The following is a 72,089-nucleotide window of genomic DNA, read 5'->3' on the forward strand; positions in this document are numbered from 1 at the left end:
AGAAGAAAATAACTTTTGATACCAAAGAAATAGTTTGCAGTGGTAAGTAGGTCTACTGATCTGGATGAGAGTGTTATAATAAAGAAGTTTTATCAAATCCATCTCCTGAACAAAGCATTTCTGCAACATTTCTTCAAAGTAGAAATTTTCTTTCAGCACAGGTATATGTATATGATATACTTAACCATGTGGGGTCACTTAAAAAACAGTCTGGGTCTCGTGCTGTTTCCTATATCCTATACTTCTTTTTTTTGATCTTTTTCTAGCTCATCCATCTGTCCCTGAGAATCTGACAATGTAAGAGTCTGAACTTTGAAACATGTTCCTGTGTGAATTAGAACTAATGGGTAGAAGTCACATAAAAATGAAACAACAACAACAAAAATCAAAACAAAAACAAAATAAAATGAAACAAAACTAACTAGGCATGAATCAAATAAGTGAAAGAACTGGTTTGGTAGAACTATCAAAAAGTAAGTCATATAAAAAAAATATTTGCAGCACCCAGAACTAGGCTTGAGCAATAAGTGCCTCACACCATCCACCTGCCAAAGGGACAAGACCCTGCTCCCGTACAGGGCCAAAGTAGATAAGCAGGGATAATGCCCAGGTCATCCGTGTCTTCTAGGCTGACCGACTTCAGCTTCAGCCTCCCACATCTTTATGCGCTCTATTTTTAATTTGACCTTTCAGGTGTAGTTGAGCACCATCAGGTTTTGGCTGGTGTTCCTAACTTATTAAAACTAAGACAGGAAGTCCTAACCAGAGTTTACCCAAATAAAACCAACACTAAGGTCAAAGAATAAGTAGGAAAATAAGGTTTTCAGAATTAGACTAGTGAAAAAAGCACCTGCACCCATTGCAGTGCCTTTGAGCAAGTTGTTTTCAGTTATGCATTTCTTTTGCTTTGCCTGAGCTCTGGTGAGATTTCTTCCTTTGACCTATATCTCCATAATCAGGAGAGACTCTGAGACTCGCTCCTTGTTCATGAACAGCTACCAAATCATATTATTTTGTCACATGCTATTGCAAGGAAAATGTGCGTTCATGATAGAGGGTTTCTGTAGTGGAGATTAGTTCAGTCCTTTGCAATTACTGATCTGAAAACAAGCTGTTTTGGCAGATAACAGCAAGTTCATTCTTCTGCACTGTTTTCTACCCAGCATAGTAGTATTAAACAAAAAAATTGAAAAAATCAAGTAAATTACCTTAACGAGTGTTGTCATTCTTGAATCCAAGAATTCAGGTTTTGGAGCTTCTGTTTTCTTTGATCTTACCTTCACAAATAAAAAAAATATCCAACCCTAAACTAAAACATGTCCTGGCCCATGAAATGCCAAACGCAGCAAAAGAAATGTTTTCCTTTTCTCTGCCTTTTCCTCCAATAACAGCCCCCCATTCAAAGGGGTGATTTGCCATTGGTTATATTTCGGAGTATTATTCAACTATGAAAAGGATCTCAGTATTTTAAAATGGATGAAAATTTTCCATTGAAATAACCTTTATGGACACTTACCGACTTTTGTGTTTGCTTTACTTCAGTTTTAATTCAGGAATCCCTGTAGAGTTCAGTTCACCTGATAATAGCAGAACAAAAGAGGCAGAGAAAATGTAAGTAGATATGAAAAGTTCCTAAACCAGGCTGTAGTAAACATAACAAATACTGCTCTGACGCATAGATTTTTAATATTTGCAAAAGACATAAAACATCTTCTGATGTTGTACAGTGAAGTATGTGCACTGCACTGCTCCAGCATCTCACCCTACCTAATTATAGAATTAAGTTTGCTATAATAAAATAACTTTTGAATTTTGATATATCTGGCAAAATTGCTTCATCTAGAGATTCCTGTGAGCCCTCAAGCTAAGTAACCTGTCAATTAGCAGTTATAGGATATGTACAGAAAACCTCTGAATTAGTGCCACATGCATTTAAAGACAGTGGCTTCTGAAACACTTGTTCCTAGAAGAGTAAGAAGGGTTTTGCATGTGTTTTTAAAGTCCTAGCAAATTATAGACTATGCCTAGTGCTGCAACATCCATTTAAAATAACCTAATACAGACATGTTAAACATTTTTTTTTTTTTTTTTGCACAATACATAATGTGGGTATGAATAGCAATGTAAAATGGGTTATTTGGGTATAGCATTTTGATTTGTGTGGAATGAAGTGAATCTAGCAAAGAAAACATTGCTGACTTCATTATTTCTCAGAACATACGGTAAAACTGCATTGGAGGTTTAAATTGAAAGAGGATTTCTGGGGGACGGGCTGCATTGTGAGTTGTGGAGGGAGCCAAAGAAATAACTGCAGAAGCTGCTTCTTAGGTACATGAGCAGTGTAGAAAAAAAAAAATCTGGAAAGAAAGGCATGCAGGTTGTTTGCATATTGCTCTAAAATAAAAACTTAGAGTTTATTCTATTCCATTTGTAGCTGGAAATGGATCATAGCTTCCTATAGATGGCAGAACTTCAACATAATGTCTAATGGCACAGTGAATGGAGGATCATTTAGCAGAGTGACTAACTCTCCCTATTTTAAAATTAAATGAATGATCCTCTGGAGATATCTATATTTCTCCTCTGATCATTGGTAAAACCTTCTGATGTAATTTTGTCTTATGCACTCATGTAACTCCAGGCACAACCATATTCTGGTAGTCACTTAAGCTCAAAGCAAGTGGCAAAGTCCCTATATAGGAAAGTGAGATGGTGATCAGGCTGCCTGTCATCTGATGCAATAACCCAGAGCTATGAGGCTTTGCAACAACACCAGGAGAGTCCATACAAGAGGATTGGGAAGCCCAGCATCATGTGTATGTTGTCTCTAAGCCCTACACACTCTGCCTGCACCATCCTGAACTCTTTGTGGGGGACTTCTGGCAGCTTGGGCTGTGGTGGGCAGCATCTGGGTCTCGCTGTGGGACATGTCTCCACTGGGGTCACTGAAGCCAGAAACATCCATCTGACCCCCTCAAAAGAGGTTCAAGCTGAAATATTGATTTTCCTGTTCATGTCATCTGGTTGCATTTAACTTCTATTTTCTAAGCAGATTCTCTAGCAATTGTAGTGTGTGCTGTTGCTTGCAATTTTGTTTGGAGACAGGAGCATGCTTCTCCTTTTCCAATGCAATGGCAGTATATGTTAATTTAGCTTTATAATCATTTGCCCTCCTGCCCTGTACAAATAGTCTTCCTCTAACCAATGTGTGGCTTCTTTCCATGATTCTTCAGTCACTGCACAGTTTGAATGTGCTGAAAAGAGGTTCTGTCAGAAAATTGATCATATCTAGATCAAAAGCACCAGCAAAACCCATTTCTCTTCTGGCATCTATTCCTGTGAACTGGAAACACGTACCCAGATTTCTTCCATTTTAAATGAAGTGAGCAGTGTGCTCACTGCTAGAGAAGTGGTGGAGTCACCATTGCTGGAGGTGTTTAAAAGACATGTAGGTGTTGCTCATAGGGTCATGGTTTAGTGGTGGACTTGGCAGTGTTAGATCAATGGTTGGACTCGATCTTTAAAGGTCTTTTCCAACCTAATGGTTGGAAACAAATGGTTGTTTGCCAGATTCTATAGTAAGAGGACACAGCAAGTAAGAGTGAGTTTGAAAGTTTGGTTAAAATTCAGAACAAAATACAAGCACAGAAGTGTAGCTCTAACAGAGCAAAGGGACCAGTGTCCACTTTCTGACAGAGATCAGCACGTGGGAACCAGTGAAATACAGAAAAAGAAAACTATATAGTCATTGTTTGGCATCAGTCCCTCTTACTAAATTTGAACAACATTTCCGTAAAGAAATACACACAGATTTCTTTTATTCGTTGTGGTTAGCAGCAAGATTCCATAGCATGAAATACTTTAAAGAAGGATGGTAAGCAAACAGGGTAGACTGGTCCCCTGGAATATGTCATTTTGTAACCCCATGAGCAGTTTTTTTAAAAAAATGCTTTTCTCCATAATAGATACCTTAGTTGAGGCAGAGACATGCACTTGCTGGAAGTCATTCAGAAATTATAATATATCAGCCATTTCAGGCAGCAGCATGAAATCTTTATTCAGAGGAGTTAACTGAAAGCATCTCTGTAATGGCTCAAGTAGAACTTGGCCATAGAGAAGACAGCACAACTAGAAGACAAGGCTGAAAACTTTAAATTAATAATCTTCTTATTTAGTTCAGCTGTCTGCGTTGCAATTAAGAAGAAAAATATATAAACAAGGCAAAAGATTTTGTTAATCTGAAAATCTAGTACCTTTTGGAGGAAAGACGATGCATTTTCAAAATACTTACGGTTGATGGAGTGGCAACCAGCTGTCAGTGTTGTTTCATATCTTCCTTTGTGTTTGTTGTTGTTTTTCCCTTCAACAGCTTTGCACAGTAGCTACGGACTTCTTACTGGTGACATTTTACACTCATACTCACTTGCTAGACTGGGGAAATCAGCCCCTTAACCTATCTTACAAATCATTGTGGGTTTTGTTTGTTTGTTTGTTTTACAAAGACAATTACACAAAATATATGTGCCCTGAAACATCATAAAATGCTTATTTTGACAGGATCAAGATATTGTTTGACAGATTTACAGATTTATATTTACTCAAAATGTAGCTACAGTAGAACACAAGTGCAGTCTAAAGGTTTTCTAGGGTTTGGCAAGAGGGAAGGATTAGAAAGCTAGAGGAAAGGAAGAAGGCTCTATGAATTTTGCTTGTTTTTTACTTTTTTGTAGAGCTGAAAAGTCTCTAAAATTCACTAACTTTGTAAATTGCCAACATTTTAATGCATTATCACTCAGAAGTTTATATTTTACTGTAGAGGGGCTACATCATTCTCAGATAAGAAGATCTAGAGAAAAACATCTAATAAATTCAGCTGATGTGCTAACATGCATATCTCAAATGAATGTAGATACATACAAATAAATGCAAATACATATATATACGGATATGTTCAAATCATTAAGTGCTCTGTCCTTATACAACCAGTGATCTGCATGCAAAAAGAATGCGAAACACCGATAGACCACCGTAATGCCATTTTTAGCTGTAAAAAGCAGTCAAGGATCAAGTTTATAACTTGTGTGGAGTTCACAAGCTAGCAAGTTTAATTTAATATTTTTCCAGCAACTAGAACTACAAAGTCCATTGAGCAAATGGGATCCAAACTTATGAGCTTCTTATTATCTCCATGGGTGACAATAAATAAGCTGTAATGAGAACTTTGACTGACAATTTTTTAATAATGCATGAGGCAGAATAACATACCAGTTCCTCATTGCTGAACATATTGTACTTTCATTATTAACAACAATAAATTTGCTCTCTGTAAGAGCAAGGTAGGCTGGGTGAAAGCAAACATGAACTCAAACATTTTTCGTCTAGTGCATATGTGTTCACATAGGTTAAAAATCAGAAGGGCCAATGCATTTACACTAGTGTGACTCTGGTATACATCAAATTAAAAGCAGAGCCAAGAAATCAGCATGTTGAGGTAAAGTCCAATGCCGTATCCAAAAAATGGCAACAAAGCTGGTGAGGGGCCTGGTGCACAAGCTTGATGAGGAGCAGCTCAGGGAACTGGAGCTGTTCAGCCTGGAGAAAAGGAGGCTGAAGGGAAGCCATATTGCTGTCTACAACTACATGAAAGGAGGTTGTAGCATGGAGGGTGTTGGTCTCTTCTCTCAAGTAGCAAGTGATAGGCCAAGAGGAAATGGCCTCAAGTTGTGCCAGGAGAAGTTTAGACTGGATATTAGGAAAAATTTCTTCACTGAAAGGTTGTTGGTCATTGGAACACGCTGCTAGAGAAGTGGTGGAGTCACCATTGCTGGAGGTGTTTAAAAGACATGTAGGTGTGGCTCATAGGGTCATAGTTTAGTAGTGGACTAGGCAGCGTTAGATCAATGGTTGGACTCAATGATCTTTAAAGGTCTTTTCCAACCTAAATGATCTTATGATTCTATGAAATAATATTTTGTACGTTTTTATTTTTTTTTTCTGACCATATTTGCACTTCAAGGACTAAATTATGGATCACCAAGTCACAAAATAGCCCTGGCAAGCAGGTTTGTACATTCTTCTCATGTAAGTATTTACAAATCGAAGAAATGAGGAGGAGATGCATGTGAATATGTAGAGTTAAACTTATGAAATATTGCAAGATATTTGTAAATGGCTAGGAGTAAGTAAATTGATTCTAAAATTCTGGAGGAATAGGGCTGGACAATATTTCATTAACATACCATGGAATAGCGTGGGAATTCTGATAACTAGAAAAAAAAGTCAATTATGTATCCTTACATAAGATGGCCAAAATGTGTCACCCACAGGAGTAGAGAATAGAGAACTTGATGTTTGCCCCTGACAGAGTTACAGAATAAAGTAAATAAAAAGTTATAGGGCCAGCCCATGGATAATTGATCACCATGATTTTTTTGGAGATAAGGTTTTTTAATGAGATGATCACAAGTTCGATTGAAACAATGGTAGATAAAATATGCTTAAAAGATAAGCTCATATTTTAACTTTTAACTCAGATGATAATCTCACTGCTGGAGTAATTGATATTCTCTTAGCCCATTCCAGTTTTGAGGGAAAATTTGGCTTAAAGTTTAGGATATATCAAAGGATATATCACCACTGGGGAAGGGAGATAGAAAGCATGAAGCAGTTATGGCAGCTCGCCTTACGGGTCGTAACTTATACTTCCATATTCAGTCACAGTCAAGCACATATACCTAGCTGGAGACATCTGTAAGAAGTTTAACTACAAGTTGTATTCTTACCAAAATCTTACAAACACATAACATGAATTAAAAGCTGTACAGAAAGGAATTGCAAAGGGTGCATTTGTTTCCTTACAGCTTTGCATTTCATGGATTCCTGTGAACAATATGTATTTTACTAATGCCAAGGCATGCAAAAGCAGATGGCTCGGAGTGAAGGTCAGAGCTACACTAGAGGATGGCAGATGGATGGCAGCAAAAACGTTACTATAGTAGTAACAGCAAAGAGCTCCCTGCTCTGAAACACCCAGTGGAGCCGCCCTTTTAATACCATCTCACTTCTTTTCTCAGGTAAATGACTGCAGGGCTGTTAGTCCAGAATTGCCTCCAGTGTCTTCTGCCAAGCAGTCTGCTGCAGCAGGTGTTACTCTTGGCAGGTGCTAAAAAGTTTCTTATTTCTCAGGGGTATGTCTGGATACTGATTTAGCAAGAGTATCAGCACACAGTGATATTTGGAGAGTGTGATATTCTTCAGTGTTGCTTGACTGTATCCCAAGGCTGCATGTGTTTGATGTGAAGACACATGCACCCATCACATTCTGTGGCAGATTATATTCCCAGGAGGTAGCTCAGAGCACACCTGCTACGCGTAAATGTCTCAAACATTGCAGGAGATGGCATCATTAAGTGTTCTGGGAATCCCCCTGGGAGCTTATGGAAGGAGGGAAATCCTGCCCGCGTGTGTAACAGCAGGAGGGAGGGCAGAAAATAGCTTGTTCGTACCATGACTAGAGTGTTTCTGTGCAATGTCTTTGCAGCTTACTGTGAGTATATCGTGAGCTGTGTGCTTCTGTGTGTATCCTCCTGTGAGGCAGAGGTAGCCTTGGAGGACACTGTCATCCCTGTGTGACATGTTGCTACTGTATGCATTTTGCTGTTTCCCAGTCGGGGACAGACTGATGTCATGTTACTGGAAAACTAGGTGATTTGCTCCTACAAGTGCATAGCTGGCTGGACTGCCTGCTGCAGAAGTTTCTCTTCAACATGTGTCCTCAGTGCCTCTGTACTCAGCATACCATGGAAGAAGTGACCCAAGAAATGGTGCAAGTCCCAAGAAGTCCTGAGGTTGGTAAGTTGAAGAGACCCCTTCCATGATTCTTATATATAGAGGCTGCTCTGCAAGAGCAGATTCAAGAGTGTAATGTAATTTCTTCCACTTTTTTCCATGACTGTGCTTGCTGTGCAGTACCTTCTGATGTGGGTACCTCCTGGGCCAAGGGTGGACCTTTGCTGGGACAGGATGGTGAAGGTGGTACCTCAATGCAGTGGTGAAGAGAAAGCATACATTAGGGAGTAGAAGACATTGACCAGAATGATCATTAGTGTTGTGCCTCATGCTGTCACTTTCAGCTCTGTAGATCTTTTTTCTTCCCAGAATTTGAATTTGAGGCAAAATAAGGAAGTTCATAGCCCAGATGTCTTTTTCTTTGACAGTGTGTTGCAGAAGATGTGTTCTCAAACAGCAGCACAGTGCAATATTTTTGTGTGTGTGATCCTGCTGGAGTTGTGTCAGAGGGCTGTCTTGAGTAAAAGAGGCAACATTTAGCAAAATTTGGAACTGTGCTGCTTGTAGGCTAGTCAGTTTGGACAAAATTGTGCCCTTCTCTTTATTCTAGCCTCCCTGAGAACCAAAGTTTGTGCAGATCATAGAGCAGGAACGAACTAACCTGTGTTCAACACTAACCACTGAGGGACCAGAGCTCCACAGCAAAATAGGAACTAGACCAAAATGATGGTACAGGCACAAATGTTCGATGCTACTCTGTTGTCCACCCTTCACAAAAGATATAGAGACATTAGACAAGGTATAAAATATAGATCCCAAGTAGTCTGAGTTTGAAAAAAATACTTTTATCTTAAAGCTTCTAGGAATCTGTTTCTTGTCAAATACCTTAAGGAATGCTATGATCACAATTTAGCAACAGCTACGCAGGGAAATCTTTTCTGATAATAAGAGAATATTGATTTCCACAGAAGGCTTAACAGGATCCGTAGTCTAGAGACTGAAGGTAAACTTGGAAGTGAAGGTGATAAAATTCTGAAAAAAATTGTACCTTGAAACATTGTGGATTCTCTGCCGTTAAATTAAGATATCTATCATGATCTCAATGGAGAAATCTCATTGTTTTATAAGGTATGATATAGCTGAAAGGAAGCATTAAGACCTTTGCAGAAATAGTTGAGTTAGGTTCTTTGTTCTTTGTTCTTTGTTAGATGGGAGATTAGATGGTAATTGTGTTGTTTCTTTTCATCCTCGACAGTGAAAGTATTTGTGAACTTGGTGAAGTAATCACTACCCTTCTGCTTTCGCATGCACCAATACATTATTTTGTGCTGAATGCTTTTTAATAGAAAATGGAAGCAGAAAGCCAACACTCCATTATTATTATGGATCAAACACAAATGCTGATGTGATTTAAAGGTAAAAAGAGCTTTGCATATGTGAGATTATTAAGCTTGAAGTAAGATAGGAAGACAATGAAAAATGACAAGTGCAGCCTGGTCTTGGATATCTTTAGGATAGTTTTAAATAACTCATGCAATTATCGAATAAAATATGCAGTTGGTAAATAAACATTGTCACTTTCAAGGAAACAGAGACTGACATGAGAGGCGCAGCAAAATTGTAGCAAGAATCATTTGGCATCTGATTTTGCAGGGAAGAATGTTGGTTTGGGTAAGTCTTTTCTTTTTCATGGGATAAAGGAATCAGAACTGTGTGGACAACAGCAAAAATACGTATGAACATTATAAACTTGTAAATTTGACACAGCATTCTGTCCAGAGAAAATGGTACTGGGATGTCAAGTAACTGGAAACAGAAAGAGGAGATGTTTTCACAGATATTTTCACAAGTTCACTCAGTTCAGGAGACATTCCTGAAGACTGGTCACAAGAACTCTATAACCTTCAAAAACCATAAGAATATATGAAAAATGATAAAGGCTAGCTGATATATAAGGGAAGTGCAAGGAAGCGTTTTAAGGAGGTCAAATGGAGAAACATTTGTAAAACGAGTGTTTGAAGCGGGGCTCCCTCCTTCATTTTCAGTAAGGGAAGACTATGCTTCAGTATCTTGACAGAACCGTTTGAAGCTTATTATTGATAAGACAGAAAAAAGGGTAAGTAAAAACATGACATTTATCTAAGGGTTTCATCAGAAAGACTACTATGTAACCCATCCGAGGTTAGCTTATTACATATAAAGGTGTGAAACATAAGAGACAGTAAGCCAGGTAGGAAATTTGACAAAACTAGAGGATAGTTTCACGTGGACTGACTTCACTTCAAGATGTACTAACAAAAAAATAAAATAAAAGTTCCCACAATCCATGCACTCCAAAGATGACCAGAATCAGCAAAGTTAGAACCAAATAATGTTTGCATGCAACTAGAGACAAACACTGCTTATTCTGAGGTGTCTATTTAAGAGGGAGATAAAATGAGGTAACTCTTCTGTTCTTTGCAGTTTTTCACAGTTGTTGTGACTATGAGCCTCAATCATTACCTGTCCAGACGTCTAGCTGCTGTTCAGTATTGTGAAAGTCATTTCATTAAGAATGGAAAATGTGCTTGAAATGTACATTCCCCGAGACTGCATACATTTCTGGGAACACAAAACAGCCAGAGTGCTATCCTGGCTCACCCTTCTCTGTTATTTCTCCTCCCAGGTGTGCTTTAGTAATTTTTTTTTTTTTTGTCATACCTGTCTAACACCCTGTGCAATGAAGCTCAAGACTCATTTTGTTCTTTTCAGCTTTAGTAGTCTCTACAGACTCCAGAGAAAGTTTGTGAGGAACAGTCAGTTGCACATGCTGTTGAATCTGAATGTATTACTACTTGTTTTTCCGGCAAAACTACAAGAAAACCTCCTCCAGATGGATGCATATGTTTCACCCCTACTATTCATCTGGCATCCAGACATACCTGCAGTGGTCTGGAAAGGTGGTAAAAATCAGACTTAAAGAGATCTGGGCCCCTTGAAAATTTGACTAAATATGTAGTACAAAGTGAAGGTCTGGTGTACACCAAGTTCAGAGAGTCACAGAAATGCTTAGGTTGGAAAATATCTTTAAGTTCATCAAGTCCAACTGTTAACCTGGCATTGCCAAGTACACCACTAAACCATGTCCCTGAGAACCACATCTACATGTCTTTTAAATAACTCCAGGGATGGTGATTCAAACACTTACCTGGGCAGCCTGTTACAGGGCTTGACAACTCTTTCAGTGAATAATTTTTCCTAATAGCCAATCTAAACCTCCCCTGGCACAACTTGAGGCCATTTCCTCTTTGTCTTATCACTTGTTACTTGGGAGAAGAGACCAACACCCTCCATGCTACAACCTCCTTTCAGGTAGTTGTAGAGAGCAGTAAGGTCTCCCCCAAACTTCCTTTTCTCCAAGCTAAACAGCCCCAGTTCCCTCAGCTGCTTCTCATAAGACATGTGCTTCAGACCCCTCACCAGCTTTGTTGCCCTTCTCTGAACTCTCTCCAGCACCTCAATAGCTTTCTTGTAGTGAGAGGCCCAAAAATGAACACAGTATTCAAGGTGCAGCCTCACTGGTGCCAAGTACAGGGGGGCAAACACTTCTCTAGTCCTGCTGGCCACACTATTCCTGATATAAGGCAGGATGCTGTTGGCCTTTTTGGCCATCTGGGCACACTGCTGGCTCATATTCACCTGGCTTTTGACCAACACCCCCAGGTCCTTTTCCACCAGGCAGCTTTCCAGCCACTCTTCCCCAAGCTTGTAGTGGTGCCTGGAACTGTTGCAACCCAAGTGCAGGACCTGGCACCTGGCCCTCTCAAACCTCATACAATTGGCCGCAGCCCAATGATCCAGCTAGTCCAGATCCCCCAGTAGAGCCTTCCTACCCTCCAGCAGATCAACGCTCCCACCCGACGTGATGTCATCTGCAAACTTACTGAGGGTGCACTTGATCCTCTCATCTAGATCATTGATAAAGAGATTAAACAGAACTGGCTCAAACACTTAGCCCTGGGGAACACCACTCATGACCGGCCGCCAACTGGATTTGACTCAGTACACCACAACTCTTTGGGCCCAGCCATCGAGCCAGTTTTTCACTCAGCAAAGAGTACAGCTGTCCAAGCCATGAGCAGCCAGTTTGTCTCGGAGAATGCTGTGGGAAACAGTGTCAAAAGCTTTACTAAAGTCCAGGTAGACAATATCCGCAGCCTTTCCCTCATCCACTAAACAGGTCACCTTGAAGAAGGTGATCAGGTTGGTCAAGCAGGACCTGCCTTTTGTAAACCCATGTTGACTGGGCCTGATCGCCTGTCTGTCCTGTAAAGTTCTCACACTCTTCTCCTTCAAACCTCAAACATATAAGGAATTGGTTACACAGCTTACTATAAAATATGGTATGGATAAATACATTTGTAATTTGATTTTTCTGGGTGTATATAGTAAGTCTTGTAATAATATAGCATTATCCTGTATTATATAGCATGCTCTCAGATGCACCCAGGGAGATGCACCCTGGGTGGAGAGCATGGAGCTTGGCTGAACATGGTGGTTTTCAAAAATGAAGTAACACATACTTGGGATCTTAAGTTTATCAGTAACCAAAAGTCACAAAGCCAAAAATCTCTTAACTTCTCAGTGAATGAAGATGTCTTGAGTGCATTTCTGGACCAGAATGGATTTCTACTGGAACACGACGGACTCTGGGAGACTTCTGTGCATCTGTTTAGGGTTAGGAGTTAATTAGATACCATAACTGTAAACCCTTCTCTTGTATGTTATTTTGGCTAAGCCTTCTTTTGCAAAATATTTTTTATAAGCTTGGTGACAGTGGAAAGATATTTTTATTTTTATCCTGAAAGAAAAAAATAACTTTGTTTCTTTACTAGCTCTTCTTCCTCTGTTTTCAGGGCAGAGGAATATAAATACAACATGGCATGAACCGTGTGTTATCCACTTCCATCTACACATACTGAAACTCAAAGCAGCTCACTGTCTTCTGGTTGGTCAAATAACAGAGCTTAGAAGATAAATCTGTAAGTGATCAAGAGCAGTGAGTTCTTTTTTTAAAAAATATTTTTCTTCTGAGGTCATCCATTAGAGGATTTGCTTTACTTCTCTGGGAACTTTCATGTCATATTTGCAAGGCAGTTGTGGAATGAAGCAAATTAAACCAGCAGAGGTGGAACATCCAAATCTTCAGTTCAAATAAAGTCAGCACTGATCTATATTTGCCACAGTGTCAATATTCCATGACAGACATAAATAGCATGTACCTATTAAACAAAGGAAACAAGATTTTTTGGAAGTATTTTCGGATATAAAAACCAAAGCTAAATTATGTGCCTTTTGTATGTGGTCTTCCCTTATGAAAATTATGTGCAGATCTTGCCATAGTAACAAATTCAGTGAGGTTAGTTTTTGTAGTCTTGCTTTTTGGTTGTATGTTTTTTTCTTGTACTATAGGAACACACTGATGCCTGGAGGAGTGTTAAAAAAGAACTGTGCAAGGGAACTGCAGGTGGTTGGATGCAACCCTGGCCTCATGACAGACCCAGGCTGGAAGGGTGGAAGAGAGATTAAGATATTTGTGTGGGTCCTGCATTTTGACATGAATTCATAGGGGCAAGAATGCTACCCTTGCCTTCTCTAGTCTTCTTTTTTCTTTTTGTAATTCATAATTATGCAGTCAGCAACAGTAGACCTGTATTGGGTGAATAAGGGACAAGATCTGCTCATTGTTTTCAGGAATTCTGAGTGTAGGAGTGCCTTGTGGTGTAGCTTTTTCCATGGGAAAGTAACGAAAGAACTGTTCCTCTCCCAGTCTGAACTGGAATTCTTATCTGTTTCTTTAGTGAGACGATTACATATCCTGCTAACCAGAATGTCATTCTGAGATGTGAAGTGGTAGCCTGACTATGGATATGTGTTATACCACTAAATTTTTATACATTTTAAAAGGTTTCCTTGGTTTTTAATATTGATGGCCTCCTTTTTCAAGTGGGATTTTAAATTTGGCTTCAAAACTACAAACAGATGAGAATTCCTGTGGCAAGAAATGCTCAAACTTAAGGAATTCCCTACTGCAGATTGCTGGCAAACATACAAAATTACATCCAAACCCAAATCTGAGTTGCATAATCTTTTCTCAAAGTAATAAACAAATTGGAAATTTGTCGGTAGTGGAAATAAAACGAAAAATCACAGAACTCCTATATTCTTCTGGTATGGTATAAATTTGCAATTAAAGTTTTACATTTTTTCTGCTTATTATTTTTCCTCCCTTTTAACTTGATCATTATGTGATGAAGAACTATAACCAAACTGAATGTAGGCTTGTGTAATAAAGGAATAAGAGCTGATCATACTACTCAGGAAATTCTTGTGCACTGTAGGACTCCAGTATAAACCGAGTGGGTTTTAGCAAATGGAAATATGATTTAGTAGTAGAAATTAAAAAGTCACACAGGTATGTAAACCTCATGGAGTCCTGCCTGAACTGGCTTTGGAAACATGCATTTTTAAATCTTTAATACAACTAGGCCATTTCTGTGTTTTCCCAGGTTTCTCAGGTTCCAATCCTAAGAAGTTTTATTGTATTGGTCTGTTAAAATTTTATAAATTTGTACTATATTTCTCATTTTCCCCTCCCCTCCCCTCCCCTCCCCTCCCCTCCCCTTCCCTTCCCTCCCCTCCCCTCCCCTCCCCTCCCCTCCCCTCCCCTCCCCTCCCCTCCCTTTCCCTCCCCTTCCCTCCCCTTCCCTCCCCTTCCCTCCCCTTCCCTCCCCTTCCCTCCCCTTCCCTCCCCTTCCCTTCCCTTCCCTTCCCTTCCCTTCCCTTCCCTTCCCTTCCCTTCCCTTCCCTTCCCTTCCCTTCCCTTCCCTTCCCTTCCCTTCCCCTGTAGGTTAAAAATGCAAGTGACAAGAAACATGAACTGCCAACAGAGTCCTGCTGTAAATGGCAAATGTCCTGTGGACTTCAGGGGGTGTTACATTCAGTTATGTCAGGACTAAATTTATTTCAGAAGTTAAGAAACTGGGACAGCAGGGGAAGCATTCTAGCATTACTACTATCCTCCTAACTATGATTTTATTCTGTTCACTTCTGACATTACTTTTCAAGATTTCCGCTGTATGTTGTAGATCAAGAGAGCTACCTTTGAGCCCTGGACCTGGAGAGCTAAATTTCTCAGTTACAAAAGTCATCAAAGACAATACCAACCCCACAAACCGTTGCTTTCAAGGTATCAGGTTTTCTCTTTGTATATTGTAAATAGTTTGAAAAGAACTCTATCAGATTAGAAACAAAGTAGCATATTAATATTTTAGGGAGCTGGAATGGTCTGAAAAAAGTCTCTCCTCCAAAATTGTTAATTTTCAGTGTGAAAATGTGCAAATGAAGCCAACTAGGTCCATCATTTCCTCAAATTGTCCTTTATTCTTCTTTCGTGAAGGTCAGTGGACAAAGGAAGATGTGTCATGTTGGCTGTTGAAGAGGGTGCTTTAAAAAAAAAAAAAAATAGTGGGTTGAATCCTGAAAGAATGAGCACAGAGTCACATCATATGGGTGATGTAGTGTAGACTGCATTAACCTCGCCTGAGCCCAGGGTCTGAAAAATGAAGCAGGAAGCCACAACTCCTTTCCTGCAAACTCACTGATGCCTACTGTCACCAAGTGAATAAAGAATAGGGTGTTTTATTGGCCCAAGACAAAAGAAGAAATTATATTCTAATGAAGAGAGTTCAGGACTTAATAAATAGGATTCCATTTATTTCATGTTCAGGCCATTATCTTTTTAGAACAAATTGGAACCTATCTTAAATTGATAATTACAAAATACTGTCTGAATCATGGGATTGTCAGCACCAATTTGTCTTGTAAATTAATTCAGTCTGTGACTAAGTAATTACTTCTACTTCCAATTCAGGCACCACAGTCCTTGATAAACACATAACCAAAGGTCCAGCAGACTCTTGCAGCATTCAGTCAATAGCTGTCTAACACACAGACACATTCGACTCTGAATTGCAAAGGTAAAGGAGAGGAGCACGTTTGCACACACATGTATGAACTGAAGGCTGGCTTCATGAAGTCTGTTGTGTGGGAATATAACACTTCCATTTTAAACTGATAGACACCAAATGACAAAGGTAATTAAAGACTTGAAAGATACTAAAAAGTATCGTGGTACTGTCAGACCGTTCCTTTCCATTTCCTTTGCTATTTCTATCCCTCTTTTCCTTGTGCACTCAAAAAGGTGATTCCTGTATGGAAAAGATTCTTGCAAGGCTTCTTTGCAAAACTGAGAAGATACTCTTGTTTTTTCACTTTTGATTATGACTTTTACTTATGCCTCAGCCACACTCCAAAGCAAAAAAGGTACTGTAAAAGCGATAAGGATTTTCAGTGCAACAGCTGATGCTTTTCCCTCCACTTCCCTCCACTGGAAGTGGATGATTTTAAAAATACAGGAATCACAGAAATGCCTGAAATACAAAGTTGTAGTATTGTTGTTAATTATATATGAAGAAGCTCACAGGCATGAGTTAGACAAGGGAGAGTATCTCCTAGCAGACCAAGTGATTGTTTTTTATGTCAGAAAATATTGCTTCTCCTGACAAGTTTTGCTTCTTGTTGAAAACTGAAAAGAAATTGACAGACTGATACCTCACTGAACACTTCTTTTATAAGAACAAAGTTAGCACACTACCAGTGACGGAGCCAAATAGTTTATTTAATTAAAAAACAACACTGCCTTTCTCAATGAGGCATTAATTTAGACTTTGCTATTTACTCCAGTGGGAAATGGTGATATTTGGGTTTTAAGAAGAGATCCACAGGGGTATGAAAAGGGAAATGGGAAGAGCAGATCAAGCCCCCTCGTGATGGTTAACCTGTGCCCCTGTTAGAGGGAAGCGGGGGATGGGCATAAGCCATGAGCACACTTGGGGTCCCCCAAGGCCACCTCAGTCCTCCACAGGGCTCAGAGATCAGCAAACAATGGCAAACTGTAGCTGGGTGTGGTCTGCATTGCCTTTCACTTTTCCTGGGACTGCAAACCTCCCTGGGGCAATGAATACTTCACATAAAATGAACACAAAGATTAATTTTGTCTTTTCACTAAGATTGGCTTTACTGGACCCTAAAACTGTGACCTTTTGGTTCAGAAATTGTTAGATAACATCTTGAAGTACATATATATATATATATATTTATATATATATAAAATGAAGTATATAGTTAAAATTTCCACAGATATTTTATCCTCTATCATTAACAGATAGTTTTGCAGGAAATCACTGCTAAGTGAAAGTAGGGATACCACCCCACATACACCTATCTTTCATGAGATACTCCTTTATTATGTTCTTTATTATGGGATTATCTCCTTCCATTTCTCTTTGCCTATAATTCTGGTTACTTTAGCTTTCTCTTTAAACAGGCGTAGTGGTAGACTCAGATTTATCCTGTTGCTGCTTGTGTTATTGAAAAACATACTCTGTGGAAAAAATGTGTTCTTCCTATACCATAGAGCAGTCTAACTTCTGGGACAAATTCCAGAGTTATACTTTCCTGTTTTATTGGGAGAATGATAAATGATGCATAAGGAAACTCAGCTGCAGAACATGTCACCTTAGAATAGGACTCAAGTTGTGCTTTGTTTAGTGAAATGAACTTCCAAGTTTACCAACACCCATAAATTGTCTCCTCTCTGAAGTGAAAATGAAGCAGAAGTGGAAGACCTGGCAGTGCTGTTTTTCAGGTCCATAGCTCCATAGTAGCCCAAGCTTTAAAGGTATTTTGAGTCATACAATCCAGCATGGTTCCCGACTTACATCTAAATCATGCAACTGTCAAATACTCACAGCTCTACAGCCTATATTAGGTATTGACAAAACTTTTTTGTCAGGACAAAACCTGAGCAGATCCTCTTCCTTTGATGCCTTCTGGTTTCTACCAGGAGTAAAACTAGACACAGAAGCAGTGAGGAGGGCAGCTGGATGCTCAAATGGACTTTTGCATGTGGATGCTCTGAAGATCAAGAGTGCAAGTTGTGCTTAGTTTCTAGAAAACCAACCCAAGGCAAATCTAACAACTTCCCTCCTTCCAAACCTCAGTGAGCAGTGCCTCAGGGTGCAGCTGATGTGCTTGTTTGGTGTCTCATTTATGTGGGCTGCTCTTTTCTTTGTGAAATGCTGTAGCAGATGTTTCCTTACAGATCAGTATTGATGTTGCCATGCTGTGCTAAGACCTGCAGCTGCTGTACTTCTCTGCCCTACACTGAAATGATATCTTTCCTAAAGCAAGTGTGTCAACTAATTATTCACTCATGGAAAAAAAAAATTAAGAAAGATCTTGAGCAAAATTATATCAGTGGTGGTGTTGCGGTATAATATAAAAGGCCAGAATGCATATTCTAAACGAGCATGGAAGTACCTGAATTAGGTGGGTGCTTGTGGTGGCACGATACAGTTCAGTTCAGTTCAGCTGGAGTGGAATGAACTGGTATAAAGCACTGGAGCTACTTGCTTGGTCTTTGAGAAAATGATGCTGAAATCGAAGCCTATGGGAGAAACAGCGCTGGTCAGATTTTTCAACCTGAGACATCAGTGATGATTCTGATTTTTAAATGGAAAAATCCTAGTGATTTTATTTGGTGTGTTTCTTTCCAACACACTTTCAGCTACAGTTTTTAATTTTTTGAATCTCCCCAGCAGCTGAACATCTATTTATACAACTTACTGGACATTCCAACCTCCAGTTTGCTCAGCCAGCTCCAGTAAATAACACAAAGGCACAGAGGACTGTCAGACCTGGTTGTTTCCTTCAAGTTCTGTTGGAAATAGCAGCTTTGTGTATGACTACTGATTGTTAATGAGGTAATGTGGGAACCTGTAACCGCAGTTGCCAGGTTATCATGGATAAGGATGCACTATTGTTGTTGGCTTTTCATAAAGGAAAATGATACAGGACATTTTGGCCATGCTGATGGGCTGTTTAACTTTTGAATGTTGTCATTTAGTTTGTTCTGTCTGACAGTGATCCTAAATTATAATCCTAACCGAAATTAAGTAAAATAATTATTTTTCAGTACTTCACAATGTGATCAGAGTAAAACTAAATCTACAGCAGTTTTGAAAGCTTTTGTGAAATAAAAACACACCCAGCACTCTTGATCTTCAGAGCATCCACATGCAAAAGTCCATTTGAGCATCCAGCTGCCCTCCTCACTGCTTCTGTGTCTAGTTTTACTCCTGGTAGAAACCAGAAGGCATCAAAGGAAGAGGATCTGCTCAGGTTTTGTCCTGACAAAAAAGTTTTGTCAATACCTAATATAGGCTGTAGAGCTGTGAGTATTTGACAGTTGCATGATTTAGATGTAAGTCGGGAACCATGCTGGATTGTATGACTCAAAATACCTTTAAAGCTTGGGCTACTATGGAGCTATGGACCTGAAAAACCGCACTGCCAGGTCTTCCACTTCTGCTTCATTTTCACTTCAGAGAGGAGACAATTTATGGGTGTTGGTAAACTTGGAAGTTCATTTCACTAAGCATTTTTAGAACAAGGATACCATAAGATAGAAACTCTTCTTTTTAAACCTAGTGAGTTAAGTAAAACATTTCTGTTCAAAGACTGAACAAAATTTTGGTTAGCTCATTGTCCAAACCATCTCCCAGAACTGAGATGTTTAAGAATAATGGATTAAAGGAAGAAGAACAATATTGCACTAGGCAGAATAATTAATAAGTAAGAGCGGATGAAATACTTTTGTAGTCATTTCCATAAAAGATAAAAAAAACCCCATGAGATGAGAAACTCCTGGGAACCCCTGCAGATTATCAGGTATTTAATTATTTCCTCAAACACCTCTTTTATTATTCTGATGCCTGTAAATCACTGTTCTTTGACAGCAGGTAGACTGATGACCACTATTAATATTAAAACCAACAAACATCTGAATTTAACAAAGGTATCTTTCTCTTCTTTCATTTAGGTGGTCTAAGCACAGACTGTACATGGCCCAGGGCTAAGACTATTTCTGAGCTACTTGCAAAGTAGGAAATGCCTAATATTTATGTGGGAGCTATGTGATTCTGCCCAGAAGACATCCATGAAGGTCAGTTTATAGGGCTGTCTATTCTATGGCTGATTTTGTCCCAGCTGTTACCATGGTGGTTGAGCTTCCCAGTACTAGGATGAGACTGGTCTATTTAAACAAGCTTTGAACACAGAATACTTGGGAAAAAAAGACCTGGATTTTTTCTGTATATAGCTTCTACCTATCCACATTGGATTAAGTGAATTCAGCCATGCACTACCATTGTGCTTTCCAAATGATCAGCCTATAAATTTCTTGTTCTGTTGCAAAAGGGGAATTAATTGTTTTCATAATATCAGTAAGAATAATTATTTTTCATAATAGAGGCTAATACCATTTTGTGCTTTTTGCAAGTTAAATGGTATCTATTCCTTGTTCAAATATGACAGATTTTATTCCCATTAATGCACTCTTGAGTAATTAGTGCCAAATCTTTTATGGTGGAGGGAAAATACAATATTTCTTGACTGCTCAGCAGTTAGGCCATTTATAATTAAATGAAAAAATCATGTGTAAAGCTAAAAGCATTTGCTCTATTAATTAATCTGGATTCTCTCCGCTCAAACTATCTGCAGCTCTGTTTGAGGAAGTGGTCTACTAAGTCGTATTGGATTACACACTTATATCCATTTTTAATTACATTTGGAGGAAACATGATAACAGCAAGAGAAAAAATAACATAGGTTGAATATGTGAGTTAGTGCTTGGCCACCTCCTCTAGAAAAGCTAACTTTTATGTGGTTTGGTTTGGAAAGAGTCAGGGCCATGTGACGTATTAAAAAAAAAAAAAAAGGAACATTATTAATCTTTTTAATTCTGCCTAAATTTGTTACGCTGTGCCGAATTTATTTACTTTTGCAAAATATATTGGGAAATGGCAGAAAATGCTTTTTAACTTTTGGCTACTATAGCTTCTAATGTATGTCTTAATCAATTTTTGTTGTGCTAGAAGTACTTAGTCAGTAATTATTTTACGAACATAACAGGACCAGATGCAGACAGTTGCAGATAGATGTTTTTCATCTTGTAGACCTTTCATTTGGTATTCTTGAGAAGAAATTATATTTTGGCTGCACCATAATTTTTGCATGTCCAACTCTACATCTTGGATAAGGAAGAATTTTTAGATGACCTTGGTGTTCCTAGCTGGGGACACACAGTGTCAGATCCTGCTGGCTTTTTTTCTGCTGATGGAGACTTCCAATTAAAGGGGTGGAAGATCTCCATCTTTACAAAGCTACAGAACCAGAATAACACCAAATAAATTTTTGGAGTAGTTGTGATAGAAGACGTAGCACACTAGGCAGACTAAGAATAGAAGTGTCTTTCAGGAACTTGTAATGATAAAAAACAACAGCGAGAGTTAATACTGGCACCTCCAGGCAGCTGTTTGACTGCATTCAGCAATGCTGAGTGTATATATATAAAACATATACATATATATATAATGAGTTCTTAGTGATTTTGTTTTCTATTTGTTGCCTGTAACAGGTACCAGGTTGTTGAAGGCAAACTTCAGCCTACTTAGAAAATACTGGTATCGGCAACAAACCTTTTTGGTACCCCACTAGTGTACCCCTACAGCTTGATGGTGATGATGGTGATGTCCCTAATGAGAACTAGTAGTTTGGTATGCCTTGTCCAAAAACATTGAAAAAGTATGGAGGGACTATCCTAACAAAGACAAGTAGACTTCTATTTCACTGGCAATTCAGCTTGTTGTTTGCCCCCCAGAACTGTCCAAAATGACTTCAGTTAATTTTAACTGTGGTTATGGATCCTCTGGTGTGGACAACTGTCCACGAGAAGCCAGCTTGAGAGCACCATTTCTTTCCATATGAACTGCAAAAAGGGTGCCAGGGAGTGGTGAATTCCAGTCCTGACAATGTGAGTCAGGTTTGAATGTAGATGCAAGTAACAAAAGACCCACATCCAAATACTGATTGTCCTAGCCAAACATGATTTCTCTTGTTTTCATCCTAGTTTCAAAACCCACAAGTTTTAATTTCTTATTTCTGGATAAAGTGAAAGCGGGCAGTAGATCCTAATTTCAGACAATTAAATATGTCTCAAGTCAGTCTCATGTCTCTGTTCTTTTAGCTTCCTTTGGTTATAAAAGTGTATTAACCAAAGATCCCTTTAATTTCTAATGCCCTTGCCCTGCACATTAACATGAAGGCTCTGGTGCTGACTTTGGCAGTCTCTCTGCAGTGTGTTCATTTGTGGAAGGGAGATGTCCTCCCTAGTCTGCTTGTGGACTGTAGTACTGTGGGCCAGCCTTTCTTGAGGTGATGCTTTTGATCCATTTTGATCAATTCACTATGTGGTTCTTAGAGGAGGTTGGCAAGGGATTCCTTAACAGTGGGAGCAAAGACCTTTCCTGACTTGTCATGGCACCTGAAATGTAAATTGAGTGCTACCCTATGTCACTGTTCAGGAGGGTGCTGACTTTAATATCTACGACTATGTAGTACAATAATACAGCATCTGCTGTAAAATAGCAAGGCAAGAGGGAAGAGAGATTGTGTCAGTTCTTAGGTGTCACCAGAGAAGGGCATAGATCCGCATGCTGTTTCTTGATGTTGTGAAATCAGGTTTTTCTTCTTTCTCTTTTCTTCTCTGCTCTGCTTTTTCACAGTCACTCCTTCCAGGCTCCTAGGTCCTCTGCAGAACTGCTCTGTTGCACCCCTTCAGGGACAGTCACATCCATCACAGACAGCTGACCCTCATTTTACATGTTTTCCTACTCGCTGTGGTCTTCTAACACATGAAAATAGCTTGTATTTTCATTGAATTGGGTTAACAAGCAAGTAATCTGTTCTTTGCTACAGGTCAGCTTTTTCCTTAGTTCCTCACCTGGCAGCTCTCTGGCCCACATTGCTGTATGGGCAGCAGTACCTGTCACTGGTTATATAAATCACATTCCTATGTTGATGTGCTACAAAAGACTCAGGAGTCTCAATCTGCAAGTTGCACTCTAATGTAGAAGGATATATCTATACTACACAATACAGTGGAGTGCAGAGATTTTTATGATAATGACAAATCAACTAGATTTGGAGCTGGAAGTAGTGAAGACTCAATATCCAGGTAAGAGCATACCGTGTGTTTGGCATTGACAGCAAGCTGTCTGATTGCATAACTTGATTTTTTCATTGACTTGGAGGGCCAGGAGGTTTTTGGAAGCTCTAGGTAGGAGTGTGGTAAATTACTCATTTCACTCTGATGATCTCTGGAACTGTCTAGTATTATAGTTAGGCCTTGTGGCCAGGAAGGCCAGTGGCATCCTGGGGTGTATTAGAAGGGGGGTGGTTAGTAGGTCCAGAGAGGTTCTCCTTGCCCTCTACTCTGCCCTGGTGAGACCACACTTGGAATATTGTGTCCAGTTCTGGGCCCCTCAGTTCAAGAAGGACAGGGAACTGCTGGAGACAGTCCAGCTTAGAGCTACAAAGATGATCAAGGGAGTGGAGCATCTCCCTTATGAGGAAAGGCTGAGGGAGCTGGGTCTCTTTAGTTTGGAGAAGAGGAGACTGAGGGGTGACCTTATTAATGTTTATAGATATATAAAGGGTGAGTGTCATGAAGATGGAGATAGGCTCTTCTCGGTGAAAACCAATGGTAGGACAAGGGGTAATGGGTTCAAACTGGAACACAAGAGGTTCCACTTAAATTTGAGAAGAAACTTCTTCTCAATGAGGGTGACAGAACACTGGAACAGGCTGCCAAGGGAGGTTGTGGAGTCTCCTACTCTGGAGACATTCAGATCCCACCTGGACACATTCCTGTGTAACCTCATCTAGGTGTTCCTGCTCCGGCAGAGGGATTGAACTAGATGATCTTTTGAGGTCCCTTCCAATCCCAAACATACTGTGATACTGTGAAATGTACTCTTTGCTCCTGAGGGTAGGGTTACGTCTGTGTAACTTCAGCCATTTACAAGTTAGGTATCTGGGCTGAGAGGGGTATTCTGTATTTCCTAGGTTGACAACTGAGGGAAATAAAAAAATCCAGAGGTTGATTTGTCCTATCTGTTTCAGGCACTTAATTTAAGACAGGATGAATAATCTGTTGAATGTGTTTTATCTCTTCGCAGTGACTGTAGAGGTCAGACGACTGGAATAGACCAGATGCACATATGTAAGATAACGTTAGGTGAGTTGAGTCTAGATCCTAGACCAACCTCAGTGTCCAGGTTCTCTCAATAGTTAAAACAGAAAAATAAGCACTACCAATGGACGTTGTATATTTGGGTGGCATGAATTGCTGTTTAGAGTGTCTCTAAAAATTAGAACAGAAGCATAGACTATCTTGAACTGACTATGATAGCTGAAGGCAGGACACATGCATGTCACTTGAATTGTGATACCGTATACAAAAACTATCATAATCATTATCAATATTAGTATTCCTTTCCTCCTTGAAAAACACACTTAAGCAAACTGCTGCACCTTCATCAGGTATGACAACTTTGTGGATCTGATTTTCCACGTCTTATGGGATAAAGCTAACTGTAGAAGTTATGCAAACATATCCCAGAATCTTTCCCATGTCACTGCAAATAAATACAATTTTTCTTTATCCATCTGTTGAAGGTTTGATTGCGGGGTGACAATAAAACCATGGCAGATGTATTGTTAACCCCCTCTCCCTGCCTTCCCCCTTCAGCCCCTCTCTCGCCCCCCCCCTTCCCACTAAGGACAGGCGATCGGGAAGGAAAGAAGAACAGAGAGGAGAGAGTTGGAAAAATTAAAAATATTTTACTAATGCTCCTAATAAGAATAGAGAAAATAATACAAAATATACAAAACTAATCTTGAAAGTCCCAGCAACTGCAGAGCTGGCACCTGAAGTCCTGGATTGGACTCTGCAGCCAAACAGAGCTGGATTCAGTCTGTCACTACGCCTCAGTTCACAGGGACGACTAGCAAGGTTCTCTCATAATGTTGGCCATAAAGAAAAGGGACAAGATCCTCATGATCACCCACTTTTATATGAAGTATTCACGTGAATGGGATGTTATACCCCGTTGGTCAGTTTCTGGGTCACCTGTTTCTTATTGCCCCTCTTGTGAGAGGTGCATCCATGCTTATCAATAACTTCGCATTCCATTGCTAGGTTTACCAAAACATGTATCTGGTTTTCCAGGAAAATGCAGCTAATATGAAAGCTTTAGCTGACTGGCAAATTCACTAAAAGAGAAACTTGTTTTTAACAAAACCAGGACACCGTCCCGTCTGAAAGCTACAGAAATAGTGGGTACCCAGGGAGTCACATGCAACATCATGTTCCTCTTTTCACCAGCCAAGAAGATGACATTGATTTTGCTTCATTCTCTTGTTTCAAAATCTTATATTCAAGAAATGTATGAGCAATGAGCAATGTATGAGAAAAAAAAAAAAGCGAGGGAGAGTATGAATTAAGAATAGAAAGTGAATGCACTGTTCTCAGGGATGAAAATGAACAACCAAAATATGATGAATCAGTTGTAAAGCAGAGACTGTAAACTGAAAAGTTCTGTTCTCAGTCAACCATGGTTAATTGGGCACAGTGGTTCACTGGGGAAGGGCAAGTGTGATAATTCCGTGAATGGAGAACACTAGGTCTCATTGAGAATTTGGTTTTGTGAGAGGATCATCATAACCAGTTCAATGTCAATGTTTGACTTACTGAATAGTTTAAAAAAACTGGCAAGTTAGTCGCTGAAGAACTGAACAGACAAACACTTATTATATTCACAGTGTTTTTTATTTATATTCTTATTTCCAACAAAACAGGAAGCTGAATGTCATTGGGTGTTAAGTCAATTTAATCAGAGAACTGTTCTGCCATGAAAATACTGCTAAAGTCATTAGGCACTGTAGAGAGTCAACATTTTTGAAAACAGGACTCATACAAGCACATTTGGCATTCAGTTTTAAAAATTCACACTCAAGCTTATTGAATTATAGGGAGCCAAATTTATGCAGCAATATAATTGCAAGATGTTAGTTCACTACAAGTCTTATGTTCTATACATAACAGTTTTACCACATAAGAAATGTTATGGATACACCATGTGCTTTGCTGTTTCGTAAACAAAGCAAAATATGCACAATTCTAATTGCTGTAGTCCCACTTTGCAGTCTGAATCCATTAGTTACTGAAATCAGCTGAAAGAAACCTATGGACTTGAATGAGAACTGGATACCAGAAACAATGCTGTAGACTTTGTTAATGAATTAGTCATGTAACAAGTGACCGAAACAATTCAGACTTTGTCAATAGTCAAATTAATGGTAACTATTTTCCTTGTGTCAAAGAGAAGATAAATGATAATGGTATTGCAGAAGGACAGGTAGTATCTCCTGGCATCCTTCTGCAGTATCCAAATGGTCAGATGGGTCTGGAGAGGTTTTCAAAGTTGTATGATGACCTTATCTACCTTAGAAGTGTACTTTCTTGCTCAGTGAACAGCTGCAAATTTTACAGTTTTGCAATGCATTTATTAATCTCTCTGGGTCATTCTTTCTATAAGCTGAGTTTATAAAACATAAAAAATTTGAAGTAATTAGTTTGGTCCTTGAAGGATTCTTACATAAGTGAAAATAGAGTAATTTCTCATAGTCTTCATGACAGAAGCAGAGCTCAAAAAGAGAGATGAATGGGGAGGGAGCATTGACTTGGCAAAGCATCTAAGTAAAAGCACACTATCCATCAAGTTAGAGGGTGTTGATGAACAGCAGCCTGGCTGTAGAAAGCAGACAGCAGGACATCAAGCCTGTTGTGGCAAGGAGCAAAGCTGGTTAAACATAGAGGGAAGGATTTGTATGGGAACTTGAGTAAGAAGATGAGAAATTAAAATTTGGTGCAACAGTGAAGTGGGAGTCAAAGTACCTTCATATGTTACCTATGTTCTTCCACTTGAAAAAGTCATTCTTTGAAGGAGAGGTTCAAAGATTTGACCAATTTACCTGGTATACTGAAGTGAGGTATGTGTCACAATGGAAATATACTTCGTTCATTAAAGAAATAAAACTCTAAACTATCATGGATTATTTCTTAGTCTTATGATAAGGATTAAACTTTTAATTGGACTGTATATGTCTTTTCAATCTGGTTTGCTATGTTTTTATTAAATATATCTCTATATAAGTAATGTAATATTTCATCTGCTCAACTGTGGGATTCAAAGATTTTTTGAAACAAGGACTCATGGAAAAGGTTGTCAGGCATGCCCACGGATGTGGTGGAGTCACCATCACAAGAGGTGTTTAAAAGGTGTTTAGATGAGGTTCTTAGGGACATGGTTTAGTGCTAGGCTTTAGTTACAGTTGGACTTTATGATCCTGAGGTTCTCTTCCAACTGAAATGATTCTATGATTCTATGAAAAGATGTTCACTGAAATGGTGGTAAACCCCAGCCCTTGTGCCCAATGTCTGAGACATATGTCCCAAGTCTGCCCCACTTGCCCTCCTCAGCCTTGACAGAGCCAGCCTCCTGAAGTTTTCCTAACCCAGTGTTTGTGAACTCCTGTTTCTAATTGTGAGATGAGCCTCATGACAGATCACACTCTGAGGACACTTGTGCCTGCTGGGTGCATGTTGATAGGGGTGTGATAGTGGTGCGTTGTGGGCTGAGCAAGCTGAGCACTCTCTACGTTCCAGATAGCACTCTAAGTCCTCTTATGGGTGGAGGGAAGGATTTCAGCTTTGCCTCTCTGTTTCTTCATTAAGAGAGTTTGGTAACTCATCTTTTACCAATACCTGCATCTAACAGGTGTGAGCTTCAGTGAGTATGACTGAGCACCACTGCTATAAGAGGCTCTGCTGGGGTCCCTTGTGTCTCTGTGTATGAGGACTAGTATTTTTTCTTCATTTTATGTTTTTCTTCAGTGATCTGAGTCTCATACAATAATGGATTATTTATTTTTCTTCACTTCCTCACCCCTGCTCCTCCTGATACTGTGGTGTGTACCACCTAAAAACCATCTGTGGAAGCTAAAGAGCTTCTTTTATTGGAGTGCTGTTCAAAATTCCTTCTCTTTTTCTGTTTTGGTTTGGAGAACAAATGGTGAACCAAAATCCTGTTTACTAAGCCTAAGTATAACCTTTCCCCATTTTCCTGGTGTTACTGGAAAACTGCAAAGCTGTCATACCTTTTAAATGATGCATCACAATGAAGTGCTAAAACAGAGTCCCAATTTACCCTGGCTTGTAATTTTCTGGCAGATGCCAAGAGGAGGCAGGGAGCTCCATTTGACTAAGCTGGAAAAAATTCCACGGAAGACAAGTCTACCTCAATTTTTATTTATCATTTCCGTAAGGGAGTCCACCTCTTCAGTCAACATAATAAATATCAAAGGTGAACAGTAAGTGTCTATAATTTGACACATTTGCATAGAAGACTGGCAGTGGTTTCTCTGCTTTGAAAGGGCTGTCCCTGTCTTGGTCAGGGCTGTAGTGGACTGCAGGTGCTGGAATAGGGAGGCTGTGCTGCCAGCATAGCAGTGAAATTTCAGTTACTGAGTTTCAGAGGCTACCTCTGCTTAGCTCAATGGAACATCTCTGCCAACCTTAGCAGGCTTGCAGGCAACTGATTAACACAGTCCACAATGTACTTCCTACATACTAGATTCAAAAAATCTTTGGAGATTTTTAGTGTCAAAATATGTTGTAACTGTGGGCAATCTTCCAATGATTTGCAAGATGCAAAGTAAAAGAATCACAGCTCTGATTTTGTGCATCCCAGAAGTCTAGATCTGGTCTTGAAATACGGAATTCACATTTGAAAAAGTAGAGCTCCTGATCAGTGCTAAGTAGAGAAAATGGGGGATTGAGATCTTGTAAAGAAAATTCATCTTTAACAGACTTATTCTATGACACATCCTGGGATAAGGCAACAGAACATTATCAAAGTGAAATGAGAGTGCAATTCACATAAATCTTGAAAAGAGTTTTTTTAACCTGCCAAAACCTCCTCAGAATTTTGAAGCATGATAAGGTATTCATATGTCACTTGGATTTCAGCAAGAGTGAAATAGAAATAAGTTGGAAATCTATGGCAAAATTGTCATTGCCTTTTGTAGAACTGTAAGTCTTCCTACTTCCATCCTCTTTATACTTCTTTTTCATAGGTTTTTAGGCTATTTTGCAGTTTTATCAAGATTTCTTCAAGGTGTGCCCTTGTGGACTTACACTGTCTTTCACATATTCAGGATGTTGAAGTATTCTTCCATGAAATATTTTTCTTGCTTTCTTTTCAGATGCACAAAATAGGGACTGATCCAGAGCTTGTTTATGTCGGCAGGAGTCTTTTCAATTTACATGGTAAGGTTTCGGATTTGGATTCTTCAACAGCAGAAAAAAGCTGATGTTGACGTTCCTCCTTAAGCAGTGACACAGGTTAAATGAATGGGATTTTTGTCTGAACAAGGAATTTGATTGCTCAAAGGACACATAGTAAAATAATGCCTTGCCCTCTTCATTTGTGGAGTTTTTATAAATAGCTTGCTTGGAACCTGCTGGAGAACATTCCCACTCTGCCCATGCTCAGGCTGGCAGACAGCAGCCATGCTGATGTGGCAGGTCAGGAAAATACTCATGATACTGGGTCGATCCACACAACTTGTGAGCTGTTATATCTGCAGCAGACCCCTTCCTGCAGCACAGCCTGTGCTGGGACACTCCTGGTGAGAGGGGGACTGTATTCAGTCATCTGGGGGCACGGAGAGAGTGTGAGTGACTCATGGCCCCGACCAGGTCCATGCCAGTGCCTGCAACTGTACTTCACAGTCTGGAGCATGTATATCTCACAATATGTGGAGTAAATGCATATGAGATTATAATTTTACACATTATACAAGGGAAACATTGTTTTCTCTTATCTATATTATCTAAAGGTAAATGTTTTGTACCCCGTTGAATAGAGGAGGAAGTCAGGCACAAAGGGTAGGACTGAGCTGACCTAGCTTTAGATACCTACACTGTAGACATGTCTGAGAGACTCTCACAGGGGTGTCAAACTCAGTTTGACACAGGGGTGTCAAACACCATTTCCTTCAAAGCGCTGAATGTAATTTTCGGACTGTATAAGTAAGGAGTAGTTACCTTTATACAGTCCAGAAATTACATTCAGCCCTTTGAATGCAACTGCGAGGCTGATCTGGCATCTGGTGAAAATGATTTTGACACCTCTACAGTCTAGAGTCTATCACTCAATAGTAGAACTAAGGAGGCATTTTGAAGATGGTATTTCTCAGTCTGTTCTAGACATCTTCTGTAGGATGAGATTATCTGTGTTCTAGAAGTGTCTATTCATCCATTAGCTGGAAAGGGCTGTGTGGGTGCTAAGTATCAAACTGCTTAGTAGTTGAATGATAGTTTTGCCAATGTGTCATTTACAAAGTCCTGTGAGAAGTATGTGGCAGCAAGAGAGTTTAATGACAGAGAGAAAGAGTTTAATGACAGTCCTTGACTGACACCCTAAAAAATGAACCATTCTTCATAGGACACTCTAATCTCCATTAATTCCCAGTTTTTAAAAAAAATCACCAAACTCTGTAATACACTTAAATGTGATTGATGATTTCTACTCCAGAGTTTGCCCTGGGCTGCAAAGCAAAGGGGTGCTCCAGAGAAGGGTCAGCACTTATTGGCAGGGTTGTGTGTGGGCAGAGATTGTTTAAACAGCACCTGTCTATGCTGAACTGATTCACGTCAATGCCACAAGAACATGGTATTATGTGGTAACTTAATACTGAAATGAATGATGAAAAGGATGTGTCAGCAAAGAGAAAAAAAGGAAAACACTATATTTTGTTCTTCTACACCTGCAGTGGAAAATTTTACTATGAATGCCATATACGTAGTACTTCCAGAAATGACATTTTACTGCAGCAGATTCAGAGGAAAGTGTTTACACTTTAATACACATGGGTAATGAACACTTCATCATGTTGTCATTACCAATAAAAAAATATAATTGGTGAGTAAATGTTAATTTTTTAATGTATTTTTTAAACTTTATAATTTAAAGTAACCACTTAGGAAGGGATTTAAGGTGAACATTTTGAAGATAAAACCTACAACTTTAATATTTTAAAGTTGAGTACTGCATCCTACTATCAAACTTCAGTGTTTTCCACTGATTATGTGCATGATTCCTCAGGTGTGTACGAATTTGTCAGAATGAGATCATGAGACAGCGTTAATGTGAATAAGGTCTAACAGAGCACTCTGAAGATTTTATGACATGAAATTAGTCCAGAATTCCTCCAGACTCACTCTTGAATGATAGCCATGACCTGCTGGAATAAGGTAAGTGTGATGATGACTTTGAAAAATGTCATGTCAGCTGTGTTGACGCTTGGTTGAGTTGCATGAGGAAGAGCACCATGTTGTCTGCAATGATTAGCTCTGGATCTGTTGTAGCTACTAGGGTGAGAGTGTAGTAATTCCTACAGCAACTGGGAAAGGAGCAGACTAAATTGTCAAATAAATAATTGGTTCCTTTTCCAAGCAAATCTTTTTCCATTTTTCAATAGCTAGAGAATGCTGCTGTTGCTGTTGACTCTGCTCTCTAGTAAAAGAGTAGTCTTCCTTTCCAGACCATTGGTATTTTCTTGCAGCTAAAATATCTTTGGAGTCCTGTTCTGGAAATGCAGCCCTAGACAGATGAGCTCACCTGGAAGAAAACTATGGTCTGGAAGCTTGGCTGGGGCAAAAACACATCACTGCATCATACTAGAGATTAGTTTATTTTTGTCAGAACAAGGCAGGACCTATGGGAGGTCCATAGGGCATGGGAGATCTGAAGCTGCATGATGCATGATGTAGTTTTTCTACTAGCCACACTGGAATGTGTTAAAAATCCAAAATTTGAATTACTTAAATTTGGTCTTCAAACCTAGAAGTATAACTAGCAAAATGTGCCCTCTGAAAATCATATCCTCCTAAAAGAAATCCTAAAATATGTAACTCATTTAATTCTTGCAAGATGGGTACTTCACAGTAGATATGTCACACCATGTCACTTTTTTCTAGGATGTAGTAAGGGCTGCTTATTCATTCTTTATTTACTTTTATAGTCCAAACAAAGATGGCTGAAGGGAAGGAAACATGTGGGCTGGCATTTAGTTGATATAAACAAATGCACAGTCCCTAAAGGCACTGTGTCACACCTGTTTTGGTTCCTTCCCTTACCTCTGTAAAGCGCCAGATGTTGAGGGGGCATGATGATTCCAACACTGACTCAGGACCCATTTGTTTTCAATATTCTGACAAATCAAAGTTCCTCAACACCTTTGTCCAAACTGAATTTTGCTCCCTAAAGAGGGATACTAAAGGATTTTCTGGGAAAGAATGAAGTGGAGCTTCTTCTTCCCTACTGAAACCACTGAAAGGGAGGTCATGCTTCCTTCTCTATGTTCCCTTCAATGGAAACACAAACACCTCCAAGAAGTGAACTAGATTGATCCATTTTTTAAGTCAGGAATCTGTCTTTTCCATTGAGAGCATGTGAGCTGGTATGAGGTACTCTCTTAATCATTAATGAATGATTGCTGCTTTTTCCTGTTGCCTCTGTTGTTCCCACAATCACAGAATTGCTGAGGTTGGAAAGGTCCTTTTGAAATCATGTAATTCACCCATCTACTAAGGCAGGGTTGGATAGAGCATGTTGCTCGGGGCTATGGCTGGTTGGCTTTTGAATATCTCCACAGATGGACACTCCACACCTTCTCTGGGCAACTTGTTCCAGTGTTTGGACACACTCACTTTTTTTTTACTAAAAATAAAATTTCTTATTGTGTTCACATTGAATTTCCAAGTTTTCCCTGTAGTGCTGCTTTCCAGCCAGCTGCCCCCTTGCACGTGCTGGTGCCTAGGTTTATTCCTCCACAGATAAAGGACTTTGTATAACCCTTTGTTGAACTTCATGAGATCCTTCTCTGACCAGTTCTACAGCCTGGTGAGGTGTAAGGTTTCACATTATATTTCCCTCTGCTTACTAAAAACCCCAGAAGATTGTATGCAACCTGTATTACAAGTCTCAGGTTAAAAAAAAAATTCTTCCTCCAGTCTCAAAGATACTTTAACTGAATGTAGAAATCAAGTGAAACAAATAAGAGAATTCTTTATTTTTAAAGCATATAAATATATGCCTCTAATAAAAATCCATGCCATGAAACCAAATCTAGTTTCTTCACATAGGTAAATTGAAATGCAGATGAACTGAAACCACAAAAACAGTACCTTCATGTAGCTAGGTCTGACTGTTTGGCTCACAGACAAATCTAGATAGTGTCTTTTAAAAATATTACTATGACCCCTGTATTTATTCTATCCAAACAAAAGGATTTACTGCCAGGTAGCTACTAGTTTTGCCATGATTTCATAGGACTTAAAAACCAAGCCAGAGAGCTGTTTACAGTACTACCACTATTAGAAGTGGGCTGGCAGATGCTGCATCAAAAATGCGTTTCTCTGAAAAATCTCCATTTTGCATGGTTTGTTCCAGCAATGGTTTATCTTCTTCCTGTTTGCTTTGTGTGAGATGATGCTGATTAGAGAGCTGCAGAGGGACTGAGAGTACTAGTGACAGGGGAAGTGAGAGTAATAATTCAACCCCTCTGCATGCTTCTCCATAGCAACTGGGACTTTAATTGCCCTCTCTTATCCTTAAGGTTACGGTGGTGGGAACATCTTCCTTTCATTCCTCCCTCCCACCTGTCCTACTTTTTAGGAGACAATGTTGGTCCCAGATGGACTTTTTCCAAAGCCTCATAGATTGCTTCCCTGCTTCTGCTTTGGACACGTGCTGCTAGGACATGTGTACAAAGCTGAACATTATAAAGCAAGCTGATGGGTAAATGGGCTGTGGAAACTGTGTTGTAACAGAACCTATGATACTGTTTCGAGAAGGGAGAAAAGCATAGCTGATGGTGTGCTTAAGCTATGTTTATTCACTGGGTTTCTTCTGTGTTCAGATGTGGCAAAAGGAACAATATGTGAATGCCCCACTTGCTTTCTAGTAACTGGCCAATCTTACAGCATGTTGTCCCACAGGGCAGTAAAGTCTGGAAAAGACAAGGAGAAGGAGTAAACAAGGAAAAAAATTGGCTTGTTAATGCAGCCTGAGGGCTGAGGAAACCGAGCCTACCTTGCCAGTCTGAGACAGAACTAGGTCCACTTAGAGCATCCACGCACAGATATTTGTCTAGCATTTTCTTAAAACTATACAAAAGCAAGGGGTTTTTTCAGCCTCTGAAGACAACCTAGTTCCAGTTGCTTTCTATCCTTGCAGTAAAGTGTTGGTTTTCTTCTCCTCAGCCACCTTCTGTAACACCTAACTAAAACCTCTGTAATAACCATTATTCCCTGTTTTGCATACAGGCATTCAACCTTTTTTTTCCCCTGCTTTCATTGTCCACCTCACAGAGGGCATATACTTTGCCCAGATGGTCATGGCACTTTGAATTTCAGTCTTGTTCACAAAAATATGTGCAAGCCTTTCCAGGTTGCTTTGATCTGTACATTTTATATGTTTAATTGTATAAACAACTTCTGTTGCAGCATCTAACTGAAAAGATTGCTTAAGAGTGGATTTATAATGGACTTCTCTAGAACACTAGTAGATCTGCCCTGCCTATTTCATATCACGTTACCGACCCACATTGTTTGAGCTTGACTTATGACAAGCTGTACTTCTTTATAATGTTTTTATCTAGTCAGCATCTCTCCAAGTTATTTATATGTCACATGGGATGATGTCCAGATTTTATTGCAGTAGAGTTATAGCTTATCCTAGCTGGCATCATAGCTAATTATCCTGTCAAGGAAGGATCAGGTTGGTACAATTTGTTCTTGAGATATCCATGCTAGCCACTTCATTATCTTGTCACTCTTTTTAGGATTTTGAAGAGTTTCTAGTACATCTCCCTTTACCCAGCCTGGACTGACTGCCCTTATTACTTTGCATTCACCTTTTCCTTGTAAGAAGAGATACTGGACTCATTCATCTCCAGTCTTTGCGAATGCCATTTGTCCTCCATCCACCTTAAAGTAGTGTCCAGCAGTTTAATAATTCCTTCATTTCTTCAGGTTTTAAGTACTTCAGGGTAAATTTTATCAGGTCATGATACTAGTTTATCTAAATATTCTTTGAGCTCTTTTGTCCCTATTCTTCCTGTGCTTCCATTTCTGTACCAGGTCAATTACACTACACATATGGTCAAAAGTATCCTTTTGTTTGTGTATGTAAGTAATGAATCAAACAGGATATGGAGCATTTTGACTTTATCAATGGCACCAGAGCATTTCTTCCCTTTTGTTTCAGCATCTGCTTTTTGTTTTTAAGTGACCATGCGACAGTGTTGGAACGAATATTACACATGCTTATTAAACTATGGAGTATTCAGGACATGAGTTTTTGTATATGTACCTTTTGTGCACTTGGCCCATGCTCTGCCTTTGGACTTAAAATGATTTTTTCTCCTCCTGCCTCATATAATGCACTCCTTTTTGCTCTGTCTGGTGACATCATTGTTTTTAAAGCTGAGGAAACAACTTGAGGCTAGGAAAACCTTACAAGAGCATAACAAATGTCACTGTGCACCTTAAGGAGCATACTGACTTTGTTATTGTTCCTGATGTGAAGAAATAAATAATGAAATAACAATAATGTAAACCTCTGCTTTTCTTGAAAATGCTTGAAAATTTGCTGACCTGGTTGTGTATGGTTCCTTGTGTGCACAGTGGGGCACTTTAAGGGTTTCACAGAACCATACAATCATTTCTGTCAGAAGAGACCCTCAGGATCATTGAGTCCAACCATAATCCAACTCTAGCACTAAACCGTGTCCCTAAGAACATCACCTATACATCTTTTAAACACCTCTTGTGATGGTGACTCCACCACTTCCCTGGGCAGCCTGTTCCAATGCCTGACAACCCTTTCCATGAAGAATTTTTTACTAACACTCAATCTAAACCTCCCCTGGCACAACTTGAGGCCATTTCCTCTTGTGCTATCACTTGCTGCTTGGGAGAAGAAACCAACACCCTTAATGCTACAACCTCCTTTCAGATAGTTGTAGAGAGTCATAAGGTCTCCTCAGTGTCTTTTTCTGCAGGCTGAAAAGACCCAGTTCCCACAGCCTCAAGTTTCTGAGCTTGCATTTAGCATCATCCCCTCCTTCTACCTTCAGGCTTCCTCTTACACTCTTTGTCACATGCTTTATATGTGTTTTACATGTGTTTTGTATGTGTTGCTTGCTTTGCAGCAGCCTGAGCCTACAGACATGTATTTGTGTTACTGGAATGCCCCAGTGAAGCATTCCAAGTGAGGGAAATTATCATACACTTAATATCAGTCCAATTCATGCAAACAGATTGTGGCTGATACTCTCAGTTCTCCACAACTTCAGCTGAAGATAAACAGAGAGAGAAGATGTCTGCTTTTAATAGGCTTCCAAGGGATAGTATCAGTCAGAAACCTGACTCATTCATAACCGAACATTATGACCAGTTCACCTAACCAACATAATGGGAATTTTTTGAAAAAAATGAGCTAGAGTTTTGGATTTTTAAAAAATTTAATTTAATTTAATTTTTGTTTTATTTTATGTATCTTTTTAATTTTTTTTTTTTTTTAGTATATGGGGGAAGAGATTTTTTTTTCCTCCAAGAAAGCCAGAAGACTTGAGTGAAAAATGATTAGTGGTTTCTGCGTTGAATGGGGTAAGACAAAAAGCAGTATCGCTTCCAGTGTCTTCTAAAAAAAAATAAAAATAGAAAAGAGAGAAAAAAAAGAGGAAAAACTAAGAAAAAAATGAGCCAATTAAAGTATAGCAAACTTATTCAGCCAGGACTGTTGTATATTCAGGGTTGTAACAACCGTGGTATTCAGAAACCTGAGTTCTGGAGCAATGTCAGTGTTTAAAGAGATCATTCTCCTTTCTCTAATGTCAACAGGCATGAGCTGTGTATGTATGAGAGGTGGCGAGCACAGGTGCTACAGCAGATGCCAGCCATGGTAGGTCTCCTGGCATGTGAGGCAGTGGTGCCCAGCCACTACCTGGTCTTGCAAGCCTGGGTCATGGCCCACCGTCCTGCCACAGGCCTGCTTTGTCACCAGTGAAATCCTTCCTTGCCTTCATTTCTGTTGCTCCATGAAACATTCATGAAAAAAGTGACTTCCTACTGAGTATCCATTAGCCACCAATGCTGATGTTAATGAACAAACTGCAAATGCACTAGAGAGCAAATTGAAATGAGTCACAAAATACACTTAGGATGTGCTTCCTGCCAGTATTGGTGCGTCATTGGGAAAATGCTGGCTCCTTAACGACAGAAGTACAAAGAGCAGAAATATAGCTGATAAAAAAGGGGCATTATTTAAAGGAGTTCCATTAAGAAAGATTAACTGATTTATGTGCAAATGAATCATATCTGCACATTAGCCCTTTATTTGTCATCTCAACTTGTTTTGTATTACATTAAAGCAGTTTTAAATTAAAACATAGCTTAAATTAAATTAAGGCCTGCTAAGGAAAAAGGATGTATTTCTAAACAGACATCATTTAATTACAGTTTGTCTAAATAAGTGTAAATAATGAAGTGGTGGCAGTAAAACAGTGTCATCTTGCATACTTTGTGCAATTAAACAGACATATTAAGACCTAGAAGTACAGTGTTTTGTTGTCTTCATTCACTTCAGTTTTACACCTTTCTTAATATTTAATGGGAAGCAGAGAGTTGTTAAAAACATGTTGACATACATCATTCAGCTGGATGGAAGGAAATTCTTGCTGCATTGCACAGAATGACAGCTAGCAATGATCATAATTTCAGGTGAGGAGTAAATCCTTAAAAACAGGCAAAAAAAGAAGTATAATCTGGGTTCAGCTCAGTACCTCTGCTGTCAGCCACATGAGAGAAGGGACACGCATTAACAGTAAAATATCGACCACTGCCTGTGTCAGAGGGGTATGGCTACAGCTCTGTGCCTGGGGACAGGCAGGGGACTGTCTGTGGGAACCTCATGCAGCCTTCAGTCAGGTGCTTTGTCCACAACTTCTGTCTGTGATGGTAGTGAAATGCCATTGCTTGGAGAAGGAAAAAACAGCTTGGAGGCATTTCAGAAGGTTGGGGTGAATCTACAAGCAGGAGAGGAGCTATGGGAAGCCTGGAAAGGGTGTGGAAAGAAAGCACCGGGAGGCTGCAGCTGGGCACCAGGGAGGCCATGATGGAGACCCTTCTGGGAGCTCCTTGCTTTTCTCCTCCATAAATAGGGTGAAGGAGCCAGCTCTGTTAGAGTAGCTACAACCTGACGAATTAAAGTTGTAATATCTGAATATGGAAGTATCCAATGCAAAGGATCAACAACTGCCTCAGAGGTGAGATGCTACCCACTGGCAATCAAGGTATGTACATGGGATGTGAAAACCTGAAGATTGAGGATGTAAAGACTTCTAGAAAAGCCTCCAAGAAAAACATGCGTGGTGTCCTGATGTTTTACAGTGGTCATTGGAACTAGACTCATATAATCCAGTTTAATCACCCTTGAAGTCCATGGAAAGACTCCTGCTGAGTGCAAAGGGGGTTCAAATTTGTGTACAATACGAATGTTACTTATGGTTGGTTGAAAAGCTTCTAAGGAAATCTCCACTGTGACCATTCTTTGATACAAACATTTTTGCTTTCAGAAGAACTTTCATTAAAATATTTGTATGAATGTTTGTGAAATGAAGTTAAGCCTGTGAGCAAGCATTGGCTAATCAGAAAATCAAATTTAGTTCATGAGCAAAATAAATTAGTTCTGGGCAGAAATGTAAGTAGTCTATTTATTAAAAAAGAGATTTTAGGCCATCTGTCAGGAAACTCAAGCTAAGCAATCTGCTCAGTTCTCAGCAGACATAAATCTGTGAAGCTCTGTTGATTCTGAGTGACCAATAGCACAGCTGAGGTGGATGCAACAAAATTACAGACAGTTTATTCACAACTGATAAGCTGAAATTTGATCACAAACATATCTGCTAAAAAAATTACTCTAAACCAGCTAGTAAAAACCACATACAGTTTGAAAATGCGCTTAAGTCTGCTACATTTTCAACCCATGTATTTAATTTATTAGTATTATGTCTGTCCTGCTGCAATAGCCCACAATTTTTTTCACTGGAAGGTTTTTTTCCTCTGCTGGCACTTAAAGATTTATGTCACACAGCTGAGTAGCCCAATTCCATGTACAGTCTTGTTAAACATAAACTCCCCTATCACAGGGTGGTGCTAACGAGTTGTCTTAACAGTGTCATGCTGACAGGAATCATAATGTCTTCATCAAGTGGTCTGGAGTAGACAGCATTGCTGGGTTTGCAGAGAACATCCTGCTTTTGAACAGTGCTCTTGAACTTTCTTTATTCCTCCTAAGGCTTACAGCAAAGAGAAGAAGAGTGAGAAGACTGAAACATTTAAGGATGTCTTGACATATGTTGGAGAGGGTGTGCTTGCTGGTACTTCAGTTGCACCTTTCAGCACAAGGATGAACACAGAGAATTACAGAAGCCTGGAACTTCTACATTTTGTGGAAGACAGTGAGCAAATCAGTGGGCTGAAGTTTTGCACCAGATCTCCTGAAACAAGTTCAGTCTTACCACCACTGTTCATAATGCATCTTAACCTGACCTGTTTGAAACAGAGATCTGAATTTCATGACAGAGCTCTGCTCCCATTTTGAAAAAAAAGACATTTTTGTCAACCAAAAATGGTGCACAATGACTCTTCCAATGATTTGTGTGAATTATGACAGTTACCAGCATCAGCTCTGGGGTCATAACACAATCCAAACACAGCGAAAATCCAGTACTTTTTCTGACATGAATTCTTGTGTGTCCAAGCCCTGAAATTAGTAGAGCATATTTGCAATACATCGATAAAAACTTAAGAGGGTGTCTAGGTATGAATGCTTGGTGAATTTTTTGCATTTTACTAATTAGCCATATTTAATGCCTTTTCAAATTTGTACATTCAAGGATCTTAACATTTACTCCAAACTGGGCTGCAAAATACAGCTGCAGAAAGAGGCAAATGGGAGGAATGACTGGCAGGGCAGGAGAGAAAAGGGACATTAAATAAATGTCTAATGCCTTATAATTACCAAAGTTGGAATTAAAGTTTACTTAATTATATTTTCATCCAGCTGTCTCTTCCCAGTCTTCAGTTCTGTCCATACCATCCATGGTGATGCTGGTGTCACGGGAAGATGGCTGACAAACTCCATTTCTAGTATATCACTTTCCAGCCAATGTTTGTTTTTTTCTGCCTGGATCCCCTGAGCTGGGTCACGTCAGGTCATGGAGAGGCAGGGAAGGCTGGCTGGACAAGTGAGCTGTCAATGTGCTTTCTTTGGGCCTGAATTTGCAGCCACTCCCTTTTGAGAATTCCTGTTGAAGGCAATGGTAATTCCAAATTTGAGCAGCTGCAAAACCGAGCACTAAATCAATTCTACATCTTTCTTTGTCAATGTTGTGCTACTGCTTATTACAGCATTGACAGGGAGGTTTGTGTATCCATGACACTTATGTTTAGATTATGGGAAGGAGGAGAAAAATGAATACTAGTGCAGACTGAGTAGGTGCTGGGGAGCGGAGGGGTGGGATGTGAGGTGGCAAGGGGAAGAAAATCCTGCTGAGTTTTTGGCTTTTTCAAGTTTCCAGAAACTCTCAGTACAAGATTTAATGGTGACCTGGAATATATGAACCTTCACAGATCAGCAGCAACTACAAGCCCTTTGGAAGGGATTTCTGACTTTTTTTTTTTTTTCTTTCCCATCAGGTTTTTTAATGTAAAATAAAACAGTGCACAGTGGAAAATCAAGAACTGAATCCTTCTAAGAAGGAAGCTGAAAAGATCAGAGTGAAAAATCTTGCAGAAACCTTTGACGAGGTGGCTAGTGCTGGACAAAGTACCCCCTAGCACCAGAGAAGGTGGAAAAAAGCCAATTTGAGTCATAAATATCAATTCTCAACCCGGATTGGCATTTCTGTCCTTTTAAAATATTATTGCCAGAGTTCTGCCAGCAGAACTTCTTCTACTTTTAGGGATTTTCAAAGCAGTAGAGTTGAAGGGAAAATGTAACTAAAATAATCCCTCTTTTTGCTGGCATTGCATTTTTTTCATTTATGATAACAAGCAAATAAGGAAAGCTGGGGCGCATGCATTGAGCTACTGTCAGTTCTCAACCAATGCACCTGATAGTGAAGTGGCGTCTTTGGCTTTTGTTGTTTCCTTGGGTCAAAATTCTTCCTGTCCATGTCTCCCAGGAGAGAGATTAATGTTCTCTGAAAACTTGGACCCAAACTAGATGTAAATTCTCTGACTGTAATAACGTTTAATAGATACCACTGGTACATATTTGCTGTCTAGTGAACTTCAGTCCATCCAAAGATATCTGCTGAAAGCAAACCCCATACTACCATGAGCGGGGGAAAAAAAAAGAGAGAGAAAAAAAGTCTAATGCAGTGTTAATAAACCTCTTATTAAGCAGCAGGTTCTGTTCCAACAGCTCTAAGCATTCAGATAGGTACATTTTTAATCAGCTGCTGATTCTTATGAAAAATGTACGAATACAGCTTTCAAGACAGGATTATACAAGCTTCAACTTGTTTCATTAATTACTTTTTTTCCAAAGGAACAGCAGAAAATTGTTGGCAGGGAACCTTGGTGAACCACATCCATGGGCCATTAAGAATGGATTAAATTTACATTTATAACCTCATTGATTCAAGACGTTTTATTTCTTTCTTTTCTGAGGCAAGTTGACTTGGAAAAGTTATTCAGAAATTGTTCTTTTCCTGCAGTGAAAGTGCTAAGAAGAGAGAACACATTGTTGGATTTTGTTCTTTAATACTGAAAATGACAGAGGGAAACAAAAGTGAGAAAAGCTAAGCCAATGTCTTACATGTCATTGGGCACAACACCTTTAGTTATCCTTTTGTCTGGAAGTGAATAAATTCTGCTATCACTTGCTTTGGAAACTATTATTAGCATTTAATTAGGAGATGGTGGTCAAAATGAACTATGAGTCCAGATTATAGTGTCCTGTAGCAGGAATCCTGCTGAGGTATTTAGAGAAGAGAGACATTGACTGCATTATTCCACCTCATTTCAAAAATGTGGCACATTTTTTCTGCTTGTGGTTGCAGTAACATTTCTCTTACCATATTCAAGGCAAAATCATGAATCAGGTTGTATGGCTCCTTGCAGGGATTAACAGAATAGCAGCAACAGTCACATGTTTATTAAAGTAAAGCAGATCTGCCACCCCCTTGTGGTTTTCCTCACTCTTCCACTTTTTAGTTGAAATGCATTATAATTTGGAGGTAAAAGAGTACTGTTTAAGTTTTCATCCAGCAATTGATTTAATTACTGCCTTAAGTCCAAACCTTTTATCTAATTCAGACATAATCCCACTGAGTTGTTATCTTGCTGATGTTCTGAATCATCTAAGCATGTAAACATGCATCTAGTATTAAATATATGCATTGTGTTTTGTATAAATGGGATTATTTGTGTCATTAAAATCAAGCTCATGCTTAAATATATTGCAGGATGACAGCTAGTCCCAGCAATATTTCTGAGCTACTATTTTTCCTTATGGTTATGTCTGAAAACATACTCTAATGTAAAGGAAGTAATTTTCCAAATTTCAAAGAAATTAGTGGGATCCTGCAGCCTAGCACTAGGTGTGTGGTTGCATTTACTGAGGCAACTGAATTCCTGTTGTTCTTATATATTCAGAGTTTAGATTAACTCTTTTGGAACCTCTTGGTCTTACTGATTGAGGCCAATGTTTTAGGTTGGAGGCACTATAAACCACACAGTGATATGAAAAAGTACCTTTTTGGCACGTCATTAAAAATGTTGACTTTAACTTTTCTTAAGATATATAGTCCAATATTGATCCTTTTTAGTGGCTGGAATAGTTTTGGCTCATGTTAGAAAAGTGCTTTGGCAGAGAGCAATGTGATATAAATGCAAATATGACCATAATTTACAGTTTGAAGAATGCATGGCATTAACTGAACTAATAGAATTCAAGATTGCAGTAGTAGTACTGTGGGAATGTAAAATATAGTAAATTTATTCCATCAAAATGATTACGTGGTGCAATGGGTATTTTATTCTCAGCACAGAAGAAAAAAGACAATCCAGTTGTAGTTTTCCATTTTGGTATTTTAATGATCTTGACATAATTCTTGAGACAGATGATGAAACATTATTAATCAAATACACAATAATGTTCATTAGAAAAATTACATTGGAAATGCATTGAGGGTGAAAATTACATTCAGATGCACAGTATAGGAAAAAAGCAATGTAACAAACTGTACTGTTGAATAAATAATTTTGTGACAGGGAAAGGGTTTTGTTTAAACATGAAAGCTGCAGTAGAATTTAACCTGTTGGTTTCCAGTCTTTTCTTAATGCAGATTTACATGTTACTTAACATGCTGTTATATCCAGTTGCTTTTCTGAATTACTCAGGCACATTGAACGTAAGGCCATAAGGACTGCCTGCTTGGATCACACCAAAGATCAACCTGGGACAAAAAATCTGGGACAAGACCGAGTAATAGTTCCCCTCTTTTGTTCCCCTTTTCTCTTGCTACTCAATAATTTCTGTGAACAATCACTGGGCCAGATGTGACCATGAGAAATACTGAATAATCATTCGCCAGTCACCCCTCTTCATTCTCTTTGTGACTTCATATAGGATCACACTCTTTCTCTGCCCCAGTTGTTGCTTTTCCAGTCTGAGTCCTAATCTGATCCTCAATGTTATACATTTTTATTTATTATATATACATTTTTATTTATCATATTATTCAGATCCTCAATATTATACATTTTTCTGTGCTTTGCAAAATGCTTCACATTTAGCTGCTCCAACTAAGTGTGCCTCAGCAACAGCATTTTCACCTCACTATACCCATAACTGTCCTCAGGGATACCCCTGCAGATCTGCCTGCACTGTGAAATTACTTATTCGCACATTGGTTTTCCATCTTGGGTCCACCTTAACCCTTATCCAATGGCAACTGCATCTCTTTGTTTCATGAGGATCCTCACAGGTAATTTTATGAATATCCAAGTGGTTTTACCAACAGAGCTGTGTTCTTGGCTTCTTCAAGGAAGCCTGATGAAGTATTATTTCTCTTTAAAAGGTTAAGCCTGAATATGTCATATATATCTACTTTTTTTTTTCCTCACAAGTTTGCCTAGCTTAGCTGTCAGGCTGGCTCATAGTTTTCAGGATCATACCTGAAGGTTTTGTTAAGAATTATTGTCACCATCGCTACTTTTATCCTTGTGGTGATTTAAGCTATAGGTAACATGCTGTGGTTAGTAGTTCAACAGTTCCACACATGAGGTCTTCTCATGAGTTCTTGGATAAACACCATCAGGTAGCTCAGTTTGATACCATTCACTTTATTGCTCTGCTTAAAGTTTCTTTTATTAGATCATTCATTCTTCACCTTCACCTTTCATAGTGCTACCCGCAGGGCCTTGGCCTGATACAATTTCTTGCTTAGTATAGAGTGCCCTTTTCCATTAAGCCTTTATGAATTCAGACCCTCACAATATGAAAATGTTCAACTGCTTGCAGTGTGAGTTTTTATACATGCTCAATATAACAGATAGAAGTTACCCCAGGCTAACTGAATATTTCACTGAATATCCACAGGTTTCTTCTGTGAACCAGGCACATTTTAATTGAAGTACATTTTTAACAGCTTAATGAGTACATTGTTGAGTCAAACGTATTAAAAAGTCACAAGCAGACAATATGGCTTGAGGAAAACTGACAGCTTTTGCTTTCCAGCTGGTAGATAATTCTCCTACTGTTATTCAGTCAGCTTCTCCTGGCCTGATCCATATTTTGATGCTCAAATAATTTCGCATGTGCATTTTAACCAGCTTTCTCAGTGTAACTCACATTCTCAACTGAATGTTGCTTTAACTTGAAAATCAAGTAGCTGGAACTCAGGAGAGAGAATACCTTAAACCAGAACGGACTAATTACACACAGCTGTACATACTTCAAAGCATTAAGAGTTTTTATAGCTCTGTATTTGTATTGACAGAAAGCGACACAAAGGAAAAAAAATCAGAAGTCTTAGCTCTACCTCCCTCACACTAAATTTTGCAGCTGGGGTTTCTGTAGCAAAATATGTGGTATTCTAGCCCGGGCCATGTGGAAAGGCTTGTGTTCTCTGCAAGCCTGACTCTCTCAGAGGATCTTATTGTCATATCATTGCAAAGTTATCAAAGAAACAGGAAAAAGAGCAAGCTTAATAACTGTAACCTCAAGTGCAAAAATGAAGTGTTACTTTTGGCGACTGTTGTTATGTGGTTACACATATTTCATTTTACTCTGATTCATTGTATTGCCTCGCCTCCTTTTTCTTTTAGGAATCTGTCATAGATGGTGCTCTATTTTAAATCGTAGTTATACAGTCTGAAATACCACTGGATTAAAAAATAAGCTTGTGTGAATCAATATAGCTTTATTGACTTTCTCTGATTTATGCAAACTGGGGATCTGACTCAGCGTGTCAAACATGGTGATCAGCCAGAGTAAGCAGAAATAATGCTATGCTTTTCCTCTATGAGATTTAACTTCTCACAGGGCCTAAGCTGGTATTTTCCTGATACATGCAGAATGTACTTTTGGGAGGAAAAACGCTTCTGTGTTTTCTTTCCTAGATCTACGTACAGCTCCCCTTTTATAAGACTCATTAGTGCAGCATGTGCAGTGTGAGCTGCACATCCCAGCCCTGCCAGTGCAGACACAAGCAAGGTGGCCCACATAGGGGTAAACCTTTGTAGGAATCTTTCCTCTTCCTAACACTACAATTCATGATGTAATACAATACAGCTTCCCTTCAGTTCCCCTCTCAGTCCAGACAGTTAGGCTCGCTGCTTCTTTGTTCAGTGAATGAAATGACTGACTTGTTTTCTTTGTAAAATACTTCTTTTGGCTTTGTCCTAGATGTCAGTTCATATTACATGTTACCCTTCCAAAGATGTGGTCTTGAAGGTATTTTAGCGTAACCCTTATAGTTAGGCTCTTCAAGAGAAGGAAAATACAGATATTATATTGATTTATTTCCATAAATGACTGTTTCAGTATTTATGCAACCCTTAGTAATTAATTGTTGTGCAGGAATATCAAAGATGATTCAGCATAAGAAACCAAAATTACTGAATAATAGATTGTGTTCTCCTTAGAAGGTATATCATAGAAATATGTTTCATTTGTTTTATAGAAGTTAGTCTTCCTGTAGAAAATTAGGAAATAACATCTGTAAGTTAGCAAACACTATATGTGACATTCAGCTGAAAAATAGATTTTTTTTCTTTATTGTGTATGATTTATAATTCTTTTAATGTGTTTTCAATGGTGAATATCAGAAGTGGAATGTGTGCCTCTAATTTTGTATATTTCTGTAATTTATTGAAAGCGTTCTACCGTAATTTCTGCTGACCATTGGAAGAGATTGCCCAAGGAAAGATGAATTTCTGCCTTTGGGCTGTGTTTAAGAGCTGATACCTTTCTGAATGGTATTTCTTAGTGAAATATGGTTTCACAGCTATGTATTACGGGACAATCAGCTTAAACTGAATGGTCTGTTAGTGTGATACAAGCCATTCCTAATGGTGTAAGCCCATGTTGCAGAAACAGTATAACTTGCCTCCTTATCAGGGCTTACTGGTATGGTTTCATAACAGTGCTAACAACAGCCAAACTTTTGCAACATAGGTTGAAGCCAACTTGCACCTGCTTGCAATCTGCCATGTGGATAAATTGCTAAACATCCATGGTGCAGCAGGTCTGAGAAAGGACATTTTTGTGTGACAGGGTTTGTGAATGTACCTAGATTCTCAGCTGAGACCTTTTGTGATGGTTCTGGTTCTATGGTGGTGGTTTCTGTCTTATGAGTTCTTACTCCTTTGGGATTAGATTGAGACTAAAATAAATTTTCAATCTTAGTATCAGGCCTGAAGTTTTGGCTGGCTCTCTGTCTTCGGTCAATGAGGTAAACCACTCAACAAGGCTACAAGCCTATTTCAAGCCTCTTAGGGCCAGAAACAAAATATATTATGGATCTAAAATTAATACCATACAGTAAGCACTATTTTTGTTCTGTGCATGGCTCTGGTGAACATACAATAGAAATTAATGAGCAAAATGAGACCCTCCTTTGCTCTTAGATTCAGCTGACTTCAGTGTCAGTTCTTCACTGAAACATTTTCCCCAATGTATTCAAATGACACTGTTCAGCTCAGCATGTCCCAGGTATGTTTCCCTGACTGCTCCATTCTAAGTCACAGAGCTAATATCCAGCCCCTGGATCTCCTTGAGACACCTACAGATAAAGAATGTTCTCTTTGATACAGCCCATGTTCTGCCAAATGATGTGCAAGCTCCAAACTCCCTGGCTTCTCCTGCATTACTTAAAGCACAGTTAGGAAGCTCAGCTCTAGAGAGTGCTGGAGACATCTAAAGCATTATCACCTTGGGGAGAGAGCTTTCTGAAAGAAGACAATGGGAAACCCAGGTATTGGTGATGTGGTGAAATCTGGATCAAGTGTCTTGCTGAGGGCTGCAGGGAGGTGCAGGCGCCTGCTGTGCATGTGAGGGTGGAGTCTGCTGAAAGGGTAAAAAGCTCCTGCCCATCATCCCAGGTGGAGAGCAGGGCATCTGATTCTTGAGGTAAGAGGGGATGGAAACAGGAAGGAAGACATGGGGAAGGCTTTGGGAATCTCATCAAGAAGAGAGACACTGACTCTCTTTACTCAACATCTGTGCATCTGGGATGTTTTCCCATGGGAGCTCTGAATTTAGCACCTTTGTAAAGCAGAGAGATTTCAGACACATCAGACCTTAGACAACACCATAATTGCTAGCAATGCGTGGCAGAAGTCACTTTTTTTTCCCCTTGAAATGATGCATTTTCTTCAAGTCAAATTATTTAGAAGGTAGTTCAAAACTGATCAGGCCACACCACAGCATGGGGTGTTCAGGCTGGAAAGGTAAGCTAGATCCTTGGTTTAGTATTTAGGCTTTTAGTCTATTTTATGTTATGTAGATTTGAAATATCAGGCTAAAACAGTAATGAGAACTGAGACCAGAGAACTGCATACCTTCTCAAAAGAAACTGCTCTAGCCACTGATTTAAACAGTCATTCCCTCTATGCATCAGACATCTGATCTTCAGAGAGCATCAGCTTTCCCAGGAAAAATCCCCATAGTACCCTGCCCACCAAATCATGGCTTAAAGCATAAGAAAATGGGGATCTGAATCCCATCAGGCAAAGAAAGGTATTTTTCTGTATGAGTACTCTAATCACTAAGCTAAAATGTGAAAGGTGCTTCACATCTTCCAACCTTCTCCTCTAGAAGTTATACAGCAAAACAAAAGTTCCTCACTGAATCTTAGGGGTCTGTCCCTATGAGATGAGGCCCCACTTATGCAAAAGTCTTTGAACACTACCTGGCTAAGGTGTAAGTGCTCAGCTGCTCACACTTAGGCAGATCAGAGCATGTGCATGAACTGAATACTTGCTGTCAAAGGGGTGGACAGCTATCAAGTGTATCTATCTACAAGGTTGGGGTAGTCAGTAGAATTACTGTCCAAGTAGAGGTTTTTAGGATAGTGCTTTGGGATTCAGGTCACTAAATACTGTCCAAGTCCTGCTTTTGGGAGGTTTTTTTTACACTTAACACTTTGTTGTAATTCTCAAATCCAACAGGTTACAAATATATGTCAAAAAAGGAGTATATGCAGTGGATAGTATACATCTTAATTTATTTTTTGGGCATGCAAGAAATCTGTAGTAATGAGACAAGCTTGGTGACTATAGCATAGTTTCTCATACATGTAGAACCAATCTGGGTCCTGTTGATCTAGATGTAAATCTGATGATAAGCACAAAATGTATAAGTGGAAAAGTGGGATCATTATTGTGTAATGCATGCATACACTCAAAGTTACGAGAATCACCTGAACAGCAAAGAAATGATCACTTCTTTCCAAGAGTCTATGACACCCGTTCTAGGACAATATAGTCCTGGAGTGCAAGGCATAAAGGTGAAGTGAATTCTGCTGTGACAGGTGCATAGGTTTGAGCAGTCTGTGCATTTGAAAAGCAAGAAAAGAAAGGCATGATTTGGTAAGAAGGCATCAGACCACTTGACAAATTTAGCTCTGATTTACGCAGGGGACATTTGCTATTTTAGAGATGGAGCTAAATAACCTTCAGTGTTTGCATCATTTGTCTGAGGCTAATTATAATCGTGTCAGCTTGACATTTCTTGACAGGTTAATCAGGTCCACAGTCTCAGTGAGACTTTAATAGTCAGAAAGCAAAACAAAGCAACTTTATTTCAGTGTGCTTTAGGACTAGCAGTGGAAATGCCAGGCAGACAGATGTCAGCAGCTTTTAAACTTAATGAGTCAGTGTGGACAGCAGAGCCTTGAGAGAGGATGAAAAGACCATTCCTCATGCAAATGCCCTACAGGCCTTCATATGTGATTGGGCCATGTGGTCCAACACAAAAAATTAACGGAAAGTTAGATACTGAAATTTGGGCTCAACCTCTCCCATATTTGAACTTTAGAAAATGTAAAGTAGTATTTTTATCCATCTGCATTTGGTGATCTTAACTGAAAGTAATAGTTCAGGTGTGATTTGCACGAAGTGGTATGGATTTAATTCTTGTAAAACTTGTTTCCAAGGATCAATGGAAATAAGTAATTTAAACATCTGAGCTTCAGAATCTCTTTAAAGCACAGAATTATTCTGCTTAATATTCTAAAATTTGCTCTGTGTACTGGTTAGATTTAAAGAAGTAGTTAATGTCAACTAATTCATTCATTCACACATTCATTCATTCACAAAATAAAATACAGCAAATCTTACATTTCTGGAGCATAGCTCTGCAGGTAGGGACATACTTTAAACATAATTTCACACCCAAGGGAATACTTTGAAATCTAGATTTTTGAAAAACTGCAGTAACTAATTACAGAAAATGCTGTGAAGAAAATTACTAATGCTATTCAGTATTAATAGACATACTGTTATTCACAGACCTATAGGTTAAAAGAAGCAGGCATGTACTGAGTCAGTAACTGTGCAGGTAGCCCAGTATATATCTCCTGCAGCAGACTCCACCTGTGCAACAAGAGGGTAAGTAAAGTACAGAATAGTCCTCTCCTAGGCTACAGCTATTTTCAGTTCAGAGAATTTCCTGAGTTATATGTGGCTTTGGGGGATTCAGTGGCTGTCCTTAGCCTGTCCTTAGCCGTCCATAAACTTTGCACCTACAGCATCCTTTGGCAAGGAGTTTGATGGCCAGATGTCTGGTATCAGACATTTTGTTTTGCTTGAATCTCATGTCTTATTTTCTTTGTTATCCTGTACCTTTTTTGTTGTTATTGTTGGCAGAAAGAATGAGCATTCAAGACCTATCCACACTGTCCAGACCACTATGATTTTTCAGACTTTTTTCCCCTCCCCGCCATCCCTAGCTCTCTCTTTTCCAGACTGAATCCAGTTTAATCTGTCATTCAACTCATAGAAGGTATTTTATTCATTTAGCAGAAGTGAAAACTACAATGACCATAATTAGTCTCAAAAAGAGTGTTAGGACATTTTGTATTAAAAACAGTGTTTGGAATGTGGGAAGAAGACACGATGAAAAATACTTTGAGAGATAATGACAAGTGTGTCTCCATTAGCTACATTTCAAATCCATCTCAGAATTTGCCTCTGTCACTGGTTTAATGAGGGATTCTTCCCAATCTCACCCTCTTTGAAACAGTCGTTTTTTCATCTTGAAAACAATGAGGAGGCATGCTGCTTTGCTTGCCTTTTTTTATTAATAGTTCCAATATAGTTCAAATATGTTGAGTATTTAGAGTAATACTATATCTGAGTAGTAAAAACATATATTTCCTTTTTTCTTTCTAAGTACTACAACCATTGGACAATGAAAATGAGGATAACAGAAATCAAAATAATGTTCTTCTTGGGCCTTAAGGATGGAAGAATATTAAACTCTTTTTGCTTCTTATCCAGTTTTTCCTAGCAGAGATCCAGTTGCCTGTGGTTTTGTCTGTGATTTCAAAAATAGTAGAAACAAGACCTGGTCTGATGCCAAACAGAAATTACTATAGCACTGAACTAAGGTTTGGATTTGCAGAAAATCCCTACCTAAATTTGAGATGTCGGTCTAGATTTAAGGTTTTCTCTATCTTCTTATTAAAAAGGAACTATTTTAAACAAGTGTTTATATTGAACCTCTATTTCAACTAAATGCAAGAAGGTTTCTTTCTACCTGACATTTATCTCAGTGTTCCTAGATATTTGTATTGCACAGGGAAGTATAGCTGGGTTTTAATAGACCATATTCCATACTCAGAAGTAGAAGTGAATGAATAATTCTTAAGATTAACTGTTTCCAGAGAATTTAGCTTTGTTTTATGTTCAGACAACATCTATGAACAGATCAATTTCTCTCTAAATTTTCTGTAATTCAAGTCTATTCTGTAACAATCCCTGAATATATTACTCTGTTGATAGACCACAACTTTACAAATTGAAGTGATGCTGCTTGAGTTACATGATAGTGCTGATAAGACATATGATACTTGTCCTGTTTCCTGAGTAGACAAGCATGCACAGACTTCCAATCGCAGTGCCTTCTTACCTCCTTACATTTAGACTTGGGTTTTGAAATTATTTATGAATGTAACTTTGAAATCCGCTTTCCATGAACATGAAATTCAATCGCTTGCGTATTCACAGAAAGTAAATCCTAAAGGAGCATGAACATAACGAAAGCTAATTAAATCAATCTTAAAATATGTCAGTAGAAAAATCTCTGGTATTATTTGCCCAGCTTCTAGTTGAAGAAGTAAAGGGATTTTATGTAAATATTATTGAAAAGTGATATCCTCTCTTTTTGCAATGTAGACAAAGTGCTCATTGTGTCCTGATCCAGCTGCTGAGTTGTTCAGTACTTCCTTTGCAATTTCTATATGGGAAAAATATGACTTTCACTCATGGGATACCTGCTTAAGCACTCATCCCTGAAGATCAACAACCACTCAAATGATATTGTATGTAGAACTGTGCCATACTTTCATTTAAAAAAATCACATTTGTACAGAAGTGGGCAAAATTTGATTCAGGGCCCTAAAGACCTCAAGTTTTGAGCATCTGAAGAGAGTGGGGTTTTGTCATTACCCACACATTTTTTGAATGTAAAGATTATGTAGGATCAGTGTCCCTCCCTTGACACCGTTTCCCTCTAAGTTGGAATTTCACTTCTTACTTTGCAGCTTGGTAACTGTGAGGAGTTGATAGGCTTTATTTCTGCTAACTCTGATCTCTGGGGAAAGTGCAGATCTTCACTTTGGGGTGAGTCCTTCAGTGACCAAAAGAGTGCTTTCCTGGCACCCTCCTTTTGTGTGACAGTGGGCTGGAGATCACAACGTGATTTTGGAAGAGATGACTTTTCTTTATTGTATACCTGAATAGAGACTAATCTGTGTTTTCTTTTGCCCTGTTTAATTCACTCAGGAACCTACAATATTCCAAATCTCAGTTTTAGCAGAGACCATGCACTGAAGCCAGCAATGTGGAAGAAGTGAGAGGCTCATGTACCCCAAAATACAGGCAGTTCTGGCTGCAGCAGTCTGTTAAAGAGATGGTGATGGGCCAGAGACGACTGGCTAGAAGATTGATGTTGCAATTTGTTTGGGAAGGAGTAGAGGAGTAGAAAGAAATAACGCTTGAAAACCTGGAGTGAATTTGCTTTCTGTCTCCACAAGGAGATCAGTCTGAACGCCCCTCATCTTTCCTTGGCCTGGTGTTACACATAGGGTCTGTAAGGTCAGAAATACCTCTGTGCCTTCAAAGCCTGTTTGCAGCAGGGGGGCTTGACAGCAAACTTGAGGGATGCCTGTGCAGAAATAGTGGCTGGAGCAGGGACACCCTGTACCACGCAGTAAGTATGCATACTCTAATCACTGGCATAACAAAACCAGCCTGCCTTGTGTTCAGGTGCCGTCCACTGACCTTAGGAAAGAATGATCTGGCGGATCCAGGGGAACCGAATAAAGCAGTTTGGGAGAGCATGTAATTACACCTTGGGTGCTTAATTTAGGGCAGAGGAAACTCAGCCTGAGGGACAGCAAATCCATCTTTTCCCTTAGCAGTTTGTTTGAATGGCTTTATTACTGGTCCCTCTTAAAATTTGTGGTGTAATATATAATACATCTGCTCTGTCCTGATGAAAGTTATTCATTCCTCTAATGTGACATAGAGCTATCTTTCACTGCAGAATTATACCTGGGTAAACTCTGATATTTAATGCTACCATGGTATCTTTTTCTCTTCCTAAGTACCTTACATATACTGTTAGATATCGACTGTTTCATAGCACTGTGGTACTAAGATTCCTCCATGTTAACGAGTGTTTCATAGCTGCTATATGCTGCCTAAATCATAATTCCTACTTGCCTTCCTCATTTACAAATTGAATAAAAGAAGAACATTGGACACATTCCTGTGTAACCTCATCTAGGTGTTCCTGCTGTGGCTGGAGGATCGGACTAGATGGTGTTTTGAGGTCCCTTCCAATCCCTAACATTCTGTGATTCTGTGATTTTAGATACACATTTTATAATAGAGCAACTTCACTGCTTTTTCACCTTCCAAATATAAATATTTTATATATTTATAAATTATTTTCATAGGTGTTCAGTACCCACTGTTCCACTGACTTCAGTAAGTATTTTAGATAGATGGTACTATGGAAAGCTAAAAACAACACACAAAAGTGTGTACAAATGTAAAGAACCCCAAATTAATAGTGCACTATGAAAATGTAATCTTGGGTACAGCTGAGTAAGTAATCTACAATGCTGGTGTCAGAATTAATAATAAATGCCAGGATTTTTCCCAGCTCCAAGGAGACTGAGTGGACAAGAGTTTCTTCCCATTGTTAGTATGTTGGCTGATTGACTCTTTTTCCAGTTTAACTCTCACTTGTGCTGAATTCATGTTGGATCATATTTAACAATTTTAATATCAACTTTTTCAAAACGACCACATCTTTCAGTGTATTTTCTATTTGGAAGCAAACAGTGAGGCAGCGGGGCTAAATGCAAGCTCAATTTTTCTTTTCTTGTACCATGATTGGTTTGATGATTTCCTAATAAATACAGCAGAAACTCTTAAAGCTGTCAAACCAGTATCACAGGACATGGCAGTACATGCCCATGCTGTGCCTCCTGGAATATGAAAGCATGAGAGTCTTGACTCAGAAGGCATGTGTATCTGCTGACTTTCAGAGAGGAGGACACAGCTCTTCAGAGATGCAAGAATGCAAATACCATTCACCACTGCAAACAGAAAGGTGATATCGTATTTTCTGATGATGACCATGGTATCTTGCTTCTCTCAACAGCTGATGATTTTTTGATGGAGTAAAGTTCACCAGGCTTTCTAAAGAAGCTGCTGAAGACATCCTTTGGAGAAATAAGTCTGGTTTGCAGAATGCTCATTGTAGAGATGATGTAAGTTTTCCAATCAGGTGAACTCAAAAAGAGTGCAGAGAGAATAATGAAGAACTACGCATACCTGTAGCTGATCTAACTCCAATATTGTTAAATACTCTCATTTATTACCATCCTTGGTAACTATTTTACACATTTAGTTGTCTGAACACATTTGTAAACAGGATTTGATCATTTCACAAAGGTCAGGTTATATGAGTCTTCAGTTGAGAAGGAGTATCAGAATTTACTATTGTCCAACAACTGCTTTGTATAACACTTTTTAAATAAGCATTTGGTGCAACTGAAGATGGCAATAGTCAATCCAAATCAGTTTTCCGTAGACAGTAGAATTTTGAACCCAGTGATCCTAATGAAGCTAGTGTTTGCTGACAAGTGTGCAATGGTTGGACATGCACCGGCACAAGAAGGACAACGCTGAGTGTTTTGATTTTCCTGCAGTAGGGATGGATATGAACAGCAGCTTAAAGAAAACAGAGGTCCTGTTCCAAACATGGCTTATGTAAGCAATGAACATGTAAAAATACGGCCTTGAAATCTCTAGGCACACTTGGCAATCTTGGCAGCAAGGTGTAGTCAAATTCCACTTCTGATGACAGAAATCGTAGATATGAAACAAAAGCTAGACATTTTTGGAGATTAAAATCCATGTTTCTGAAATGAAAGAGATGCTCAATATTAAATAAAAGTAAATATGTTCCTTGAATCCCATGGTCTTTTTGATTAGATTTATCCAGTGTTTTTTGCCAGTAATAATTTGTTTTTTGTTTGTGGATTTTTGTTTGTTGGTTTGTTGTTGTTGGTTGCTGTTGTTGTTTGTATTTATTTGATTGTCTGTTTTTCATTCCCTGTCAATTTTTATCAGCATGGTATAGGAAAGGCTTGGAAAGAATCTCCACTGGTGTCTATTGCGTTTGAGATTTCTTTGACAAATTCCTCAAATAATTTATTTATTATTATCTCAAATGTAAGATTCAGCTCCAGGTTAAGACAGCTAAGCAGAACTGTTTACAACTGAAGTGCCTAAACTCCCATGAAAGCAAATAACTCTGTTATATCAGTTGACTCTCCGGAGACTTGCAGCTGACCAGCTGTCAGAGGCAGGAATTCAGGTACTTCAGTTTACATGTCTAGTCCTATTTTAGGTGTCTGATGGTATTTGAGGCATCTGCAAAAGGCTTAGAAATGTGACCAAGAGGAAATACTTTTCTGGAGAAGCATCTGGAAGCTCAGTGGGATTGCTCATGACATCATTTTCATATGGCAAATAACACCTACATTTATGCAACAGAGCAGACAAACACAGCAAGGAAATTTTTTCCATCAGACTTATAAAATAATTCCGATGAATTTTCTCTGTTAAGAATCAGTTCTGACTCTGATGGATGATTGTATTTTTGTGTATAATGTTTGTTATGCAGAGGTCTGCAGAGATGCTCTATAGAGATACTATAAAACATTCTTATATTGATGACAAGCTTAGGATGCCAATTCCAAAGTAAAGAATTTGGACCATCTGATTTTTTCACTGTTTTTTAGGTCTTGTGGCAGAAGTACATTCAGAGTGTCTTCCATATTTAGATTTAGAAATGCTGTATTGGAAACTACTCTACATTATTATGACCACTATTATGTTTAATAGTAATGCAAATAAAATTAGTCTTCATGCATCTCAATGCAGCATTAGGGTGACATAAGTGTCCAGACAGATCCAGTGACAATAAAGTCAAGAGGGAAAATGAATCAATCCCATTCAATATAGATTTCTGTAGTTTTTTTGTTGTGTTTGACAATATTTCCAGAATAGTAATTTTAAAACTTTTCAGGCACTTTTTTTTTTTTTTTTTTTTTTTTTATTTTTTTTGTTTCACCAAAATTCTGGGTGATATGCATGGTAGGACTTTCTTGTTTCATATCCATATGTTTCCACAGTTAATTACTGCACTTTTAAAAATAATGGAAAGCTCATCTTTCCAAGATATAAAAACCTGAAATCATCATTAGCAATGAGATGTAGACTTGGCAACAAGAGGACCAGTCCAACAGAAGATCAGGTAGTCAGCTATTCATGAAAGCTCATTTCTGCCCCTTCCCTGTTGTAGAAAATATATCTTCAGGCTTTCTCCTCACCCGCCGCCCCCCTTGCAAACAGATGTTTTTTGCTGCAGCACTGGAAGGTCCCCAAATTCAGGCTATTTTGGACTGAGGGAAAGAGTAAACTCCAAGTCTTGGAGCGCTCACAGAGAAGTCTTTGCCAGACACAACCTCCTTGTCTGTGCAGAAGAGGATCGATCTCAAGCACCCTGCTGACCACTTGCTGGGAAATCTGACACAGGACGAGGATTCCCCCCTGGAGAAAGCCAACGCTGGCAACTTAAGGCTACATGTGTTACAATCAACATCCTTAAACCGACTGGGCTAAATAAAACAGTGTTTCTGAGTCCCTGTGTGGGGTAATTAATAGGAGATTCATTTGCAATAAAATATACCACTGACAAGACTAGGCTTTGCACAAGCCTAAATGCTGAGAATAGATAAAAGCTTTGTTAAGTTTACAGATGCTAAACTGTTTCATTTTTTAACTTGCTTGTTGATACATGACCATATTATAAAGGTAGCCTGAAATACTTTCAAATATTGCCAATTTTCTTCTATTTTTATAGATTACTAAGTATTTGCAAAGAATTTAAGGGCAGAGAATAAATAATATTTCTGCGTAACACTAGGTCATTCATTGTATTTTACACCAGGCTCTGGGAAACTCTTTTGATTGAATGCCATTAAGGTAATTTGGACAAGAAAATATAGTCTCTGCCAGTGGAACAAATATGGTATTTTATTAGAAATGCTGAGATCTGCTTAATGTATTTCTAACTGATATTTCCAGATCTTTCCATATACACCATGTCTATGTTGTTAGAGGTTGCCTGTGGAAAAGAGTACTTCATATCCAGAAGGGCTAATGAACCGGGCCATTTCAGGTTACCTTACAATCATTTTTGTCAAACTTTCTTGGCAGTAGTGCTAGAGCATTAAAAATCTGCTAATGCAAAAGGAAAAAGTTGACATTTGAGGTAAGATTCTTCCAATACAAACACATAATTAATTAAGAACATGCAAGCTAGTCAAGAACTAAATGGCAGACACTCGGCTTTAGAAGGTAGAGATGATCCATTTTGTATATTGATTACCTGTGATATAACAAAATTAATTATGACATGTATGACATAGCTACATAGCTTCTCTCCTTTCTCATTTTTTTTTTCCTTTTTCCCCTGATAATTTATTATATATATTTTTGGCAGCCCACAGGATATAGCTGGACCATGAACTCTCCTGACTGAAAAGTCTAAAAGGAGATTAAGTGTAAGGAATATTCTGTGTTTCTTTAGATCGTGCTTGTTTCTTTTGCAAGGCTCTTAATCCTGCAAAAATACTCAACCACATTAATAACCAGCCAGAATAGTAAGTTTATACATGAAAATCCAGTAGGATTTTGAATCAGCATGGAACGCATTGTGCAGGTGAGCTGCCATGATTCTAAATACCTGTAGAGACATCAGTTTCTGTCTGAATATAATTCTGGCTATGTTTAGAAAGCGTTGGTGCTCAACAGTAAGTCAACATTTACACCTGTGATTTCATACAGAAATACTAGGATCAGGAGATCATATCCACCTGACACAGGTTTCCACAGCGCACATTGTGAAATTGTCTAGAAAGCACTCTCCTATAATTTAAACTAAAAATATTTTCTGAGTGAAACAGAAGTGAAGCACAAATAGTTGGGTTGGTTCAATTAGCTCTTAGAGTGCTTTAAAGTAAACCTGAAATTACATCAGAATAAGGTAAACATATTCTTTTATCATCTTGGTAAAATTATGCTCTGGTATTTGCGCCTGCATAAATCCATGAAGTACCTGCTTGTAGAGCCAGAGTACTCTCTGCTGTAGTATAGTAAATAATATTCTAAAATTCACAATCAGCTGAGATGTGTACAAGCTGATCTTAGTACAAGCCTTGCTTTTTTTTGGATGTAATTAGGATTTGGCTATTCCTCATGAGTTTTAAGTTCTGTAAGCCAAAAGGAGTAAAAACAAAAATAAGCTCTCTCGGTAGCTGTAATTCTTGAACCTCAGCCTGAAAAATCCCTCATTTGTATCAGTTTCAGTTAAGTTCATTTGTATGCAAGAAACCTATAGACTCTTATCAGAAGTGTGAGAGGAAGCGCCATCTCTACTAAAAAGTTTTTTTTTTTTTTTGTTTATGTGGTGTTTTTTTTTATTTTCACTTGAAAAAAATAGGCATTGTTAATAGGTGATTTACCAATGGAAAAAAAAATACTTTGAAAGGGATCCCAGGATGTGATAGAAACCACCACTGTGAAGAGCGCCAAGCTCTTTTCAAAACTGTAGGCAGGATGCTAATTCTGGCAGTCACTTGCTGATCCTGTGAGAGTGAGTCATGCATCACCTGCAGATACAGTGGTAGCATGTGGGCCTAAGTGCCTCTTCAGCTTCAGCTCCTTGTGCCTTGTGCACCCTGAGAACAAGGCGGGAGCCCTGCTTCCCTCACTTCTCTTTAAAAGGTGCCTTCCCTTGCTTCTCTACACTGCTAGGATCAGCTTAGTAGTGAAAAGAAGTTCTGCAAATTGAGGCAAATAGGCGTTTCTGTATAAAGAAAATAGCGCAAATATTTTACACAGTAATCACGCACCCACTTTAATTTTGTGAATAAAGTTACACTATGTGCTGTAGAATCATGCTTTTAAAGTTATGACTCATTTTGAGGTAGTAGCAGATGTTAATGCAGCTCAGCAAAAGAAATTAAGGAAAAATGGCTCCTTACACTACTCGTTTTCTCTCTAGCTCATTACAAACTGAGGTGCAAGAAACTTCTCTGACACTTTTGGTGAATCACTCTGCACAAAATGAATAAACACAGGCAAATAGGAATATCACAGGAGAATCAAATATGCAGGTAGTGTCAGAGTTTGGAGAGTTTCTCCTGTGAACCAAAGATTTATATTTTAGATAAATGAGCTCATGCAATGCCAGGTTAGATAAAACTGGTACAGTTTTCTGAATATATGAAAAAGACAACAAAAATATCTGGTGAAACACCATATTCTTGCCTATAAACACAGCATTAGTAAGATGTTACTGGTCTCATCCTGATAACCAGACTTGTGAAGAATGTGAAATACTTTGAAGTTCAGGAAAGGGCCACAAAGTAATCAAGTTTGGAAGAAAAACCCTTCTGCTATGAAGCTTAAATGAGTTCAGGTGGCTCTTTTTGGTTTAGTGAAAGAGCATATTAAGAGGCAAACCAGTCACTGCACCTAGTAACTGGTAGGCAGAAAACAAGTCATATAATTTCAGTCTAGTTTGCAAAACCTTCTAGGACCTGGTGTCTGAAAGTTGTATTTTGACAAGTTTACACTAAATATAAGGTACAGCTTCTTATTGATAAGGGTTGGAAAACCTTGAAATGACTTCCTGGGTTGATGGTGGAAGGACATTATTTAGATTGTTTTAAAAATAAATTTTATCTCTGTAAACAGTTAATACTGATAGTATCTGAATGACTTTTTTTGGGTGTTGTTCTGGTTTTTGTTTGTTTGTTTTGTTTTGTTTTGTTGTTGTTGTTTTGGGATTTTTTTTTTTTTTTTTTTTGAGAGCCTGTAACCCTTTTCCTTTTCCCCGGCTCAATTTCACTCCTGCATTCCCAATTCCTATAATCCCTCTTCTCTGAGCAGTGCAGGGGGATGTGGAATGAGGCTTGTGGTTAGTCCATAACAGTTTGTCTCTCCTGCTCATGCTTTTCCCTTGCTCCAGGGAGAGTTCCTCACAGGGTCACCAGAAAATCTGCCCCTGTGTGGGCTCATCTCCACAGGCTACAGTTCCTACCAGGAGCCTGATCCACAGGCTGCAACGTCCCTCAGGATACATCAACTTGGTTCAGTTTGTGGTCCTCTGTGGGTTGTTGTGTGGATATCTTCTCTCCTATGGACCTCCATGTACTTCAGGGGGACAATCTGCATCACTATGGTCTTCTCCAGGGGTAGCAAGGGAATCTCGGATCTGGTACTTGGAGCACCTCTTTGCTTTACTTCTCCATTTACCTTGGTGTCAACAGGACTGTTTCTCTCATATTTTTCCTCACTCTTCTCTGCTAAGCAGCATTTTGCCCTTCCTGAAATATGCTTTCCCCGAGGCGCCATCATCTTGGCTGTGGAGATCAGCTGTGCCCTGCAGTGGATCTGTGAGGAGGGGACAGGGCTGCCTCACAGCCTCCATCACCATCACTGGCGTATCTACAACCAGTAGAGTTTCATACTGAGTTTTTCTGCTCATCCATAGAGGAAATAATGCAGAATGGCCTGAAAGGCAAAATGAGAAGCCTGTTGAAGTCCTGGGCTGGGCCCGTGCAGATCGCAACCCAGAACTGCAGGAGGCAAGATGCTGCTGGATCCACTCTGAGACTGTGCAATGAGGGTACCTCCAGGGCCTGGGAAAAATACTCCTAGGGACTGTGTTCAGGAGTTTGTGATAAATATAGCTAATGCTGAAGATGACCTTAAAAATATTCTTACTGTTTACAGAAGCGGAGTTTGAGACCAGGAAAAAAATTTCCCTCCAGTCAATGCTCACTAGAGGTTTTTGAAGAGTGTCTCTCCCTCCTGTACCACTTGTCTCCACTTATGCACAGTGTGACATGTTCTTCTGGAGCAAATAATTCCCACCTTTCCAGCAGAAGATCTTTAGTATGAGAAGTACTTTTCTGGTTCTTGTTCATCATGTTGCTTCTGAGTCACTGAACTCAATACAAGGATAGCTAACTGCAAGGAAACCACCTGTTACATAGAGGAGGTCAGTGTATGCCTGATATTGGTCTGTTCTAGACTTAAACCCCATTAAAAAGTATTTTGAAATGGTTTTATGGTCAGCCAGACACAAGTGATGACAGAAAAGAATCAGGCAGCATGATGTTTTCACACCACATCATTAAAAATATGTGACAGCATGCAATTAATTTTATACAAGCCAGTAAGAGCAGCTATGTACCTACTTTGTACCAATTTACATTGAATTCCGAATAGGGCCTTGGAGACAAAAGGCTCTTTGTCACAATGCCAGCATGAGACCAGGGTGTTAAGCGTGAAAAAATATCATGGTGGCTCACATGTGCGAATTTGATAACACTGTTGCTTTCAAGTCATCTGCAATATACTGGCCTTGCTCCACAATGCAGCGCCCTACAGCCCCCCCAATAGGCATGTAATCTAGTGTGCACTGAAGTAAAGATAAATTTTTATATCCAATATATAAAGCCATTTGCATTATATCATATATCATTGTAACTCCCAAAGGAATCTCCTCAAACACTCTAAAAAGGTACTTGTCATCCTAAACAAGTCCAAACAGAAAAAGATGTTTGGAATATTTCCAAACTACAGTAAGCCAAAATTAAGGGATACTTTGAAAAAGTCTGTGACAAGAAAAATGTACAAATATGTATGTTAAAACCTTCCCTAACATACATAGAGCAATACTTACAGCTGCAGATAAGTTCATTCCTAAACTTTAAATCGCTTTCCTAACGATTTCCTTGAGCTGAAACAATCCTTCATCCTGCACAAGTTTAGGTATACCATGTGTAGTGCACAGGTGCTCTCCAAGTTGAAATCAAACCACTAACACAGATACACACCTCCACAGAACTCCAAGTTACTGTCCCAGAGAACAAACCATTGAATGGTTGGTTTGAATGCATAATGAGATTGTAGAAGTCATGGTTAAATATGGCTGTGGAGGTCAAAAGTATATAAAGTAAGTGCAAGAGAAAATAAAGAAGTTGCAAAATTAATTTACTCAACTTTATCAAATCAAGAAAAAATAATCACTTGACTTGAGCTTTTTAATTTTTTTTTTAAATGCTCTTGGAAGTGCAGAAAGCTTTATTTTATTCCATTTTAGAGTGGTGTTTCCAATAAAATAATGAACAGTGCTAATAAATCCCAAATCCCTCAGGACTAAACTGTACATCTCCAGCCTGTCTGTGCTTCTTTCATGTTCTTTCCACATTTTTTACTTTGAAAGTGATTCAGACAAAAGCAAACAAAACTCTTTCAGGAGTTTTATGCCTAACTAAGAATAACTGAAAGCTCAGTTATCTGAGCTGTTTTTTGTTTTGTTTTTGAGGAGGATAGATAATCTTTAGGTATGGTGGTTTGAGTGACAATGTGTCCAGAAAAAAGAGAAGTGTCAACTATCTCTTGTCCCTCTTTCAGTGGATATGTTGAAAATTTTGAAAATTCTGAAAAAGGAAAAATGAAGAGGTAGTTCAGGTATTGCAAGGTCGTAGGATTCAAGTTTATCAAAGCATTGCAGTGACTAATTTGAAGTAATAGTTATAATTAATTTATAAGATAATGCCTGAGCAGAAAATGTATGGTAAAAAGTAAATTGTATTTACTCTAATTGGGTAAACAGTATATTGTTATAGTGGTATTTAGGCAGGCATTATAAAGGTGAGCTGTGAAAAAATAATCTTTGGAATTTCCTAGTCTATTTGTTAGCAATTTTACATGAAAATATAATTTTTCACCTTCTTTATCTTCTTTAATAATATCTCCTTTAATAATAATATATAACTAAGGGAATAGACAGGCTTTCCTTTAAACAAATACAGTTTTTTTAAACTATTTTCTTCTGTTTATGTGTGGACTAAATTAAATTGCCTTTGCTTTTGAAAGGTTTTATCTAAAACTTGCTTTTATTTCAAAGCCCAGATATGAAAGACTCACCTTGGAAAGCCCCTTCAGAGAAACAGTTTTATGGAGAACACTTTGGAAATACTTTCTGGCAATTCAAGGCAATTGACAGTTATTGCTCATTAGAAAACTACAGCCACCACATGGAGGATTTGGGGGACCCCGTGCACATTGTCTGTCTGTGCACAATATTTATACTTCATGGTGGCGCCTTCAGTCTTTCTGCTGAGGCCATGCAGGGTCACCCTGCACTTGGACAGATCAATCCAGGCTGCATGTGCGGTATGTCCCACACAGCAGGGGTCTGAGCAGAAGTTATAAGTTTTGGACATTTTGGAAAGTAAGGATCCAAGTCTTATCCTGCAAAATAGGAGTGAGATTCTTGTTATCTCAGTGCTTTCTTCCTTCCAAGAAGGTTTTTTTTAAGCTGTGAAGCACTTTTAAACAATGTACCATATATCCTTGAACACTTGCCATTGTCAGCCTGAGTCTGAACCATTAGCAGAATTTTAATTATAAAAGTGACTAAAATGAAAGAGAATTGGAAGAGAGTAAGTCAATTAAAGGCAGGGAAATGCTAAGTGGATTTTTAAAAAAATATTATTAGATGCTTCTTCTCCTAAGTAGGTAGTAAAAGAGACCAATTTCTTTTTTTTTTTTTTAAAAAAAAAACAACCCTGGATTTCAAACTATTTCACATACATATATGAGCTGACTAGCAACTAGTGCAGACAAAGTTTTTCTTGAAAAACTGGAGAGAAGTTTAAAAGATGTAACATTTAGCAAATGTCAAAACAAAGCCTGGGCCAGGTTCTCACTTGGTGCTGCTGGGGGTTAGCACCTTTGACGTCAGTGGAATGGTTCCCACTTCCAGCAGGTGTACTCCCAGCCCACTAGCTCAATGTTTGCACCATATACACCACAGAGGAGATAAAGGAATACTGAGACACCTTTATCTATTTACCTAAAGTAAAAAGCTATTTTTTATGGGTGAGTGCTATAAACTTGCTGCCTGAGTGCATGTGCTCAAATAAAAGGCTACATTGTTTGCCCTGTTCTGTATAGTCTGTTGGACTATGAGAGCTGATTTGCTGTTCACCACAAATACAGTGGGCTTTGTATTTGACCTTTGGTTCAGAATTCATCCTTTGAAGTGTTCGCAATTTCTCTAGATTGGATTCTCTAGATTTTTTTTGTGTATAGACTGACCAAAATTCTTTCTTCAAGTATTGCTTGATGGTTGTAATATGGGTTGTTTTCTGGCAGCAACAGATATATTGGCAAACTTTATGTCCCTAGATGAATGAAGACAGCCTATATGTCTACATGGCTACTTCTCAAGACATCCCCAAGGCTCAACTACTGCTGTAGTTGTGGAAGTATGGGGCTCAAAGTAGCCCAGGTGCTTTCCTTATTTGTCTCCAATAGTCCTATATTTGGGAAGATTAAATTTAATGAAATGGCTCAAGTGATTCAGGAGAGTTTCAGATGACAAACCTGTGGCAATAAAATTAACCCCTCTGTGGTTTTCTGTAATGTATAACCTTCTTGACTTCTCATTCACATCTTAGTTATTTTTTTAATGTGTCACTGTGTCCTCAACAGGACCTCCTTTTTCTACTTACATCCTTTCAAAGCTACTTCTCAAAATCTAACTTCCGCAGTATTAGTGGACAACCCCTATTCAGGTATTTCTGAGCAGGTTTCTTACCCACAGTGGGCTGCAAAGCAGCTTTGTGAGAAGAGACCTTTTGAAGTGCTAGCTTGCATGCTGTACCTGCTGCCTAGGTAACAATTCATGAGCTCTTGCTCTTGCAATTTAGAGTAGGTAAGTTAACAGTGCAGGATCCTAATGACATAAGATATTGGTTTTTAGCACACTGATCTTCATCAGGATTACTATTATAAATAACCCTTTGAATTTGCTGTTTCATCTTTGTAAATCAGCACCCAGTTACCATGGTCATGCATGCCATGGCAATGAGGAGTCAAATAACAGACATTGTGGAGTGTTACATTACATTACAGCAACAGTTCACGTCCTTTGAAATTCCACCAGGTACATTTGAGTGACTTCACTGCTGCTTCCCAGTCCCTGCCTGTAGATCTAAGGCCTCTCGTATCTTGGTGCAAGGTGGTACTTCAGGCTATCTTATTCCAACCACTTCTTTGGTATCTTCCACAGAGATGTAGAAGCATCTTTCACCCAAAAACCTTCCAGTGGTAACCTATTCCTTGCTCTAATGATTTTTATGTATTTGAGCCTTTTTAATGCTTAAATAAATAAAGCCTTTTTTTTTTTTTTTTTTTAAGAGTTTCAGATGTTTGGTTGCTGTTTCTACAGCCAGGTAAATGATCAGGAAAAAGAAAGAAACCATTCTTTCTCATTCAGGGAAACCCTGAAGTAAGTTTAGAACTGCTTAAATCCCTTGGGGTTAAGAAGAAAGTAGGAACAAGAAAAATAACTTCTCTAGTGGAAAAGTTCCTTCAGAGTGTGTGTGTTTCAAGTGGGTTTTGTTTGTTCTTCAGACTTCTAAACTTTTAAAAGCATCCTGCTCTGATAAGATTTCTGTATTCACAAGGTTTTCAGTTTGCAACTGCTTGCTGCTGAATTCAAAAGCTGCAAGAAATTGCAGCAGCTATTCACTACACTATATTTTTTCATCCTACTCTGTAAGATGGAAAGAGGTGCTTCACTTACACCTTAAGAGGCCATATTGTGAGCATTTGCTTGGAGCGTGGTGACTGCTTTTCCTTGCATTCCCTAGACAGGGCAAATTAATGAAAAGTCGAGGGTGAGGGAAGAAGAGAAGGTGTGGGTACCCATTTCTACACACAGCTCAGCATGGTACCTTGTTAATCCAAGTGTCAGATACAACCTCTGGACTGCCTCTCTTGCACAATTGTCTATTTTGCTGTGGACCTCTCTATCTTCTTTACACTCTCCATTAGGTAATAGCAATGAGTTGATGCCTCAAGCCTTCTCTTCTCCAGACATGACAAACCCAGAAGTGTCAGCCTCTCTGCATGCATCCTGAACTCCAGTCGCCTAATGAGCTTGATACTTCTCTTTTGCATTTGTCATGATGCCAATGTCTTTCTTACAGTGGACACAGTACTCCAGATTTTCTCACAAGCACTGAATGGAGAGGAAGGCAGATTTTTCTAGACCTGCTGACTATGCTCATACTAATACAGGCCCGTATGTAGCTGGCTTTTGCTGCTGCCAAGGCACACTGCTGGCTGGTGTTCATCTTGTTCTCCACCATGATCCCCAGCTTTTTTGCTACAGTACAGTTCTCAGACAGTCAGCCCCCAAACTTTACTTATTCACAGGGTTATTCATCTTCAGTTGGAGGATTGTTGTCTTTGAACTTGATGAGATTGCTGTCAGTTGATCTCTACAGCCAGTTGACATCCCAGTATACAAATTGTTTCCCCATCTTGCCATTGTCAGCGAAATTACTGAGGAAACATTCTGCTTCATCATGCAAGTTAGAGTAATGTTACCCTGAGGAGTAATGTTTCCCCTGAGGAGTGCCACTTGTGACCAATCTCACAGGTCATCTGTGCCGTGTCAGACCCAGTGTGTAATACCATGGGTTTTTACATAGATATCTTCATCTAATAAGTTGTGTTTTTACAGTCAATGAAGAGCTTTAATTTGCAGTTAAGTTTAAGCATGATCTGAATAATCTTTTAATTTGCAGTTATTTGATAGAACATGCCTGGCCATTCTAAGCTACACTGAGTTTGGAGATTAAGCACAAGGCTTGGTCAGAATTTTTTTCACCCGTGAGAATGCCAAGTTTTTAATGTAACCTAATCTGGTATAATGGGAACAATTTTAAAATATCATCTTTCCCATCTAGAGCACATATTTATGTTGTGGTCTTCTGACCGCCTGGGCACATTAAGAAGTTTTTCCAGGTTCTAGGGTTGTTCATTCCAGTAAGCTATTTTTCCACTTAACAATATTAAAAAAAATTTTTTTTAAAATTTTTTTTTAATAGAAATCTTAGCACACTAGCAAAATACCTTTTTATTTATATGTAAAAACCTTCTGGAATATCTCTGAAATTATATACACTACCTGTGATGCTGTATGTAGTTTTTAGTCTATAATGGCCACATTGCACTTACTGTTCTTCCACTCAGCACAGGACCGGTTTCCACATCCTTCAGAAGTACCTAATGATTATCATGGGGTAAATCTGTTTTTCCTTGCTGACAGAATCTGTTGACACACAAGTCCTCACTTTTGAGACTGTTTCTTTTTTCTCTTTTAAATAAGAAACAGACATTCTGGGAACTTTTCATGGCACATTTTCTGTTTGTTTTCAACAAATGGAAAATGATTATAAATGATACTGTTTCCTAATGAGCTACAGTGGGTATAGTCAAATGACAGGGCTAAACAAATCCATTCCTATACTCTCCTGTTGCCAGAAGCTGAAAGCCGTCATCAATTGATCTTTTTTAAGCTAAAAGAAGCCATTTTCTGCCTTGCTTCAGTCTCTTGCCAGTCGCAGACCACCACAGTAACTTATTTCACACATCTTTTACTTTCAGAAACTTTTCTCAGCTTTCCTGGGGATGCGAGTGAGATAGGGGAAGGCAGGGGAAAAGGACTAATAAAGGGTTGGTTTTATTTTGCTTTTGCTTTTTCACAGAACTGATAAAATAAATGCTGCTTCTCCTATCACTTCTTACATGTGGACCACTGCTCCTTGCTTTAACACAGCATTGTTCAGCCTCAACACTGGACAGACCATAACATTTATTACTGATGTCGTCAACAGTATTGCTTTTTGCAGTACTGTTGCAAGGTAGGAGTGAATGTTCCCTGTCCCAAAGAGTATTTGTGCTGGATTATGTAAGCTTTTCTTTCCAGTATTTTAATTTCCAGACAAGAATTCTGTCCAGCTCTTTTCCAAATGTTGTGATCTTATACTTTGAGATTAAGGACGAGGTCAGGAGGCAATATTACTTAATATTTCTAGGTTTATTAATTCTTAATTATTAAGTTATTAATAATTTAAAATATAATAATAAATAAATTAATAATTATCACAGTTAGCAAATATTTTAATATTTAAGCTTAGCTTATTGTACATCAAGGGACAGACACACTCAGATGGTCTGAACTCCGCCGAAGATGGAGCTAGAGTAGAGGCAATGCCAATTGCATTGCATCTCATGCAAATGAACTTGGAAGCTGAGCATTCCTGGGCTTCTCCTCTACTTGGATAAGAGATCATCTGGAAGACCCAGATACAGTAGGCACCAGCCAAGACATCATGGCTGAACACTAGACCACAGAAAGTGAATGACTTTAGAAGGCTACGTTCTCCCCTTCATCACTGGTGGATGAGTCAGAAAGCTAAAGTTACCAATACTGTTTTCATTCCTTCAGTGAGAAATGTCTCTGGAGAATACTGTAAATTAAAAACATTAAAATTAGAAAGTGAAGCTATATGAAATGTAAGCTTCACAGGAGCCTTTAACCAGGGTTAAACAATCCTACCCTCTATGATGCCTAGGTCTCTGGAAAATTGTACAAACTTACCCAAACTTGGCAGTGTTTCTATATTGGAAGCTAGCATAGGATGAGGAAATAGGTGTTCTGCTGCTCCTGCTCTTGCCTATCAGGCAAGTCGTGGGTGCTGTCACTGGCACGTGTGCGTTTTTCTATCCACCATCTTTTTACAGAAGTGAAGAGCTTATTTTGGCCCTCATTTTAGCAAAAAAAAGTGAAGTCTTCTCTGCTACTGAATAAAACCTCCTCCAGCCATTCAAGGAATAGTATGATGGAGGAGGTAGCCCTATGCAGTACAGTAACCAGCATTTTTTCAAAGCAGAAACCTTAAATGGGAGATTCAGTATTGTAAGGAAGGCTCATGCTTCTTCGTGTAAAGAGAACTAGGGTGTGTGGAACACTGAGAGAATGCAGCAAGGACAGAGGAAAGGGGAAAGGGAAAAGAGAGCATGCAGAAAATCTAACCTAGGAAAAAAGAGAGGATAAATTACTAGTTATTCCTTTTAGGCTAAATTTTCAGTTCCCTCTTTGCAATAATCAACACTATGAACTGACAATATCTATATTATCTATGTTAAAGGTCATCAGTTCCAATATCAGATAACAGAATTTAAACACATGGAAAATTTGTGAAGCCGGAATTTAATATTTGGCCTGATAATAACAAGCATTTAAAACATTCTTATGGTGAACTAGTAGATGTGCAACTTTTAAGATGACTGGTTGAATCACATAAAACCAGAAGAATGAAGTTCAGATGAAAAGCTACAGTAAACATTATTCTTACTACTTCCCACCACCCAAATTCTATATATGGAAGTTGCTCCAGCTTTGTGTTGCAGAATTTCTCTTCACTGAGTAGCTCTTTTCATTCTTCATTCTCTCCTCTTCTGGCAGTGAAGTACATTTTTTTCCCCTGGAATGTAATTACATACAAACTCACAAACTGAACCATATTTCCAGAATCTAGCATCACCTACAATCTGGCAGATGCCAGTGACTGAAAACACAGCTCTACTTTGAAGTAAGTCATACAGATGCACTGTTTCTATATTTAAAAACAGTTTCCATGGCATGACAGCACTGTCTGTACATACAGGGAACTGACACCAAAGCTTCTTTGTGTAATGATTTGGTGTTCAGCTCTCAGAAGCAACATTAGTTCAGGATAAAATGTGTGCAACAATTCTATTCAAAGGGATTCTGAATTTTGAAATAGTTTTGAAATCACAGTAATTGTTACTTTAATATTGTTGCCAGTTATGTTTTTTGATTCAGAAATTGTGAGTTTGATTTTAAACAGATGTTGATTCCATTTAGTTTAGTAAAATAGTGCCTTATAAAAAGGAAGCAGGGTCTGGATTATACTTGGAAATCCCCCTACTAATTAAATGAATCCTTTGATTCATGTACTTTTTCTATAGATATAAAAGCACAGCGCATTACAGAATCGTCTCTCCAATACAGTGGGTTTATTGTATTCCAGTGTAAGCTATCACAAGTCTGGTGAAGTTGATTGGATTATAATGCCTAAAACTAATGTAATGGGGCATGAGCTTGAAATATTGCTAATATCAAAGCCCAACTAGTTTTATCCTAATATATGTTACAGAGAAGTCGCAGGAGTGACAAAATTTACCTTTTAATTACTTCAATTTCCTATATTTTTTCTTTAGTTGCCATTAAAGTAATATAAAACACTTTCTTATAAATCAGTTTAAAGATGTGTGCTGCATCCTCATTATTTTCCTGTAATTTAGCAAAGGTGTAAAAGCAGAGGGAACCCTGGCCTATCAGTGACAGATTGACAGTTTTCAAAGGCAGAAAGCTGGATCTCCGATTTTGAATCACTGAATTTCACCTAAGCTTTATTTCAGCTAGATGCTGGAAAGAAGAAACTCCCAGTGTCCTTGTCATTGCCTAAGATATGTAATTTATACCTTTGCCCCATTTGTAGACAAGCTGGAATTGTGGAAAATGGAAAGCTATGACAAAGTTGTAAAAAGAGCTATGAAGGTGTGCAGTTGCCTAATTCCAAGGGTAAAGCATGACTTGATCTTATATGAAAAAGTAAAAATTCATACGCAAGAAGTCCATATCACAGTATTTTAATATTAAAGAACCAAAATATGAGAACAAGGAGAGAGCACTTGGCAGTCTTTTCAATTAATTTTTTTTTTCAGATTTCTCTAGGCAGAGTTTCTTGGAAAGAAACTCTTGAAGATCCACCTTTGAATGAGATTGTAAAAGCACTGTCAATAGTGATGAGTGCTTATAGGTGAGGAAATATTTTCATTTAAGGACTGATGAATCCTGTTTGCTTTGAATCACAGTTCATCACAGTAATTTATAAATAAGCAAATGTAAAATTAACTATTTCTCCTGGAACCAAACACTGAAATCAGGTTTCCATATGAAGTGTTCATTTGAGTGGTGTTTTTAAACAACCATACTAATGAAGATCAAGAATCTTAAATTGAACCAGATTACCTTTTTTTCCTTACTTCTTATAAAAGTTAGTCTCTCCTACAGCAATACATGGGATAGATGGTTTTAGATGAAAAGTTGTCAAATTAAACCCTCATTCCAATAGGTCATTAAAACTGGTCCAAGAACTAAATGTAACCTTCCAACATTGTTTTGGTTATTGTTTTGACATTCCACCAATGGCTTGCCTAAACCTCTGGGACACTATGATCTATACTAGAAAGTTGGTTCCTCTCAGAAATATGCTGCAGTTTCCTTCCTTCTCTTCTCTCCTTGATGGGCTGTTGCTGCTTGCTCCCAGAAACAAATGGGATGGGCTGTAGTGAGTGCTATAGTCAGGGATATGATCCAAGAGGCAGACAGAGGTGCTTTTTCAAAGTCATTCACCCAGTGACTTCACTGAAAGTGGGAAATGAATTTCTCATTGAAGGAAAATGTTTGCCTTTTAACTTAACTGCTCTTATACTCTCACACCAGAAGATATATGAATGCTACTGGGAATACAGAGAAAATGAGATGAAACACCACAGTGCCTGTGAAAATCATTCTAGAAATTCCTTCTACATTGCTGTAACTTGTTGAAAGAAAATGTGTCCTTGGCTCTGTCAAAATATTGGGAAGCCATAAGGACTAAGTTTCAGTTTTACTCCTTGATAATGAGATACAAGCAGAGGAAATACTTTCTACCATCTTGCCATTGGTGACAAGCCACATATGCCTTGTAGAAAAGGCTGCACAGCTGTGGATCATCGAAAAGTTAGCATGTCATATATTCTCTTT

The sequence above is a fragment of the Nesoenas mayeri genome (genome assembly GCF_963082525.1).
Source record: "Nesoenas mayeri genome assembly, chromosome: 3".
Lineage (NCBI taxonomy): Eukaryota > Metazoa > Chordata > Aves > Columbiformes > Columbidae > Nesoenas > Nesoenas mayeri.